General features: G+C 35.6%; 1 protein-coding gene across 2 annotated transcripts; it reads left to right on the forward strand.

Annotated features, from left to right (window-relative positions):
• The first annotated feature begins 5,209 nt into the window (after positions 1–5,209).
• On the forward strand, positions 5,210–54,030 carry ACSL3 (acyl-CoA synthetase long chain family member 3). 2 transcript variants are annotated; one of them, XM_087933206.1, is made up of 18 exons: positions 5,210–5,255; positions 7,288–7,369; positions 19,104–19,206; positions 20,154–20,254; positions 21,815–22,243; positions 25,353–25,530; positions 30,762–30,871; positions 32,364–32,502; positions 36,559–36,712; positions 37,142–37,265; positions 37,507–37,578; positions 40,049–40,188; positions 40,606–40,778; positions 40,961–41,035; positions 46,547–46,738; positions 47,912–48,026; positions 49,574–49,731; positions 52,876–54,030. In XM_087933206.1, the coding sequence occupies exons 5-18, from the start codon at positions 21,884–21,886 to the stop codon at positions 53,037–53,039; spliced, it is 2,154 nt and encodes a 717-aa protein (XP_087789332.1). In that variant the 5' UTR covers positions 5,210–5,255; positions 7,288–7,369; positions 19,104–19,206; positions 20,154–20,254; positions 21,815–21,883; the 3' UTR covers positions 53,040–54,030. The 2 variants fall into 2 exon arrangements, with proteins under 2 accessions (XP_087789332.1, XP_026557297.1); XM_026701512.2 differs by lacking the exon at positions 7,288–7,369.
• The last annotated feature ends 18,059 nt before the right edge of the window (positions 54,031–72,089 follow it).

Below are 72,089 nucleotides of genomic sequence, written 5' to 3' on the forward strand. Positions count from 1 at the left end.
ATACATATTGATTTTACAGAAGACAATGTTGAAAAAGCACTACGCAATCTAAAACCATCTCTATCTATTGGACCAGATGGAATATGTGCCTACTTCTTAAAAAAGCTATCCACTGCCATAGCTGAACCTCTAAGCATAATCTTTGAAAAATCTTTCAGGACCAGCTCCTTGCCTAACCTAAAGTCACAAGCCATGGTCATCCCCATCTTCAAAAAGGGAGACCCCAGCCTAGTTGAAAATTACAGACCAATCTTCTTATGCTGCATCACCTGTAAAGTCATGGAATCAATTATTAATCAATCCATTATCCTCCACTTAGAGACAAACAACCTACTCTCCAATAAACAATTTGGTTTCAGGAAAAAACTATCCTGTAATCTGCAACTCTTACACTGCAAAAACATATGGACTACACAACTCGATCAGGGCAAAATAATAGACGCAATCTACATAGACTTCTGTAAAGCCTTTGATTCAGTGGTATACCACAAACTACTCCTAAAACTAAAATCTTATGGTATCTCTGGACAACTGCATAACTGGATAGAAGCATTCCTGTCAAACAGACAACAAATGGTCAAAATTGGGAGTGTCCTATTAAATTCTGTACCTGTCAATAGTGGTGTCCTCCAAGGCAGTGTTCTAGGACCAACTCTTGTCATACTCTACATAAATGACCTCTGTGATCATGTTAAGAGCAACTGTGTTCTCTTCGCTGACGATGTAAAGCTATTCAGCACCACAGACAATACTGCTACCCTTCAAAAAGACCTTGACTATGTATCAGAATGGTCAAACAAATGGCAACTTCAAATTTCAACAAATAAATGCTCTGTCTTACATATTGGCAAAAAATATCAGAAAATAAAATACAAGCTGAATAGTCAAGATCTTGTTGATGATCCAAGCTCTGTAAAGGACCTTGGAATACTCACCTCTAATGATCTAAGTGCTAGAGCCCACTGTAACTCCATAGCCAAAAAGGCATTAAGAGTTGTTAACCGAATCCCATGTAGCTTTTTCTCTGGTCATATCACTCTACTAACTAGAGCATATAAAACATTTGCTAGACCAATACTCGAATGCAGCTCATCAGTCTGGAAGCCCACATTATGTATCTGATATTAACAGTTGAGAGAGTCCAGAAATATTTCACAAGAAGAGTTCTCCACTCCTCTACTCATTGTAGAATACCTTATGCCACCAGACTTGAAATTCTAGACCTAGAAAACCTTGAATTACGCGGTCTTCCGTCTGATCTAAGTATGGTATATAAAATCATACATTGCAATGTCCTACCTGTCAATGAATACTTCAGTTTCAACCATAACAACACAAGAGCACACAATAGATACAAACTCAAGGTTAACCGCACCAAACTTGATTGCAGGAAATACGACTTCAGCAACAGAGTGGTCAGTGTCTGGAATACTCTACCTGACTCTGTAGTTTCTTCCCCAAACCCCAAAAACTTTAACCTTAGATTGTCTACTATTGACCTCACCCCTTTCCTAAGAAGTCTGTAGGGGGCGTGCATAAGCGCACCAACGTGCCTACCGTCCCTGTCCTATTTTTTGTTTTATTTTTCTTATATGTACCCATTTCATGTATTCATAACTATGTATATACTTATACCTATTATCTTGTAAGCAATTGACAAATCAAATAAATAAAATAAAAATAAATAAATAAACTGTCCTGTTTAGTGACTTAAGTTACAATGGCTTTAAAAAAATGCTCCTCACATTTACAACTGGTCCTTACACTTACAATTGTCACAGCATCCTGCAACCATGTGATCAGCATTTATATGCCTCACAGCTAGTTTCTGACATGTCAATGGATAAGCTAGCAGTAGAATTACATGTCTCAATGTATGTCACTTAGCAATGAAGTTGCCAGTCTCAACTGTAGTTGTTATGCTAGGACAGTGATGGCTAACCTTTTTCTCATCGCGTGCCAAAAGTGTGTGCACACGTGCCTGCACACGTGCCTGCACTCATAATGCAATGCGTGTGCAACCCCCGCCCCCTGCACATGCATGCATGACCCTCTGCATGTGCACTGTGTGTCTCTGCTCATGCACATGCAACCCCCTGCACATGCCCTACCCCCTCTGTGCATGCGCGCACATCTCCCATGCATGTGCGGCAGATACTAGACAATCAGCTGGCTGGCGAAAGGCATGCTTGCATACACAGTGGGTTTGTTCTGGGTGACCTCTCACATGCCAGCAGAAATGTCTCTGCATGCCACTTCTGGCACAAGTGCCACAGATTTGCCATCATGGTGCTAGGATTACCTGTAGTTTGTGAAAGAATCATTCTCAGAACCCTCTGAGACAAAGAAATAATAGTTCCTCAGTTCTAAAAGCTGTCTGGCTGAGCAAAGGTTTCCCTAATCCTAGTCTAACCCCTTATGGAAATTCAATGTGATTCCACTGTTGTTATTTAAAACATCATTCCCATTAGCCCTACATGGCCAATTGTGAGAATTGATGGTATTTGCAGTTTTCCTGGGCTACTTGCTACTGACTCCTGCTTCAAAGGCTAGCCAACCATGACCTCCATTTGCCCCTCACTGATATAACTAATAATCCAGGATTATAGAAGTTGCTATTCAAAACTGCTCTTCATGGAAATTTTCTGTATTTACCGATTTAGTTTGTATTTTCTTTCCTTGTGACTATATCGCATTTGTAAAACATTTGCATTAAAAATTGCAACCAGTCCATTTTAGAAGGCATTCTACTATATATCCTCTTAATGTCAAGATTGCAATGGCATTTCTGTTGGGCAGGTTACTGGGAAAACAGATGACCTCTCCAGTAGCTGCTTTACATGTACACAAACTATTGGTAATGGTGATTAATAGTATTATCAGAATGGCCTCAATTAAGACTTCCTTGACCTGTTGACTTTACCCTATTGTTCATTTCTTTCCTATCTGCTGATTTTACACTGATTGCTGTCACACATTAACACTTTTCTTGGTTACTGATGCCGCTGCAATATTTCCTCCTCCACTCCAGAGGAAAAAACTAATAATAAAAACAAGAAGGAATGCTCTTAACAATCATAGAAATAGAAAGGAAAGTGATCCATTTTAATTGCTTGTACAATAGAAAATCTTGCAATTGCAAGTTGCCTGACTGAAGTTCAGGCTTTCCTTAAGTGTTTCAGTTCTGATGATTCTTAAAATCTCACTAAAGATTGTATCAAAAGAGATAAAGAAAGCAGTCATATTTCCACACACAGGTAGTCCTCAATTTACAATTGCAACTGAAACTAAATTTCCATTCTTGAAGGCAGTTAAGTGACTCATTTTAAACTTTTTTTCTCCACATTTCAGCAAATTACTGCACTTATTAAATGAATCATGTGGCCCTTGAACAGATGTAGCTTCCCCACTTTGTGACTGACTGGGTAAGTTACAAATGGAGATCACATGACTTCAGGAAAGTGATGTGATAAGATCATCATCAGTCAATTGTATAAGTCAGCTTATATAATTTACATCCTGTGATGATAATTGTAATGCCATCAAACAACAACGCCTAACAATCTCAGGTCCTTGAGAAGGGCTCAGCAGGTGGATAAAAATGCCAAATCCAGTCTAAACATCTGGCTGAATGTGTGCCCAACCATATCATAATCATAATAAACACAAATAAAATGTAACAAAACCAAATAAAATAACAAGTTAACAGAAAAATAGATTAAAAGTGGCAATGACAAATTATTTCAGATATTTGGAAAAGTTCTGCATAAGCAGCTTATGAAACCTCCAAAGGAATGTGCAAATATTAATTCTAATGGAAAGTATTTCTCAGAAGCTGAGAAACAGTACCCCTGGCCTCACTTGCCCTAACTTCACAATATGGTTAAAAGCTTCTCTTTCCAAGAATAAGCTGTTGGGCCAGATGAGTTGGTAGAAGATGGACTTCAGGATTTATAAGTTAACACCAAATTGAGTTATTGGTAAGCAATATGGGGAGGGACAGAAACACAGGAATAATTTAATATTCATCTGTACCTGAAATGGTTCCAACAATTGATTTCTCTTAGTATCACTTACTTAAATGCCTACTCCCATATCCACAATCATGTCCAAAAAGGGAAAGCTGTACAATAGTTATCAAATATGGCTAGACTGGACGCAACACAGTCTGTTTTGAGATTGCAAGCATCACCCTTGTCATAAAGAGGCAATGATAATTTCCTGGACCTAACTAACGGCACCTTCTTTCACCTATCTTCTGTACCCTAAAGGAGGCAAGAAGAGCAGGGATCAAGAGCACAGGTGAACTTCCAGCCATACATACTACCGTAGAAAGTTCCATTTTAAATCTTTCGTTTGCTATACCGTATATATTTTGCAAGGTTTATTTAAATCAAATTTGCAACAAGCAATCAAAAGCAGGAGACAAATGTTTTCCGATTTAACACTACTTCAAATCGGCCAAATTCAAACGTTGAGTTCTCCCTACGTCATTCATGATTCCGTCCTATAGCGGCAAGACGAACAGAGAGACCAGGAAGCCCAGTACCTGTATTTTTAATCTTTGTTTAGCCTAGGAAGTTAAATTACTAAAGCCACTACTAGCCTATATCGATCTGCATAATACATGGCCTTTACATTATCAGATCACACTGAGAGCAAGACCGTGTAACGTTGACGAGGCTAAGAACGGTGGCAACAATAATTCTACAAATTGGGCAGTGCCTGAGCAATGGACACGCTGGCGTTTAATTTGCAAAGCATTATACGGTATTTCCAAGGCAGCATCCTTTGCTTTCATTTAGCCGCTGCTGCTGTAGTTATTCAACGGGTCTATTGTGTCACCACCCCCGCCAGCAGCCGCTTTCTTCCAGCGACCGTGACCCGAAGCAAAAAGTGACCGAGAGTAACCTTTGCGCTCTTCTCTCCCGCGCGCGTGCTTTCCCCCACCTCTCACCGACACAACCGTTTTAGAACGTAATAGAGCCAGCCCCTCGCGCGCCACCCTGCGCGAACCAATGAGGATTCGCTGCCGCGGCATACGGAATGAGCATGGTCCGCGCCGGCGATTGTGAGGTGCGCCAGCTCGAGGCGGAAGGAGGGGGAGGGGGAGGCTCATCACGGAGACTTGGGCCTTGTTCATTGGCTCGGCGGGGCTGGTCCGCCCAAGGCTGGAGTTAACGTATTGCCCGCAGAGGGGGCTCCCGGCACACACGAGGAGCGTCGCTTTACCAGCTTCCCCTCTGGCCGCAGTGGTGAGTTCGGGAACCGGGAAAGGGGACGGAGTGTTTGTTGGAGGGAAGAGCGGATGGGTTTGGAGGGCGAGGGCCCCTTTTAGGATCGCGTTGGGAGTCTCCCAGGCTGTGACAGAGCAAGCGAGGCAGGAAGGAAGCAGGGCAGTCGTTTCTTAAGAGGAACGGGATCAGGACCGACCCAGCACGGGCTTGAGGAAGACACCCGGAGGTGCCTGTGGGAAGCAGGCGAAAGGCTTTGGAGCTCAGCATCAGACCCGAGAGGCCTGCTGCATAGTTCCAGAATTTATTAATAAGGTTTAATCCTGCACGATTTTGTACCAAGAAAGTCGTATGCAATTCCGTTTCCCTCTACCCGGGTTAGGCCGGTGAAGGCTGCAACTCCGTGTAAAGCTTACCAGCGAGTAAGTCGGATACGCGGCGAAGTGGGGGCGAGCTCATTTTTGAATAAATGTTTCTGGCTGCCTTGTGTATCCACTTCTTACCTTGTCGTAAAATGCCTCAAGAATGTTCATAGTTGCGTATGATAAATGGTAGTTCTTTCCACATGTGCAAGTTTTAAGCATTATTCACTCACGCTGATGCTTTCTTGAGTTGACCCTTGAAGTGTCATCCTGTGCATATGGATTCAAAGTAAGCTCCATTATATCTGCTAGAGTTTCCTTGGTAGTAGTAGAAAGTAGGCTTAAGGTCACACTGCCAATTACCTAATACAGTTACCTAATTTCACAATTTTTATGCATAAGTTGAGTAAAGAATTCTGCAACTTTTAACCTATGTGATTGTTCATTTCTATATTAGCAATTGTGAATATAGAAGCAGGACTTGCTCTATTCATGAAAAGTATATGAACATTTATGCACTTGTGCCAGTTCTATTCTTACTACCACTACTGCAAACTAGCATCACTGATAGGAGCACACATGTGTTTCTATAAATAGGGTTGAGTGGCCAGAATTCAGAACTGCTTTAGAGTAGTTAGGAGAAACTGTTAAATTAATTTATGATATAATATGGTGGTAAATGGTATCACTGCAGTAGATATATAAAGTATTTCAGAAGAGTAAGAACTTTTTTTCCTTTAATTTGCTTTTTACTTTATTTTTTTTACTTCTAGACTATTTTTGCTGTGTACAGGTAGAGTGGATCAGTATGTTAAATTGCCTTTCATGTATAAGAGAGCAACTTTCACCTACTATAATCCTTACTTATCCAAAGCTCTATGCACTTTCATTAATAGAAATTGTGATAATATCTGGAATATGGTCTGCTAATTTTTAATATGTTTATTGAATTTATGGAAAGTTGAAAGTAAGCATACTTGGGACTTTATTTTTACCACAAAACTCAACTTTGAGACTCCAGTACATTTTTATAGCCAGAAAATGTAGAGTCATATTAATTATTTTTGCTGTGACTAGTTATAAACATTCATAAAATCAATATGAACATATGAATTGGGAACCGTGTGATTTTCTCATTGGTTCTTTTAGTGCCTCTGTATGATTTTACACAAAGAGACTTCTAGGGGAAAAAACTAATAATGGATAATTTTCTCTGTCGGTATAATAAAATCAATATTATGTAGCTGAAAATACTGATAGTAAACTATTTTTGGAAATATTTAATTAGGTAATCACTTGTAACTTTCAGCAGTGGCTACTAAGGTATAAAGAATTTTCCAAATACCCGCTTGATTAGATGATTCTAACCATCTTGCAAATTACTTGTCAGACAAGTTTCTTTAAAAAGTTTACCATCAATTTGGGGTCATCAATCCATAGATTCTTTAAATCAAGAATATGCAACATATGGCCAGCAGAGCCTTACTTACCCTTTTCAGAATTGTATAACAACATATACATTTGAACTGTATCATCAATGCCAATCTAAATATATGTTGCATTTCCAACATGGTTGTTTAGCTTCATCTGTGTTCATGGCCATATTAGCATTCTGTGATGAAGAAGAAATCTTCAGCATTAAGATATATAAAACCTGAGGCTCTGTTCCTGAATTGCTGCATTATTTTCAGAGTTTCAGATTCATTTCATCTGAATTCAAAATGAACAACCTCTTGGATCACTTTGCCATAATTGAGATACTATAATCAGAAGGTATGCACTAATGTTTGTTTAGAATTTAGCCACATCTCTCTTATATTAGCATCTTTCATATGCTCAAGAATTAATTCTACATATAAATAAGTGATTGCTATTTCTGATCTCAAACGAGTCTTTTAATATTCACTCATCTTTAAAGGCATGGTTTTTACAGTCTAATTCTCTTAATTTTTTCATTTGATTAGGATTTTCCTTCCTGATTTTTTTCTTGGTGTATTATCTAACTCAGGGGTCCCCAACCCCCAGTCTGTGGACCGCCATGCCAGGAACTGGGTAGCACAAACAAGTGAAGCCCCATCCCCAGTATGCAGGCACCATGGAAAACCACGCTCTCCTCTAGTCTGCAGAAAAAAACTCTCTGCGGGAATTGGATGCCACTGATCTAATTATTCACTTTTTTAAAATGCTATTCATATTAAGGAAATATATTTTTTATTTATAAAAAATGCTTATTTTTAAGAGAAGGTTCAAATTTAAAAAAAAAAAACTTCTAAATTTATACTATCAGTACAGAGATTCTTTACTGGATGGCCATAATAAAAGCAGAAAAGTAATGATGTAAATCTACCTCATCCAGCTGCTCTGGTATGTGTGTTAAGATTCTTATATGCAAAAAGAGCTTTTTGCAGTTAACAGTTGCAATTCCTAGACTGGGGGCTTTGCAGACAATCACTTTATCACTTTCCATATGGGCTGATACAATATGTTCTACATGGGGCTGCTGCTGAAGACCACTTAAAATGTGTTGGTCCAGAATGTGTGGTCCATGATGGGGCATACCATGTTATGCCCATATGATGCCTCTGCTCCATGACCTGTACTAGTTGCCTTCTAGCATCCAGGTACAAAGTGTTGGTTACCACCCATAAAGACTTTCATGGCATAGGCCTGACTATCTGAAGAACCATCTCTCTGATGGTTTCTGCCCCACCCTGGACAGAATAAGCATGCTCAAATATAATAAATACTCAGGTTATCACTAGGGCTTTTCTACAGATACCCATTTAGTTTACTTTATTGTCATTGCACCTCGTACAACGAACTCAAACACCATCTTCAGTGCACATCATGACCATGACCATGAAAATAAACACATACATCCTTCACACATTGAACCAGAATTAAGTAAATAAATATTGCAGCTTTTTTAAACTACATATTTAACCCTAATAGTATAATTATAGTACTTCACTATATATTTTGAATTTTCTAAAGCAAGAAATTAAACAGTATGAGAAAATGATAATTATCCTAGTTATAGGAGATATACATTGCAAACAGGTCTTTTGTATGTGAATTCGTATCAGAAATAGGTAAACTACCGTACATACATGTTTATGTATACATCAGTATATAGACCAACCCTTGAATTTTTGACCAAAATATTTTGAAAAAATGTGTCACCCAAGGGTAACCTGACTTAAGGTTTTTGTATTCTTTAGTTTTTACTATTGGTTAATCCATGGGTTTCTATTTTTCATGTATTTTGATTAAAATGTGTCAGTTTATCCTCAGTTGGGCATATTCACTAGTATATACAAGTTATATAGGAACTTTTAAAGGTATTAACGTATGTACTCATGGATAATCTTATCTATGCATAACTTTGGCGGCATATTTTGGCACCTAAAATTCTTGTTTTATTTACAAGTATATACATTATGGTAGGTTTATCCTCTAATAGCTTTGAATTAAATTACAAAATCCCTTCTACTCAGCCAGCAGTTGTAGATATGTTAGTTGTCAGCAATGGTAGGGAAATGCATTTCAATGATATCTTTTTCAGATAGGCAAACATTGGGCCCAAACATATACCAAACCAGCAGTGGTTGGATATGTGTAACATATAACATTAAAACAAAGCCGATAATGAATTAGGAATACATGTAAACCTAATCTGATACTCTTGTGGTTATGTGTGTGTGTATGTATATCCACACACATATTTTCTACTAAAAGCATGTAGGGAGTTTGTTTTGAAAACATGCATACTTCTAAGAAATTACAATTTCTAGCCCCCGACTATAGTCCTCTGTGTGTTCTTTTTGTACTGCATTTGTCCTTCAGTTGGGTTTAGCGTGGAAATACTGTTGGAAGAACTCCATGAGTGCATTGGAATTTCTTCCAAATGCTTTCTGAATTGGATTAATTGTTTATAACAATGTTTTCATCTTTATGTCTATGAAAATACTAAATATCAACTTTTCCATTTAGGAATACGTGTGTAGCTCAGTGGATTCTGTGAACTACTCTATTGGTGGTCCTCAATAAAGTATTTAAGGCATAGTGTATATGAGGCACACTTTGCTAGTCAATGGCCAAAGTAATAATTACAAATGACTGAGGCATAACTTCCCTAAAGAGAAAGAAGTCCATTAGAGACAAGAGTCACCAGTCTCAATTTTGGTACACTGAGATAAAATGATTGAATTACTCAGCAGATGTTTTTGGGGCTTTGGGATTGGAGGAACCTATGAAAGATTTAGATTTTAGAGCCAAAATAAAGTAAGATTTTGTTCTAGTTAGATTTATGTCTTACTTGGATATGTCATTAAAAATATTTAAAATGTTGGAATGTTTATTTGGAATTTAGACTACTTGGGCCTGGTACTCATGGACAAACTGAAGACAGCTGCTTTCTCCACCAGCAGTACGAAAATTTGTTTAAAGTATTTTCTACTTCGATAGAATTATCACCTTATATCAATAAGTACTTCAAATATTAAATGTTGCAAACTTGAATTACTTTTCATTGTAATTGCATCTCATGATACCTCTCCAAAAGTGGTCATTTCATTTGGTTAGTAGGAAGAATGATTTAAAGAACATTTAGTGCTTACTCTAAGAATTCAGCCTTTAGTCTAATTCAGTCTAAGAATCGTCCCTTTCAAGAATGTGCAATCTAAATTCTTAAGGACCATATTTCAAGTCCCATGATGTGTTTCTTCCTAATCTGGTTTTGAGCCATGGGGCTAGTGTAACCAAATTGAAACTTGTACCAATATTTACATTCTCTCAATGATTGCATATACCTCCTCCCCATAAGCTTGACACCTGTGATTTTAAGTAATGCCTTTATTTCATTTTGAGGTAGGATATTGCATGAGAAATTGAAATGTTGTGTTCTCTCACTATAAAGATATAGTGGAACTAGTTCATCAAAAAAAAATCTGATTATGCTGGATCCTTACGATAATGTTCCAAGTGCTTGCTCATATATGCTGCTTAACAATCTGTCTTCAAACATTGCCAAATATCTTTTTGAACATTAAGGTAACATTTGCTCTTTTGTGGTCAGTTTTTGAAATTCAGATTTAATAGCAATGCTATTTCATCTTTCCCATTCCCTGCAATTCTGTTTTAAAAAGAGCTAATATTAAAGCCTGCAGCTGGTTAGCCACTGTTGCTGGCAGAATGCTGAGCTTAACCCCCCCCCCCCCCTCACTTTTTCTGAAACATTTCATGAACAATTGCACAGAGTGAAATCTTGGAGTTGTAATAATTGGAAGAACTGCAGCAGTAGTAGCTGGAAAAAATAGGCAAATATACTTTGTAGTTTACTTGTAATCAATAATGAGTACATAATTCTGGGCAGGAATCATACAAAGACAATATAAACATCCATGTCCCATTACAATTATACAGTTCCAAGGACAACATAAGAACTGAAGCACCATATAAAAATTCCAGAAGACAGACAGCACAGATATTGTGCTCCACTAACGTCCTGACCCCAGCAGCACAATTTTATATTTTTGTTCAGTGTGACAATTATGTAATTGCCAGTAAAGCAAAAACCCACAGTAACATTTGATATATTCATTTTACTGAGAAAATAAATTATTATGCAAACGCTGGAAGATACTCAATTGTTGTATTATATAGATTGTCTGATAAAGTTAAAACACAACTGAAAGCAATAAAGAAGTGTTTTTTTATAATAATGAAATAAAATTTAAAGTGTTACTGTTAATTTCAGTCTCCTCCAGATTATGTGGGCAGCTTTTATTCAATACCATTATTCGATTTCAAAGTAGAATACATATTTTCCATCTCTTCAAAATCCTACTGATAGATTAGAAGGATCCTTCCCCCCCCCTCGCTCCTGCCCAACAGTAATATTAGAACAGCTTGTTTATTCTAATACATCCCATTATTTATAAGAATAAACTTCAAAGAATCTGAAACATGCTCTCAAGTTGTGTTAACATCCACTTCATCTTCCATAATTTTATTACACAACCAGATTTTCATCTTCAGTTCTGAAGTTTACAGACTGCCATAAGAATACTGATTATTAGCTACTATATAGTTGAATAATGGATTTCAGTGAGACTGCACAGGATTGCAATTTAATTTGTTTCGATGGCATAATATGATTAGTAAGATTAATGGCTAGAACATTTGAAAATGATTTAAGGAAGTTTCAACATAGCTTGAATATATCATTAATATAATTAAGGGTTTAATCTGTTTAGTTGGAAGTTTTTTCCTCTAACTTTGAAAATATTTTTAATAGGCTATATAACATCTCTTTGTATCTGCCTAATAAAAAGATTTTAAAAGCTTCCAATATTACTATAAAATTTAATTTGAAATATGTAGAAAATTATGAAAAGGCAGGTTTTAAAACAAACTGATTAAAAGTCTTTACCATATCAGTCAGCATAAATAAAAGTTTGGAGAATGGGAGCTGCAGTACAAAAAAAACATGACGGGCACTAGGTTGATTAAATATAATGGTTTTCCAAACTGCCAATACTTGCAACACTGCTTTTTGTGCTAAAAAAACAAAACAGAACACTTTGCCAAATTTGTAGTTATTCAAAGGAAAAATATTCCCTCCACCCAAAAAAAGACTCCAGCACAAATCCCTTTTCAACGCTAAAGTTGCTTTACTTATCTTTAATAGCAAAGTGCTGTAGCTGCGCTTGAAATCAGTGTTATCAGTGCCTGAATATTCCGCGGGGGGCGCTTCCAGTGCTTGGGCCAAGATGTGTGGGTTTGAAGCCGCACAAGGAACCGGCTGCGACTTGGCTGCCTTTGCGTGAGTCAGAAGTTGAGGCCAGGGAGAAAGCTACTAGTGTGGAATTGTGTCACAAGGCAGATTTTCCATTTCCACGCCAACCCCTATTTGGAGGCTGCATTTAACCCCAAGGAAGACGAAAAAGATGGCAGGGCGCCCACCTGGGAAAAGGAGGGTGGGAAGGGCTACACGGAGATGGGCAGGAAAAGCTGGCTACCCTCACGCCCACCGGGGGCTTTCAGGTGAAGTTTACCCATAAGCAGAAAGCTGCAGTTAAAAAAAAACACACAACATGAATCTAAAAGATGCTCGATAGTAGGCACTTCTCACCCACGTGCACCACATTGGCTCTGAGGAAACATGTATATAAACAATAGATTTCACAAAAGCTAACTAGATTGAATCATGCGATTAAAAAAAAGAGCACTAGAGGGCGACGGTTTTCTCTAAATGTACTTTAATTCACGGTATAAACTTTCCCAATGAACTCTTGACTTCACTCTTGTTAATCCTTGGAATTTAATATAGGGAAGGTTTTGAAATGTTTAAGCATCCCTCTTCTGGTCCCTTATTTTTTGCTTTTGATAACTTACTAGCATGCTGCCCCTGGACATGTTTCCCTTTTATTATCCAATGAAGACTAACCATTTTTATGTTTAAACCCATTTAGGTTCAAAAATTCACATTTTTAGGTGCTTGTTCTTGATAGCAGCCTCCAATGACTGCAATGAGATTTAATATTGAGTGCAGCTTGTTCATTGTTAGCTTTTGTACCATGTATTGTTGGAAGTCTAAGAAAAATACAGTTGTTCAGTATTGGAATGTAAACTGATCTTTCTATCCCTTTTTAGGACTTTATTTTACAAATTGCAGTAGCACTTTTAGCTAAATCATTGGTAAGGTTTTAAAGAGTTCGCCAGAGTTTTATCAGCTTCTGCAGCTTTAATGTTAGCTATATTTGGAAACCCAAAAACTCATTTTGGAAATGAGTACTACCTATATTATCTTTCTCCAGTATCTCTCACATATCTCCCTCAGAAACTTAATTTTTCAATTATTCAGAAACTTTAATACATCTCATTGATTTTTGACATTTTTGTACAATTCTGTTATTTATATTTTCTCTTCTTTGTGTAGATAATCTTCATTTAGTGACCACAGCTGGGATCAACAAATGGGTTTTTAAGCAGAGCAGTCATTAAGTGAAACTGTCACTTTGCTTATTTCAGCTTTGCTGTGCTTTACAGACCTGTGAAGATTGTAAATGCAATGATTGGTCATAGCATTACTGTTTTTCATCACTGTCCTAATTGTGAATAGTTGCTAAATGAGGCAGTTAGTAAATGAGTACTACCTGTATTTTCTTTCTTTAGTATATCTCACATATCTCCCTCAGTGTCTTTGAATTATTTACATAAATATGATTACGCCTTTTCCTGCTATTTTCTAGAACCCAGTATTTATTTGAATAATCTTTTCTGTTTCTTGTTTTATTTTCTGTCTTTTGTCAGCTATTTCATCTTCTTTTGTTTTTTTCCATCTGGGGATATATAGTTAACTACATATTCAATACACCTTTCCTAACAATCTACCACTTGTGTTTTATTATTTTAAATAATACAACATCAAAGAATTACATTAATTATACATACTAGATCACAGAATCAAAGTTAAAAGGGGGCATTTAAGCTGTCAAATACAGTTATATGCTCAGTGCTGGAAATCAACTAAAGCATCCATGTCATGTTTTATTCAGCCTCTGCTAAAAAGTCCACCACTCTCTGGGTATTTGGTTCCATTTGTAAAACTGGTCTTACTGTTTTACCAACAGTCCAAATCTGCTTCCTGTTACTTAAATCCATTATTCATGTCCTATACTCTGAGATGATAGAAAACAGGTTTCTCTATGATGTCTTCGGTCTTCTCAAAATTGCGCATTCTTTGTATGTTCACTATAGCTTTCCTAAATTTAATTGTAATCCTTGATTATTCTTGTTGCTGTTTTCTATACCTATTTCATTTTTAAAAACCTTTCTATGGATTGGGGCCCAAAATGGAATACTCATGGGTTGGATGCATTATCAGGTGAAATATTTACCTTGTCTGATTTGAAAACTATACTTGAAAATAGTTGCTTTTTCTTTTCCTTTCTTGCAAAATCAACCTGATGCTGGTTCATATTTAATTAGTTGATAAATAACTGTTCCAAACTTTCTTTCACAAGTATTGCCGTCAAGACAGATATTCCCCATCTTATAACTGCATTTAATTTTTTTCCTCAGTAAAATACTGTATAATTATCTTTTTTACATTTCATTCTGTTATTGTTTCCCCATTTCTCTAACCTATCAAGATTGTTTTCTGACTTTGAGATATTATTTCACTGAGTTTATGTCATCTGCAAATTTGATAGATTAGAATGTAAGATACATCTTCATTCTTTTGTTTTTAACAAAAAGTTTAAGAGTACAGGACTTCTTTTTTTTTTTTGAAAACTGGAATAACATATGCCCTCCTTCAATCATTTGATACTACATTTCCTCTCTGGTATTTCTCAAACATAATAATAGATAACAATTATTTGGCCAAACCATGAGCAACTTCCTGTAATACTCCATAATTCAATTTTCTGACTTCAAAAAATTAAACCAATTAAAAGTAAATAGAAATTCCATGGCTGTAATTCTTTCAGTTCTGCTTCTTCAGTTTTTAAGAATTGATTATTGGAATTGTTATCTTTAAAAAAAACAAAAACAAATTGACCCCGTAAAGAAAATTAGAATTATTCAATCACTACACACTTACTATTTTTCAGATTATCTTCAAAATAAATTGAAAAATAACAGATAACTGTTCCATGAAGATATCAATAAAGACTAATTAGTTTATTTTGGAGACATCTGAAGAAGGGTTCCCCTCTCCTTTTTTTCCTTTTTCATTCTCTGAGCTTTAGCTGTTGTTCTAGCATCTCTATAATTTAGGATTATGAGTACTATTCCTTGCTGAGCTATCTTATTTCTCACCGCCTATATATATGTTGATTTTAGATCTTTACTCATTTTGTATTGTTTACTATCCTTTCTCCCTTCTTTGGTACTCTTTTTGCTATTGTATTTTTAATATTTTTTTTAAAGGAACTCCCCTGAATCTCAAACTCTTCCCATAAGCTTCTGCTATGGAATTACTTTTGCTCTTTATTAAAATATGTTTTCTTAAAATCCAGTATGCAAATTGTATCTTCTTCCATTGCCTGAAAACAGTCAGCACAAAAACTGCTGGAAATTTTGTTAAGGATCTTTCCTGACATAGTTTGTTGTTAGTTTATAGCAGCAAAAAGCAGAAGAATATTATAATATTTTTTCCAACTAAGAATTTTATTAAAAGGTATACACTTTTATCAGTTGAGAATGCAATGAAACAAGCTGCAGCTCATGGAAGTGTTTGTCTTTTATTAAAATTTGTTAATTGGTGCTGCTAGATTCCTGATTGTTTTGCTTGGTAGAATTTGTGTCATACCAATCCAGGTAATACTCAACTTATATTTGTTTAGCAACTATTCAGAATTATGATAGTACTGAATGAAAAAAGTTAGGAACCCTTCTTGAATGTATAATCATTGCAGCATCCCTGCCGTTGTGATAAAAAGCCAGGCATTTGGCATTGTGCTGATCCTTATGCCTGCCTCCAGGAGCCACACCAAAAAAGGCAGATTCTTGCATGGTTTATGAAGCCAACAAGAATTATATTCTTTGAGCTAATAGATCACGAGTGTCTTACTTAATCACCATAAAGACTTATGACCAAAATTTTGGGTTCATTTGTGAGTTTTAAGTTGAGGACTACCTCTATTGAGATAATAAAAAACATAAATCACTGTTACTACTTGAAGACTGGAAAGTACCACCCATAAAGCCAACAATATTGCTTTTATTTTTCATTTGCTCCTGATGGTATTGTTTATTCAAATGCATTTTTGTGCAAATATGTCTATTTTTAACATGAAGTGGAACTCTTCTACTTTTCTATTGCTTCAGTCTCTCTTAATACATTAGAATACAATAATTACAAGATACAGTCATGTGAGTCATCCTACTGCGGATTTCTCTTAAGTCACGTTTGCCTTTCTGTACTAAGATGTTAAGTTCATCTTTCTTATTTTCCATACTGGGAACATTAGACAATGAAGGTCAGGGACTTAATAAGCAAATATTCTGTTTGTTTATTTTTACTGAATGTTTTAACAGTCTTCCTAAATCTTTATCTTAGGTCCTTGGTTCGGCCTTTTCATTTCAGTTCCCACAGAATTCAGTTTGAAGTCTTCCTGATCAAAGTCACTATGCTTCACTAAGTCAATTCTTATGAGAACAACCCACTTTGGGCCAGTAATCCATTATTTTAGAAATGTTCCAAGAAATAAAGACATCTTTCATTTAGTACTGTTTCCCAATATTCATTTGTGAGGGGCTTTTTAAAAAATCCCCAGTGAAATTCATGTCAACTCTCCCTAGTTATTTATTGTGTGAGCTTGCATTCAGGAAATTGCCGCCACTTCCAGTAGCTTCTGCAGCAGGAAGCATTCACTTGATCATCTTATGGTGATGAGATAAACCAAGTTAGAATAATCAACTGTATTAACTCCTTTTAGCACTAAATATTTTTTCAAGAGGGGTTTCTCCTCATTTTTTGGAATATTAGAGTTCACATTCACATGCCTTTCTAAAAGGTATTTATATGATGTAGGTCTTGTCTAGAAGTTTGTATTTTCTTATTAAACTTGAAATGATATGGGTAGCTGAAACAGGAGTTGAAAGAACACAGAAAAGCATATTACAAAGCCATCTTCCGCAGACATGAGAAGCACCAAAATGTTATACATTTAATTATTACAGTTGATGTTTGTAAAGCTTTGATATTTATCATGGTTAACTGAAGACATATCTGAAAATGAGAGGAGGCAACCAGTATGAAAAATGAAGGACCAATGAGTAGATTGGTCCATTGAATCTCTCTAGTTTCTTTGGAGAGAATTGGAGATAGCCCACAAGTACGCTAATGGCAGCTCCTCATGAGGAAACCATAAAACATCAGTCTTTCACAAGTTTGAGTACCAGGACCCAAGCAAGATGGCACCTTTTCTCTCAGCAGCTGCTGGATCTTTTAATAAAGACACTAAGCTAGCCAAACTCATTTTCTAATCACATTCATAAATATTCAATTTAACCACTTTATGGATGTTAGGGACCTTTAAAACAGCAAGCTTAATTTGACACCTGGTGTGTTTTACCTTCTTCGGATTTAAGAATTTTTACACAGAAGCTTGAGGATTTAATATGTAATTGGCAAAAAGAAAAAAAAATACTTAAGAAAATTTTAAACAAATTGGGATACCAGAGAGATTTGGAATATTGGTGATTCTTGCTCAAAGGTCTAAAAAACATGAATGTAATTAAATAATATAAGTATATAATACATTTGTGGGAAATAATTGAAAGATCTAAACGGTATCAGGAACTGATACAGGTTGCAAAATGGACCCTAGAGGAACATGAGCCGTGGTGGTGCAGTGCTGAGAATGCAGTACTGCTGGTTACTTCTGCTGCCTGCGGCAGTTTGAAGGCATGGAAGACAATAAAATTGAGATTACCAAACTGCGAATTCAAAAGACAAATTAAGGAAAGGATCTGGATGTGGAACCTCAGGAATAAATTCTGAACAATGCCTCTTTATGGAATTTACAAAGTAGTCTTTGAAGACTCCTTTAAATGCTAAAGGGTGATGAAAGATTAAATCCTGGAATGCCATAGCAATGATTTAATGGTCGAGATTGTATGGAACAAAAGAATATGAAATTGGACTATTTGACTTGGGATAAACTTCAGTATTTTTGATATTTGATATTTTGGGAAATTTGTAATGGACTTTTTGCTGGACTGAAAAATGGGAATTTCTCTGCGTATAGATAAAAGTTAAGTTATGGGAGAAGTGTTTTTTATTTGTAACTTTAAAAATAGCTGAAAACCGATATTAGTTTATGGTTGGGGTGACGAAGGTTGGAAGTCACTTTATTTGTGTTTTTTTTCTTTTGTTTTCCTTTTTCTGCAGGTTCTTTTGTTTTTCTTTTTGTATTGTATTAGTTTGTATTAGTTTTTATTTGAGCTAAACTGAGAACTGATCTCTGGAATCTCTATAGTTGCGGCATAGTATCGAGAGAGGGAAAGATTTGGCTAGAACTCTAGATTCTCCTTTCATCAAATGGGACATTGCAGCTTCAGTTTTCCGAACACTCTCGGTGATTACGTAGGTTTAAAATGCTTAAAACCTTATACCTGCCACTTCCAAAACTGCAAGCAATGTACAGTTTTACTGTGAATGCAACATTGTTTTCCTCCTTATTATGGGGGTTATCTTAATTGCAACCCTTTATCTGTGGACTGAGAACCAATGTATCCCTTGATTTTAGTGTTTGTCCCAAGAATTCATTATTGACTTGCAATTAGTTTCATAACTTGCTTAATTCATAAGGTTAATTTTAAAATCTTAATATGAACTTTTCTGCTGTGCTTGTTACTTATAATCAGGTAAATGAATCCAAAGTAATTACAATGTCAAGAAAACATAAGTATTATTTTGTATCAATTTAGGTAAATTTTTATTTCTGTTATTTATTGCTTGCTTATTTCATTTTAATTTTATTGTTTTTAGATTTTGCTCAGTCATATTTGTGAACAAACCAAGTGAGGCTGCTGAAGTGTTTGGAAATTGTTTCCCTATTGATACCAATCATAACAATGAGAAGTCATTTAAGGTTTGTGTTGACACTTTGTGCTTTCTTTTAGGCTAATTTACCTTCATCAAGTTATCCAGTGAAAAAATGAACACCTTTAATTATTTGATTTATGTAGCCATCAATCTCAACAAGTGATTGCAGGGTACATCGTAAAATACAAAAACAATTACAATACAAATTAAATATACATGGCACCAAGTAAAACTATTACTATAAACGGTATACAGCTAGGAAATGGCACTCTCAACACACTTGGGATCCCAGGCCTGGGTACACAAGCTTATCTTCGCAGCTTTCCAAAAGGCAGCAAGATTGGGATTGTTATTTTTTCTATTTCTTAGTTAATAAATGCATATTTGAAAGTAATAGAGGTCATGCCTGCTGTTTAATACTGTATGCAAATAGCAATAAATCAAGGTTGAAAGCATTTGAGAATGCAGGCAGATAATTCAGTATGGTATCATATTCTATTTTATAGCAGAGAATATCCAGAATTCTCTTCCAGAATCCCTCCCCAAATAGGAAGCTGTGCACATTAAAAAGTCTTCTCAGCTGCTTATATTCCAGATCAGTTCTCTTTCCTTGTTAGAATGGTTGCCTCCCTGCCAATGTTTAGGAAGACCAATAAGACACAATTTAAATTAATTGAAATTTAAAAACCTGAGATAGGGAAAAAAGACCCTTTGCCTAGCTCTCCAAAGACAACATAGTAAGTGCTTAACATGGCTTTTTGAAAATGGCAATCTGTTACTTGGAGGCTTGGTATGTATGAGAGAGTATGCTATTAATGAGAAAACCCATTCCCAAATAACTACAATTTTTACAATGGTCTTAAGACTATTTCTTAACCTACTTTTATGTTATCAGTTATTTATGAAGAGCGAGCATTCACTTTTCATCAGTTGAATGTATTTCTATATATTCATTGTCAATTACTAATGCACTATTTTTTCACTCTCTTGCAGATATCACAGTAAACATTAATGCAAGTTCTAATGAAATTAACCAAGGTTTAAAGGATACATGATATAACAATATGGCTTAATAAGCATGGTGAATAAGTAAGGTGTGGTGTTTTTTGTGATTAATATAATTTCTCAAAAATGAAAAGTTTTCCTGGCTTAAGACAAGAAATTGTTTGTGGATCTATGGTCCTGAGAAGGCATATTTATTTTATTCATATATTTTTTAACTGTCCTTAATTTTATGGTCGCCATCTAAAAATGTTTGTGTATGTGTACATAAAACATCCTAACACACTTTAAGACAGTTATAATTGCATTACAACATACATTCTAGACATTTATAATGATGTAGCATAGTAATTTCTCTAAATTAAAGATCACTGTCATGTTTGAAAATATACTGAATCTGTTACAAATTTGAGCATTTATTTTGACTTTTTAAAAAAGAAGCCGTGGAATTTTGTGTAGCTTATATTATAGACTGATAATTAGGTGTAATAAGAACATGAACAATTTAATCAGAATAGACTGGGGCAGTAATTTGTTCAGGATTCAGGTGAACTTAACAATTTAATTTGTACATTGTGCTAAACTAAGGTTTGCTAACTGTTGGATGAATAACATTAAGTGATTTCACACATATAATATGTTAGGACACTGTCTGGTTTATTTGTTTTGTCTTACTATTTTGCTTGAGCCCAGCCTTTGACTCATTCAATAAAACAGTGATGATTGATTGAACAATATATGAATTAAGCCACTGAAATACTTTTTGTATTCCAATCTGCCGAATCTGAAATAAAGTTCTTGAGTTTCTCGTAACATTAATGGAGAAAAAATAAGAAACTTAAGAAAATGCCAAGGGTGGTAAGAAAAAAAATCCATTCAATGGAAAATACAGTTGCTTTGTATCTGAGGATTAGAAACTTTTTTCATTATTTACATTAAGAAAATCTATATAAATTTAATTGATGAAGAAAAACTATACACTCTATCTATACAATGCATAAAGTCTACGTATTGTTATCTTCATTAGATGACTGTAAAAATAATAGCAATACAGGTTGATTTCAAAAATAATAAACTAGATCATAATATAAGATCATTTCGTATTTCCTTCCAAACAAAATTGGTCTTATTTGGAGTCTATGTGCTCATCATAGTTCATTAGTTAATGGCTTCTAGTAACAAGTGGGAAGGAATATAAATATGATGGAAGCAGGTAAAGATACTGCATAATCCCAATTATCCAATTCATTCATGAATTGTAAACTAGTTTACAACTAGTACCAAACTCCTGAAGCTTAGTAAATATCTTCAATTATCATACCTAATAACTCTTGAGATATTGAGTATCAGACATGTTGACTTAAGTAAGTAAATATGGAATAAAATACAACAGCATTCCCTTATCCTCCTTTTAATTGCACTTCATAAAAATATATTTGTTTTATTAAATCCTTAGGGCTATTATTATGGGACACTATACTTTGTTCCTATTGCAGGTCTTTATTGGTTTTTATGTGATACAAAGTAAATATGGAATAAAATACAACAGCTTTCCCTTATCCTCCTTTTAATTGCACTTCATAAAAATATATTTGTTTTATTAAATCCTTAGGGTTATTATTATGTGACACTATACTTTGTTCCTATTGCAGGTCTTTATTGGTTTTTATGTGATACATAGGACTTGTCAGGTTCTTCTGAATAACTTACAGTCTTCAAAGATGGATACAATGAAGTTAAAGCATGATATTAATCCTCTTCTTCTTCATATTATAAACTTCGCAGTTTTGGTATACACATTTTTAACTTTTCTTCCATGGTATTTATTTTCTGGATCAAAATATATCATAACCAAATCAAATCAAATTAAAGCAAAACCAGTGAAGAGCACACCTGGAAGTGCATATAGATCTGTTAATAGTTTGCATTGCTTAGCATCTGTATTTTATCCTGAATGCGACACCCTTGATAAAGCTTTCAGACACGCTCGAAGTAAATTTAAGGACAAGAATCTCCTGGGGACAAGGGAAATATTACAAGAAGAAGATGAAATCCAGCCATCTGGAAAAGTGTTTAAAAAGGTACATAGTGTTTATTTTTTATGGGGAAGAGGGAAATATTTGTAGTTTTATTCTCTAGACCTGGGAGCTCATTATCTTGCACTTCAACTACATCTATGGGCCTGTTGAAACTCTAAAACAACTATAGAAGGTTAGTGAGGCAGGATTCACCTTTGGCAAATCAACACTGATTTTCCTTCAAGAGAGTTAATTTCTCTGTGTTTAGTTATTCTTTTTCCTTTGTTTAACTTTCTACCAATTTCTGAAACAGATTTTAAGTTGAGAAATGTGCAACTCCCTGAATTTCCAGTGAATTCCTTTTTAAAAACATGTCACATTTCTTACCTCCAGTTTGTTGGCACTAAGACCAATTTGAGAAAGAAATATATATTTTGCTAACAAATCAACAATTTCACTTTTGTATTCTTGAAGAATTCTTGGTGTGATTTGGATTTGATATGTTGTTACCTTTTGTGTGGACTCTCAAGATTAAAAATGGGATAGACGAATTTCTTCTAAGATGCTCTGTACAGAGAATAGCACAGGTGCATGTGTCTTAGTCCACAGAGCTATCCCCTCACAGGTGATTGCTGCTGAATATGTTTTTATAATGCCCCTGCGGAACTGCGGGGAACAGTGTATTCATGCCAATGAAATTTTAGTTTTAAACTGAGAGGGAACTAGAATGTGGACCATGCATATTTGAGAACAATCCATCAACCTAGGATTAGGCCTAGACTGGCTTGGAGAGCTCTATGACAGATAGGCTGCCCAAGATGACTCTTGACATTTTCAAACTCAAATGAATAGAGTCTTTCAAAAGAGAAACTTAAAGATTGGAGTTTGCTATTAGCTCTAATTAACCAGTCTGATTTAATATGGAGTCTGAAAACTAGTGGAGCCAGACCCATAAGGAAAAAAAGAGTAAACAGAATTTAATGAAAGAGGCTCTGGCCCCCGTAAAACCAGGACCTATGCTTAATTGTGAGGTATCTTTTTGATGCAATTTGAAGCTAATGATAACTCTTATAAACTTGGATCGGGCAGCAGCTTCTAAAGTATTAAAATGTGCAAATGTGGACACCATAAATAAACTGAGATATAATCTTAGCAAGAAAGATTTCATAAGCTATGGAAATAGGATGAGTCTCCCTTTGAATGGAAGTGTCTTAAGTCAGCCATATAAACAAGGGCACATTTTATTTGTTTTGTATAATTATTTATTATACTGCCTTTATTTTTTACAAAACAAGGTGGAAAGCATGCTTAATACTCTTTCCTGTTATTTTCCCTACAAAACCACCCCCATGAGGTGGGCTGGGCTGAGACAGAATGACTGGTGCAAAGTCACCAAGCCAGGTTTCATGCCTACGGTATTAAAAAGCCTACCGAGCAAGCACAAGTTAGTTATACAATTTATGTTTTATAGTTAGTTACAAGTAAGTTATAAAATAAATTGGTTATAACACCACTTGTAACTAACTATAAAACATAAGTTTGATAACTAATTTTGCTTGCTTTATGTTTAACATGTTTTAACATAAATAAATTTAAAATAAATTTTAAAATTAAAATTAATATGTGAGAATAGATGAAAAATTAAGAAGTTAACAATACATGAGAAAGTCTATGAAGGAATAAAAACATATTTTTCTGCTATAAGGAGGATAATAAAGTAGGCTTCAGATGTGCCTCATTAGGAAGACTGCACCATATAAACATACTGTATGTTTATATATTATGTCCAATTTATGATTCAATAGTGTTAAAATTGTGTTAAGGAATTTTAAAACAATGTGTTTCTGATCTGGATTAAAAACAAAGCTATCTGGATAAAATTGGACTTTGTGCCAGTACATTGATCTGACCGTAAATCTTACTGCAAATAAGTTTATTGTTTGTAAATGAATAATACTACTTAAATGATACTTAATGCAAATATTATTAATCTAAATGATATAGCAAGTAACACACACTAGAGGGCACAGTTTATCTCTTTATCCTTTTTAAGAGCTTAAGAGTATATGGATTGCTGTTTTATATATGTACTTGCATGTACTTGTATGTACTGTTTTATATATGTACTTGCATGTATCAGACCAACATACAAAAAACTGCATTTAAAAGCTGATTGGCTCTGTTATGCTTAGCTGCCTCTCTCTCAGTTGGTGTCCTGATACTAAAAAAGGAAGAATAAATTTAAAAGGTAGATAATAAGGGCCCTGCCTGGATATAAAGCAGCAATGCAATTATCATATGCAATAGCTCCAATAGCCTTAGTTTCTTTTTCTGGAAAAATAGATGATGCCAAAATGAGAAGTGGTTTAAAAATTTGTAATAAGTTTTTACATTTGAAATAACCTGTTTAAATCTTCAATATTGAACAATCCTTTTAATTTTATATCTAAATTACTTTTATTAATAATGCATGCTTTTTTATTTCTTTCAAACGGCCACATTGAAATGGAGAGAGGGTCATACAGTTTCTAGATTAGAAGAATCTGAACAGATAGCAAAAGTAGAGATTTTCTGTATCTCTTATCTACTGCAGTTAGGTATAATATATCTTCTGAAAAAACAGCACAGAGAACTATGACTGGCTACGTGATAGGTTTAAAATGTATACAAGTTGTATTATGTAAGTCAAATAGAATTTATGCATCATATAGCTATAGTACCATGGATTGTGTCAGTGAAGAACGTGCTACACTTTTAGCAATGGTCTATGGCATTGTTATTAAATATTTGCTGTTCTTAAGCAAACCATATAGATAATATATGTCATTTTCATATTTCATAATTGGAAGGCAAAAAAAATCTTACTAAAAAGGTAAATAAGGATATCTCCTTATAATCTCGTTCATAGATAGATAGATACATTCATAGATACATAGATACATAGATAGATTATATGAACAGTTTTAATTATGTAAGTTGTTTTCTGGTGCATTTTCAACAGAGGAAAATTTTTACTCCCTGGATTTAAATTTTGATAAAGAAGAAAAAAAACGGGGATGACTGAAAGGCAAGAAGAAGAGCATAGGGTACAGGATATATAATTGCAGATCATATTTTTATGTGTCTTTGTGTGTGTAGTTTCTACATTTAAAATGTTTATAATTTTTGTCAGGTTGTACTTGGAGAATATAACTGGTTATCATATGATGATGTTTTTAAAAAAGCTAAAGCATTTGGTGATGGGTTAATAATGCTGGGCCAACAACCAAAGACCAACATTGCCATCTTCTGTGAAACCAGAGCAGAATGGATGATTGTAGCACAAGCTTGCTTCATGAACAATTTCCAACGTAAGTATGTGTACAGTATTAGTCTTTGGTGTTTTTCTTCTATACCTCTGTGTGTATGCTTGTTTAATTTAATTATCCAGGCATTCAAATAGAATCTACAATTTGGAGAAATACCCACCTGGCAATTCTGGGAACTATAGTTCTAACCTACCTAGAATACCATAAAAGCATTGGTCTATCATCTGTAACATTGCTGGCAAGTAGTCATATCATTATTATTTAGGAAGATAAGCTTTTAGGAAAATACAGGAAATCTAGATAGCCTTTTTGCAATTTCTTTTCTGAATTCTGATTTTTTTTTTTAGCAAAAAAGAAAAATGAAGAGCTTTTTGTTTTTTAATCTAGTGTTTTTCCAGAATCTGGTACAATATAAAGAAAGCAGAAAGAACATAATAATGAGGGGGAAATGAGGTTGGTTGAATGATAATCATTGAAATGTCCCAGTTCCATTTCAATTACCTAATTAACAGATAGACAAGCTTGGAGCAGTTCTGCCTTATATGGCATCAGGAATTCTGGAAAGTAGAGTAAGCCTTTAAAGGAGTCTTTGAGTTCAAAATTGGTAATCTTTATGAAGAAACAGATATAGCTTCCCCCTTACTCCCATACATACTTTCGGGAATGCCATTCTCTTTTTTCAGGGTCCTACATGGTTTAAGACTGGTCTCTTCTGCCCATTTCTGTGGTAATAATATTTACTAAATCCCGATGACTTTGGAATAAGGATTCAATATAATAATTTCACTGTGAGAATAATTTCGTATAATGGTGAAAGATACCGAACTACATGTTGGGAGGTCTTCCTAAAGCCCGGGAGCCGGCTGAGTGATTTTGGGCTAGTTTTTCTCTCAGAATTTAGAGAGAATTGCCAAGACAATTGTGTAGATTTGTCTGTTAGTTACCTGGAGTCAAGACTGAGTCAAAGACACACACTTATAATTTGCCTGTAGCAAATTATCAGCTCTGGATATGGTATTTTTAATTCATTTATGAAGGTTCTTATAATTTAGAAGCTTGTAGTTCCAGCAGTGGTTTAATTAGGTAAACTGGTTTAATCTGCAAGTGTTTGAATAGTAAAAAAAAAATTGGACTTTTTACATGTTGAATTAAAGAGGAATAAGGTAGTTTGATTGTAATGTGGCTTAGTACAGAATAACACCCTCATCCACAGTAATATTTTTGTGGTAGAACTCCATTTAAATAGGTCAGTTGTGAAGTATGGACAGAAAATAATAGTAAACTTGTAATCTCAAACAGAAGATAAAAAGACTTGTTTACTCTGACCTGTTCCATACAGAATGAATAACCGTGGGCTGATAGAGTATAAAATCCGATATGTGCTCCCATATTCCTTTTCTTATAAGTGAATACAAGGTAAACCAGACAAGAAATACAACTAGATGAACTAATTCCACTTTATTGTAAGGCTACATTAACAGAATCTTGTAAGTCTAAAAGTATGAACTTGCCACCTCCACCTATAACTGCTTGATCTGTCAGTTAGGTCCTTCCTAAGTTTCTTTCTCTGATTGTTAAATTGTTTCCTAGGCAGCATCTCTTTGATCCAAGGCCATCCACACATTCCATTACAAGTTAGGAATTGAAACATATAATTATTCCATTTATTTGGAAATTAATATTATGTTTGAACTAGCCAAGTATAATATATTTGTTCAGGGACATTGCAGACCCTACAGTGAATTACATTGGAAGTTACTGTATTGTATCAGTATCCGCTATAAAGAAAATCCTCAAGAGAGTTACAGTAATAAGAAAATGACAGCTGAAAGAAATAAAAGTATTTCACTAATAATATATATTTCTTAAAAGGGAAATTTGGCAAGTTTCTTTGTCTTTATTAAATTCTATTTACAGTGTGATAATGTAACAAACAGTGAAACATCTGGTATAGAAATGTTTGCAATTATCATTCGAATAGGATAACGAGAGAGAGTATTTAACTGGACATTTGAAGTTCCTGAGACGTGCTTCAGCTCACAGCATGATGCAGCATTTGGTTATCCCAAATTAATGAACTTGGCTGACTTACTTGCTGGCAGATGGAAGCAATGCCGTACACTTTTCACGTAGACATCTTTTTTAAAGTCAGAGTTGACCAGTGAAATACAATGAATTAAAATTTATTTAAGTTTGCACAATAAATATACTTGCTATTACATTGTTTGTTAGTTGCTAATTTTTAAAATCCTAACTTATTTTTAGCATAAAATAGCACAAAAATAATATCGTATTTTTAAACTTACCTTGATATTTTGAGAGAAATATGGACACATTATGTACACTGAAAAACCTCTGGTCTCAACCCTGTTTGGATCCTGATACTAAATTTTGTTTAAGAATTGTGTTAGTATACAAAAATATTTGTTTTATTTGAAGATAGGAAAATTGTTAAACCTTACAGTAAATGGAAATATAGCATCCACACTCTCCATTCATATCCTTTAAAAACATGTACAGTTGTATTGCACTTATGACCATATTTAATGACCATTCAAAGTTAAGACAGTACTGAAAAAAGTGTCTGACAGCTGGCTCTCCCATACTTACAATTATTGCAGCGTTCCCATGGTCATGTACTAGTCATCTGAGCACACGGCAGCTGGTTTGCACTTATGCAGCTGCAGCGTCATGATTGCTATTTGTAACATTCCAAGCTGACTTCCGACAAGTAAAGTCAATGGGGATGCCGACAGAAGGTTGCAACTCCCTCCTATCGGCTTCCACATTGACTTAGCAGTCATGTAATATCTTGCTTAATGATCATAGGTGGGTTTCTTTATGACCATGGTAAAAAAGATTTTAAAATTGGGTATAGTCATGTGATGTCCCACTTAATGATGCACTGTTATAACAATGATTTTTTGGTCCCTATTGTGCTAGAAAGTTGAAGATTACATTTATTTACTCTTATAATTTCAAGATTGATAATCATTCAGTTGTTGACGGCCAACCTAACTATATATTTCTTTAGAGTAATATTGAGCATAATAAATTTTGCTTTCACAACTGGGAACCTCTCTTCTGATGCTATGCATAGTTTTTCCATGAGTTTTTTTTTTTTTTTGAACTTGAATCACTGCTAGAAAGCAACAAATATTAGCATAATGGCTTTTACAGGTAGAGTTCCTTGTTACTTTTATTTGTGACACATGTGCATTAAAAATGCACAGTGTTAAGTAGCAACTCAGTACACCAGACTCTTCAAAAATTTGGAGTGCAACTGGTATAGCTTATCTTGCCTCTTGTTCCATAACTTCATTGGGCCATGGACTAGATTTTGTTATCCGCTGATTGTTTTTGGTTCATTCACCACCATTTTTCAGTGTTTATACAGTTACTTAAGAGATTGGGTTTTTTTTTTTTTTGGCTATAGTTTGCTGAGGAAAGTTATGTTTCATAATAGGGGTCACAGGAATAAGCACAAGCAGCACATGGAAACTAACGTTTTTGTACTTTCTCCTACCAAATTAAAGAAATGTGAATTTGCTTTGCAATAATTTGGAATTGTATTCTGTACAGATTATATCTTTTGCCCCAGCTCCTTGTTCCCAAAGCAAATAGTTTTATCATTACCCTAGAACAAGAGACTTTTAAAAACTACTTTTCTTCTAACATTCTGTATACCTGTGTTCTTGGAGAATGAATGAATGATTGTCTGGAGGTGACCTGCATTAGTAGTGCTATTGGCAAAGCAGTTGATAGAGGAATAAGAAAGATCAATAAATAATCCACTTCCTGCCACCATCATAGGTGGCAGGCCAGGCAGGCAGGCAGACAGATAGATAGAAAGAATTATTTATTGGCCAAGTATGATTGGACACGCAAGGAATTTGTCTTGGTGCAAATACTCTCAAGAAAAGATACATTTGTCAAGAGTCAAGAATCATAACACTTAATAGTCATAGGGTACAATAGTTCACTTTGTGGAAGCAGCCACTGCATTGAATGGCCTTCCTACCAGTGAAAGCCACATGGCTCTGTTCTGGAAGCAAATGCCAATTTGGGAGGGAGGCCAAAGAGAGTGGCCTGCTCTCCTTCCTCTACCCAACATTATCTCTAGAGCTCCAGAATGTAAGTAGGATCCAATCTAGGTCGATCACCAGGACCAGAGGTTTAGTCTTCCGAGCTTTTGGACTCATCTTAGAGCCCATCATCAGGGAACTTCTCTTTTCCAGAATGTAAACCTCTGCTCTCAGTGACTGACCCAGATTGGATACTGCAACATTATCCTGAGACACATGTATTTGCCTTCATTCCAGAATATAGTGTTTGCATTAGTGCTGGGTTAGCTGTTTATGCTGCATTGGTGGGCTGTGCTTGCTGGGGCTATGTGCTGGGCTGCAGCAGCTGTTTGCATGCCCTCCCTCCCTCCCTCCCCCAGCAGCATCCACTTCAGTCTGGGATGGCCTTTTGGTGGCTTCCTACCTACTTCCTCATTGACTTTGCTTGTTGGAAACAGGAAGTCTCAAGGAGGTCCTCATTTAACAACTCCTCACTTTCACTGAACAATGACAGTAGGGACTTCTGGGATTACCAAAACCACCCAATGCAGTCATGTGACATCACACTTTATCATCACATTGCTTAGTGACAGAAATTTGGATTCCAATTACCATTATAATCTGAGGATTAAGTGTAGATACTCTGATTACAGTATTTAAAGAAAGACAATTACAGTGAGAAAACGATTAGCTTGTGAAACCAAATTACAGGTAGTCCTCAACTTAATCATTTGTTTAATGACCATTCCAAGTTATAGCATCACTGAAAAACTGACTTGTGACCACGTGCAAGCATTGCAGCATCTGCATGGTCACATAATCAAAATTTGGACTCTTGGCAACTAGCATATATTTATGACAGTTGCAGTGTCCTGGGGTTATGGGATCACTTTTTGCAATCTTCTGACAAGCAAAGTTAATGGGGAAACCGGAATTGCTTAACAGCTTTGTTACTAAGTGTAGCTGCAGTGATTCATTTAGCAACTGTGGCAAGAAAGATCATAATATGGGGCAGAACTCACTTAACTGTCTTCCTTAGCAATGGAAATTTTGGACTCAACTCCTGAATTTCTAACATTTTTGTAGTTGAAAATATTGAATTTAAATCACTGTTACACTGAGTTCATTTTCACACTGTGCCATACATGTTTGATATATTCTGAATATTTGCAATAGGAAATGTATTGTTTGTTTCTCCGTTTTCACTAGTTGTCACACTTTATGCTACTCTGGGAGGTCCTGCAATAGTGCATGGATTAAATGAAACTGAAGTGACAACCCTTATTACAAGCAAGGAATTGATGGAAACAAAATTGAAGGTAAATATAGCCTTCAAGTATATAAACTTCTTTTATCTCTTTAATATTGTGGAGAAAAAAATGTTACATCTGGTTTAATTAGGTGTGGGGTCAGAGTGTTTGTGGAGTCCCCATTGTTTTGTGTTTTTTGTTGTTATATTGCTTTGTACTCCAAGTTATGTTTTGCTACTAAATATTTTGAATTTTTTAAATTTTGTGTAAAAACATCCAGTCTTTTGGAATGGGAAGCCATAAAAATTAAATAAAAAATAATATAACATCTTCCTTCTTTTCTGCTTTCCAGAGATTTTGTTTTCTTATAAAATCACACAAATACAAAAACATGGATGGCTTGTATGCAGAAAAAGATGATTAACAATTTCTGTGGTTCCTAAGCTAATGCTTAAATAAATCTGATATTTAGATGTGTTTATGTATGCTAAAGAATAATGTAGTTATTTTGTTTTAATTTAGCATGATATGGAAACCCAACAACATCCTGTAAACTATATCTTATGGCTTAAAATTTATATGAATCCAGTTTATTGTGTTTTTAAAAAAATATGTATCATAGAGCAAAAAAGGGCCTACTGCAATGTGATCATAATCTTTTGCATTTCTAGATGAGTATATTCATCTCTTTAAACAAAGTTATTTCTTCTGCCTGGTACAGTGCAGCTTACATGAATGACACAGCATACTGTACCTATATATTATTCCTGATAGCCGCTTCGTATTAACTAGAGCTGCGCAGCATTTTTGAATTGAAGGCAGAAAGTGCTCTGACATTCTTAATGCCTTTCTGCAACTCTGAAATCTAATTCTGTTTTTCCAGGGTTGTGCTGCAAATATAGAAGGCAGCTGTATGGTCCCTGGAAAAGATTCAGCTACTTTAAGGAGTGGCAAAGAGGTTATACATAAACAACTTTATGTAGTCCAAAGCATCTTTTTGCCTTTGCGTCATAAGTGCCACATAGACCTGATGTTCATAATATATATAACTTACATGCAAAGGAAGAGTACAGGCAACTTTGAGCAGCTATCTTATAAATGCTATGTTATGCCCATTAATCATTCCTATAGTATAAGCAACTTAAAATGGAAAGGAGGGAAAGGCTGGTAAATTTTAAAAACGACAAAATGGGTTATTATCTGTTTGTACCCAGTGGAACAAAGCATGGAAAAATCATGTCATATCTGAGAATTTTCCCATAAAAGGACTGCTAACATCTTTTTTTAATATTAGCTTCATGGGCCAAAAATTTGATACCCAGCATGTATCTTTGAATAATCTGCTATATATCAAAACAGATAATATGCTGCCAAATGTTTTACAGATGTCTATCAAAGAAGGTATCAGCAGTATGTAGAATGCACTGAAGTAGATGTGAAATAAATATATATTTTAATGTCTGTTACTTGATTTTAAGCTGATTATAGTTTAATTTAGCAGAATTTTAAAAATATATGTGCTGTGAAGATTCTAAGCACTATATATGTTTCTTCTCTATAGTATATTGTTTCTCAGATTCCTCTACTACGTCACATTATTACTGTGGATGGCAAGCCAACATCCTGGTCTGATTTTCCAAAAGGTGTTATTGTTCAAACTATGTCATCTGTTCAAGCTATTGGAGAAAAAACAGAAAATAGTATGTACTGTTCAGTCAATTGATTTTTTTTGTTATGGTGATGAAATAGAAAAGGAAAACACAGATTGAACAAAAAATCTTTGGCGTATTTCCAAATAAAGCTATCTGAATCCTGGTAAACTTGTAGCTGCTGAATGCTGTCAATATTGAACTAGTAGGACTTATGTTCTGACTAAAATGGAAAACAGCTGTGTGTGTTCCTTGGGAGAGGGACGAACAAAGAGAGGATAATAATTAAAATGAATATGTTTTCAGTTAAAGCTTCATTGCAGAGTGTATCCAGATAATCATTAGATTAGAATTAGATTAGAATACTTTATTGGCCAAGTGTGATTGGAGACACAAGGAATTTGTCTTGGTGTAAATACTCTCAGTATACATAAAGAAAAGGTACATTCGTTAAGAATCATAACGTATAACACTTAATGATAGTCATAGGGTGCAGTCAACAGTCAAATCATACTAGGAAACAGTCAAGTGGGAGGGGATGGGTGATAAGGAGTGGTGAGAAGATTAACAGTAATAGTAGTGTACACTTTATAAATAGTTGAACATTGTTGAGGGAATTATTTGTTTAGCAGAGTAATGGCTTTCGGGGGGAAAACTGTTCTTGTGTCTAGTTGTTTTGGTGTGCAGTGCTCTATAGCGTCGTTTTGAGGGGAGGAGTTGAAACAGTTTATGTCCGGGATGTGAGGGGTCTGTAAAATTTTTCACAGCCCTCTTTTTGACTCATGCAGTACACAGGTCCTCAATTGAAGGCAGGTGGGTAGTAATTGTTTTTTCTGCAGTCCTAATTATCCTCTGTGTCTGTGTCTGTCCTGTTGGGTTGCAGAACCAAATCAGACAGTTATAGAGGTGCAGATGATAGACGCAGTAATTCTTCTGTAGAACTATATCGGCAGCTCCTTGGGCAGTTTGAGCTTTCTGAGTTGGCGCAGAAGAACATTCTTTGTTGTGCTTTTTTGATGATGTTTTTGATGTTAGGTGTCCATTTTTGGTCATGTGATATAGTAGAACCTAGAAATTTGAAGGTCTACTCTTGATACTGTGTTGTCTAGTATTGTAAGAGGTGCTAGTATAGGAGAGTTTCTTCTAAACTCTACCACCATTTCTACAGTTTTGAGTGTGTTCAGTTCTAGATTGTTCCAGTTACACCACGAGGCAAGTTGTATAACCAGCTATCTGTATGCAGATTCATCATTGTCTCGAATGAGACCAATCACTGTTGTGTCATCAGCAAACTTCACTGTTTTAACAGATGGATCGTTTGAGATGCAGTCATTGGTATATAGGGAGAAGTGAAGAAAGCACATAGCCTTGAGGGGCCCCTGTGCTGATTGTACAGGTATTGGATGTGATTCTGCCTAGCTTCACCTGCTGTTTTCTGTCTGTTAGGAAGCTTATGATCCACTTACAAGTGTGTTCAGGTACCGCTAGTTGGTTTAATTCAATTAGAAGAGTGTCTGGAATGATGGTATTGAATGCTGAACTGAAGTCTACAAAGAGGACCCTTGCATAGGTATTTGGAGATTCAAGGTGTTGTAGGATGTCATGCAGAGCCATGTTAACAGCATCAACTGTCAATCTCTTTGCTCGGTATGCAAACTGCATGGGATCTAACAGCGGATCCGTGATGGTTTTCAGGTGGGACAGCATAAGCCTTTCAAAGATTTTCATAACTACAGATGTTAGAGCAACTCGTCTGTAGTCATTCAGTTCCTTGATGGAGGGCTTCTTTGGCACTGGGATGATGGTAGAACGTTTGAAGCAGGAAGGAACATAGCACATCTCTAGTGATCTATTGAAGATTCGGGTGAAGATGGGGGCCAATTGGTCAGCACAGACTTTTAAGCAAGAAGGAGTTATCTTGTCTGGCCCTGTTGCTTTTCCTGGCTTCTGTCTGTGTAATAGATCTTGCACTTCTTTTTCTGTGATCACCAGAGGTTGTGAGCCCAATGGATTGGGGCCAGTTGTAGGAGGCTTGGCTGTTTTATATTTTGTTTTATATTATGTTTTATATTTTTTAAAAAAAATGTTATATCATGCCAATCCTTTAAAAGAAGATATCAGTTGAATTCAGTTCCTTGAACAGGGAGTGGCATGAATTCAGATTCAGCAATAGGAATGTTGACATCAGATTTCTTGAGGGCTCCCTTCAGAAATAGTTCCATAGATGCCTACCAGTCAAGATATATAATAACTTTGGTCTGAAGGAAAACAATGCCCTAACAGAGCATGCTTGGGCGTACATGTAGTTTCTGTTAGCAGCTCCTTAAAGTATCTAGATCTTTTTCTAAGAACCTGTGGCTAACCCTTATTTATCACACTTCTCTACAAAAGTGCAGTCAACCTAAAACAAATGTGCTTAATTCATTTTGTTGATATCAGAGAGGAAAACTTTTAAAAAAGCACAAGAAAGAAATAAAGAATAAAGTATTTATTTTGAGTTTTAGCAAAAAAAAATTCAAAGTAGCATTCACATAGAAACAAAGCGACACAAAATCTTTTCTTCACAGTGAAAATAATTAATTTCACCATCTAAACCAGTTCCATTAACTTTACTGTCTGTTCACAGTGGGATTATATAAGTATTTCCATCTCTGTGCATACAAAAGTTTTGCTGCAGTTATCATGGAAATAATTGTATAACATTTAATGTTATCAAAAAGTTAATGGATCTAAATGTATATTATACTTTATATTTAAAAAGTTGGAAGTGATCCTTTTTCTATTATTTTTCCTTTGCACTTTTTCACCGTCCCATTCCCTATCTTTTCCTTTTTAATTCCCTTTTCTTGTTTTTTATATTTTATATTTTTTTCAGAAACGTAATAAAGTATATTTAAAAAAATAAAGAATATCATGGAAATATTTTTCATTCTAGTTTCAGTATACTATTTCAAAAGGCAACTGCCATTTTTTTTCCACTTGAAGATATTTCACTTCTCATCCAAGAAGCTTCTTCAGCTCTGACTAAAAGTCTTCAAGAACAAAAGCAAGAAAGTCTGGTTGCCTTTTGAAAAAGCATCTTTGGGACAACCATGATCTAGATCAGGGGTTGCCAACCTTTTGGACCTCAGGGACCACCAAACTTATAATTTTAAATATTATAAATATTTATATAAATATTGAATTTTTTATAAAAAGAGCAACTTTTACCCAAAATCAGGCAAAGCAGGCAGGCAGATTGAGTTGCTCACAGAATCACAGATTCATTCAGAGATCTATCTCTCTGCCATTGGCTAGCTAAGTCTGTCACATAAAATTTGCTTTCAAGAAACTCATAAAATTTGCTAGCACGAAAACTCACAAAATTAGCTCACAACACACCATGCATGTAAATATTGAATTTTTTATTTAAAAAAGAGCAACTTTTACCCAAAATCAGGCAAAGCAGGCAGATTGAGTTGCTCACAGAATCATTCAGTGATCTATCTGCCATCAGCTAGCTCAGTCTCTCAAATTTGCTTGCCATGAGTCTGCACTGAATTTGCTTGCAAGCAAACCTTGAATCCTAATGGAGGTTTGGCTGTGCTGAGCTGAAGATCTAAAGACTAGGTAGAAAGCAAGAAAGCCAACCATTTTCTGCTTCCTAGCTAATCTAAATCTCCTGGCACAGCAGAACAGATGATGGTCAGAAAAAGGAAAAATAGCAATTTATCAGGCAAGTTTACCAGGTAAGGAGTGAGTGGGCGGGGAGGCTTCCCGCGGGCCATGTGGGCGGCGCAGCCTTGTGTTTCTGTGCAGCCTGGATTAATTGCTTTGTGGGGGTGCTCTGGGGGTGAGATTTCTCTGCAGCCCACCAAAATTTTCTCACGGCTCACCAGTGGGTTGCGGCCCACTGGTTGGCAACCGCTGATCTAGATGACCAAGAATCTCCATAGACATTTTTTTATTCTAGTATGACTGCTGAAAGCTTGCAAGATTCTGGCTGTATTGGCTGTTCCTTTGTCAAGAAAAGCAAATTGGTTATATGTATTAGAATGTGTATGTTTGGGGACAATTTTAAAATATTTTTATCTAATGAATATGTTTCTACCTTTTATTTTTGTGAAGAATTATTCAAACAGAAGTTGAAACCAGTATCATCAGACATTGCAGTTATTATGTATACAAGTGGTTCTACAGGAGTCCCAAAAGGTGTCATGATCTCTCATTGTAATCTTATTTCTAGTATAACTGGGATGGCTGAAAGGATTCCAAATTTGGGGTATGTATTTCATTTGCTTTAGGAATTTAAATAGCTTTTATATTTCTTTACAATACTATAATCAATTATAATGCTTTCATTAAATCAGGGTTATAACAGAAAGCTAAATAATAGAAGAAAATCTGACTGGAAAGAATGATTTCTTTGCAGTTGTGCTTAACTACTGTTAACAAGGAACAGTGAAGGAGAAAAGCTATTTAATAGAACTATGAACAGTTTATATTCTTAAATGCATTTGGGCTTCATCCTTAGGGACATATGTGTTTTTCTTTATATCATAAAAGAATATACATCTTTTATCCATATTGTTATGTTTTCTTCTGTTTGTTTTCTTGATGCAATAGTATGCCAAGATATGTTTTAGAATATGTTATTATCATCTTTGCAATGAATTGGCATAATTTGATAAATACCTTAATTTGTTTTCAGAGAGAAAGATACCTACATTGGCTACTTGCCACTTGCTCATGTTTTAGAGTTAAGTGCTGAACTTGTTTGTTTGACCCATGGTTGCCGAATTGGTTATTCATCACCTCAAACTCTAAGTGATCAGGTAAGCTTTTTCAACAAATAAACATCCCCACATTGACATCATACATTTCACAGTATTTCCTAAATACAAAATGGAAGTGCTTGTCTTTTTTTTTTAAGTGCTTTTTTGTATTTCTGACAAAATATTCTTGGCCTATTTTCTGAAGTTATGGTAAAACTTCTTTTTCTTTAGTGTAGGCTACATTGTGAACAAATAAAAACAGATTGGATAAAGGCAACATATTACTTTATTTTTCTTTCAGTCATCTAAAATAAAGAAAGGGAGTAAAGGTGATGTGTCTACATTGAAGCCAACTTTAATGGCAGCTGTTCCAGTAAGTTGATGTCTGCAGTTTTAAAATATTGTTTAATATATGTGGAAAATATTTCTGAGCAGTCTGTGATCTATGTGATTATGGAAAGTATGACTTTAAAGAAAAAATATTCATATTTGTGTATTGTATGCTTAGAACCTTCTTAAAAATGCATGAATAAAGAGTGATTGATAGCTTCACGCTGAGTAAGCAAAACCTGGAATATAAGGGGGGCAATTTTCAGGGACCAAGTTCACTGACCAAATGAACAAAAAAAGCTAATAGGCAACATAGTCTTTAACAACTTTTCCTTCTGTGGACAAAACCATAAGATGGGAACAAGAAATAGCCTATTTATTAGGAAATGCAGGTAAAATGCTTCCTGTGGCTTGGTAGAATACTTATTTGAAAAAAATGCTTGAACACATTCAATTTGGAATGAGTGTCCAAAAAGATAGAATTTTAGGTGCATCATTACCACACAATACTCCTACAATTGTTGTGATAGAATAAATGTATAGTACATTGCAGTTTATCACTACTTGATGTAATTTATTGCTACAACTAGGAAATCATGGATTGAGTATTCAAAAAAAGTCATGAATTGAGTGTGTACTAACTAATCAAGGGTTTTAACTATTCCACTAAATTTTGCATGGGCCAAAATCTAAATCAGTTACTGTATTTAGTTCTAGGGAATATATTTTAAGAAGAATTTGGACAAATTAGAATGGGGTCAGAGAATGATAGTGAGGATAATTGGGATCCAGAAATTAAGCCTTGTGAAGAAACATTGAATTGGGAACGTTGACTTTTGAGAATAGTACCCTTGAAATACCTGAAAGGTTTTACAGAAAAGCCTGATGTTTTTATTCTACAGGACAGAATATGGGTAAAGTGCATTTGTCAGGATAAGGGCTACTATGGAAAAATGCACATTTCCGAGGTCCCACTAGATGCAATATTTAAGGAAAAGAATCGAGTGTGCCCAGTTTATCCAACAGTTTATCCATCCTGCAACTAATTTTTTCTTCCAGACATTTTTAAATTAAGCTATTGATTATTATAAAACACAAAAGTAAATAAAAGAGCAATGAGGAGGGAAGGGAGAAACAAAAGTAAATAAAAGAGCAATGAGGAGGGAAGGGAGAGGGGAAATAGAAGTGAGGAAAGGTAAGGAAAAGAAAAGAAAAAGAAGCATTGACTTCTGACTTTCTCTGATGCAGTAAAATAAGGCATTAGGGTCAAATCATAGCCTTTTGTTTTTCCATAATAATATGAACAAGTCATTTCTATAAAGATCTATCTTATCTAACGTATAAAACCCAAAGCCAAAGTTACATTCTTTTCCACATCAAGCACTTAGGTTCTTTTCTTTAATCAGAGTAGTCAGTTTTGCCAATGGCAAAACCATCCTGCAAATAATTTGACTTTGGGCCATGTAAGGCTTTAGAGGAAATAACCAGTACCTAGAATTTCACCCAGAAAGAAAGAAACTTGAAGTCTATGCAGACTTCATAATAGCAGTATGATATGGATATGTACCACATACGAATACTACATTGTTTTAAACATGTAATATTAGTTAGAATTTGATAACTACAAATTAAAAGAAGCTTTAAGATTTTTACTTTTTTTTGCTTTTTATTCCCATTTCAGCTGTTTGTGCCTTTTCCCATGAAAATAACATACGATTAATTTAAGGTGCTACAGAATAACTAAAAATGTGACTTATTTTCTAATTATGCTTCATGACTCATATTTGTTATATTATTAATGCTTTAAACATGTTAAACAGTAATTAAAAAGGGAGAAAAACTTGACAGCTTTATTAAAAGAAGTTCTGATAATGACATTGATGTATGGAGATTATTTAGGCATTTATGTCTTTTAAACATTTGAGTTGCATTTAGGATAGGTGTATATATAGCGATACGCTTTTCCTTTCTAGGTAAACATACCTCTAGCAGGAGATGGGAGAGGGAAAGGAGAAATGTAAATTTTAATTCAATTAACATTGTAAAAAAGCTTTCTAAATCAACTGGAATCTTTGGAATAGTTTTTGTAGCTACAATCATGTAATTCATTGCTTGAAACAACAAACAAAAGCAAAAAGCAGTTTTCTGTGCTCTGTGACACTATGCATTCTTGTTCCTCTGCCTTCCAGCTTTCAAAGGCTCCTAACCATACAAAATGTATAGTCATTATAGCCTTATGTTAAAGTAGTGCTTAGGTACTTGAAAAGTAATGTGAATGTGAGCATGGGAAAAAAATCGGGACCTTTGTAATATTTTTTGATTACATTCTTTTGCAGTAATAGTTTCAAAGCTTTGCCTTTTATCTGAAATTTTATTCTTACATATTTGAATGTTCAAATTCTTGGGGAAAATCTTAAGTTTTTATCTAATGTTAAACCAGATTACTGTAATGGAGTAAATGTACAACCCACTGCAATTTATCGCTGCTTGATGTAATTTATTTCTATAACTAGGAAATCATGGATCGAATCTACAAAAATGTCATGAATCGAGTTAATGAAATGTCCAGTTTTCAGCGCAATTTGTTTACTTTAGCTTATAATTACAAGATGGAACAGATTTCAAAAGGCTACAGTACTCCAGTATGTGACAGGTTGGTAAGAGAGGTTGATTTGTTTTTCTCTGTAGAGGAACATTTTTATGAAGGGATGCTAGGCTCCAAAAAAGAGCCCATTTGGGAAATAGTAGAAGTTAAGCTTATAAAACAGTAATGTTATTTTGGAAAGTTACTTCCAGCTACACTGTTTAAAAGAAAATAATAATTTATTGTATAAATCTGTTTATCTGCCATTGGCTATAACATACCTTCTTATTAGGGTGTGTTCTACTGAGAAGAGGATAATTTATTTCTTGGTAGCCATGTATAAGATACAGTTGCATTTTTTCTGAAACAACATTTTGCAAAGATAGTTAAATCTTTGGATTGGTTGTATATGCCATGCCGGTTAAACTGATGTTGTTAAGTAAAAGAAACAACTTCTTCATTTTCTTCTCCCCCCTCCCCTTTTAGCCTTGTTTTCCGGAAAGTCCGGATGCTGCTAGGTGGGAAGATACGGGTTTTACTCTGTGGAGGAGCTCCACTTTCTGCAGCAACTCAGAGATTTATGAACATCTGTTTTTGTTGTCCTGTTGGACAGGGCTATGGCCTGACAGAATCCTCTGGGGCTGGAACAATAACAGAAGGTCAGTAGTATTTGTAGATCAACATGGCAGTAGTGTGTAACAATATAATTGGGTGTTATCAGCATACTGGTTGATATTATTTCAAAACACTGACATTGCATATTGTTAGTTGTTCACAGACATGACAAATTATTACTGAAACTACTTCTGGTTTTTTTAAATTACATTTTCTTACATTTCAGTTTGGGACTACACAACAGGCAGAGTGGGAGCACCCTTAATTTGTTGTGAAATCAAGCTGATGAATTGGGAAGAAGGTAGGAAGAAACTTTAATGATTGTATGATAGTTCTTTTGGAAAAGGTTGAATACATTAACATATCAGAAAGGCTTGATCGTTAGTGGCAGAAATGAGGGCAGGTTCTCTATTTAGTTTCTCTGAGTTCTAAACAAAGCCTCTCCGAAGCTCATTAGATCTACCAATCCCTTCACCTTCCATACATATGTCTGTGCCTTAAAAGCAGTGGCATTTCGTGTAGTCACTTTTTCCCTCAGTGATTCTTGCTGGACTTCAAACCCAACCTGCTGAAACTGTCCATAGTCACCAGCCGGGGGGAGCGGGGGAGATAATCTTTATGGTAAAGGGTACTGTAATGCATATTCTGACATGCCTAACATGTCATATTCTTTTCCATCTGTATGTGCACATCATCAACACTGTCCCAGAGTGTGACACACAGTTCCTGCTTTTGTTTAGCACAGATAGAACATTTCTTAATGGTTGGAAGCAATAACTAACATTTGGAGGACATCTGGGCATTATGTTGATGACTTCCTGGGGTGTTTGTGTATATGTATTTTTCCTCAGTAATTTTGGGAGATTTTTATTTTTTAAAAAAACGTGTGTTTGTTAGGAAATAAAGCACATTTTCAATAATTTTACTATCAACATTTGATCGGACATGATTCTGAGCTGTTAGGTTTCAGCCCCAGAGGATTCTGTCAGGCTATAGCCCTGTTCCTATCCCTGTTTTAGATTCTGTTTCAGTCCTGCTAAGTTTAAGACTAGCACCTCAAACTATCTTGTTCTAGGTTGTATAGTTCCCACCAGCATCTTATAAAATGCCTCTTAAATCCTATCTCATCAAAGTAAAGGAGAAGCTGTTATCCTGAATCTCTTACAAAATTGCAGTGACTGAAAAAATCAGTAATTCTCTTTTCCTTCAACATAGGAAATTAGAGATTTTGAATTTTTCACCTCATATAATGCTGATGCCATTAGCTTTGATAATTATCTCTGGAATTACGGACATTTGTTTTTCAATATTATTGTTAATATCAACTATATTTAATTGTTGTCTCAATGTCAGGCTACTCTAGACAGCTTACCATAATAAAAAGGAAGAAATGAAAGAGTTGTAAACAGAACAGAAGTAAGATAATAGAACAATAAATTTTCTTAGACATATAAATAAACAAAAGTTTTATCGATTATGTGCCATCCACCAAATTAACAAAAATGAAATAGCACATAAAATCAAAAAAGCAATAAAATCAGGATACACCATAAAAAGTCACCATAAAACGTAGCATATACAATGATAAAATACTAGTAATTAGGAATCTTATTTTGTTAATAAGATATTTTTAAAAAGAGACCCATCACCATTCTCAGCATTTGAGAATATGCTGATTGTTATCTATGACAAAGTCATTTATAAAAACTCAGAAGCACACCTTCCTTGTAACAATGTCTTCTTCTGAAACAAAATTCCCCCAAGATCTGGATAGCCCCCATTCTGCCATTGTTTAGAGGAGCTATGAAGACTTATTCATTCAGCCCTTGTTACTGCTGGCCTCCTGCAGTTTGGTCCATCTGATCTTACAGGTTTTTATTTGTAGTCTCTCGGTGCCTACTGTCAGCCTTGGAAGCCATATTAGCTGATGGTTTTCTGGAACGCTGACACTCACTGTGTTGCAGTTTCATCTAATGAGAGGAATAAGAGCTGGATTGGTGGTTATAAGAGGCCATCTTGATTTCAAAACACTTTGTACTTTTGTCGTTTTTATTTTAAAAAATAATACATCTTCTATGCTACTGTGTTCTACATATGGATAATTGTGATCATTATATGAAGCCATTAGGAAGTTTGCTATTTAAAATATTTATTTGACACAAAATGAGAAAATAAATGTTCTCTTTCAGCTGAGGTATGGGAGCCCTTGTGGTATAGTGAGATGTTGGAATAGGAGCAGGGGCACCCAGGTTTAGAGTTCCAGCTAAAACTGTGAAAAAAGAGACAGACATCCCGATCTCTGGAACTAAAAACTTACATTGTTCACTAAGCTTTGGTTTGTTAATTGGTTAATGTTATATAAAGGCACATATCTCCTTAACAGTAGTTTACACTCTGACGATGTTAGCAGAGGCTAACGAAAACTTAGTGAACAATATAAATTTTTAGTTCCAGAGATCGGGATGTCTGTCTCTTTTTACACACACACACACACACACACACACACACACACACACGAATATGAAATGTGTGTGTGTGTGTGTGTGTGTGCCCTACCGGCCCTTCTTCCTTGGGCTCCCTGCCGTGGGGTACACCCACTTCCTCCTGCAAATTACGCCTCGCAAGTCTTCTCTCCCTTTCCGCTCGCTCCAAAAAGATCACCATTGTTTCCCGCCGATTCGGGCTTCCAGCCAAGTTGTGATCCACTAGTGAGGTTGCCATCTCAGATGGAGGCATCGCAGTCTCCCTCTCTTGCTTGCTCTGAACTTCGCGCGGACCAAAATAAAAAGATCGCCCGCTGTCATGTTTGGAGCTGCCACTTCCGCGTTTGGAGCACTGGTGCTGTTTGGAGCTCCAAATGGCGGTGGCGCTCCAAACTTGGCGACAGAATGGGCAGAAGGGAAAGCAACAGTGGCGGGTGCCAAAGGTGTCTGCAGCAAAGGTGGGAGTAGGGAGCTCTCTGCGCTTCGCCATGATCACCCGTTAGGAGCGGCTGGTGGCGAGGGTGCAAGGGGGGAATTAAGTCACCCCCCAAAATACGGCCTAGCCGTTTTTTCGGGGCTCAAAAAAAAATAAATAAGGCCCAGCCTTATTATGTGAGAAACACTGTGTGTGTGTGTATACATACACACACACACACAATATATATATATATGTGTGTGTGTGTGTGTGCATTTTCTTAAGTTTTCGCGGATATATATATATATATATATAGTATTCAACTTTGTTTGGGTATTTTCCCACATCATTCCCACATCTTATATATGAATATATACACATACGTACATACATGCATACATACATACATACGTATCAAGAAAAAAATATAATTCCCCTTGGTAAGAGGGAATCTATGAACTCCATTTTTCCCAGAAAGATTGTATATAGATTAATAGTTGTCTTTTTGTATCCTAATTTGATTTATATCTAGGGAACATGCCCTGTGATATATCATAGATGGGATAAGGCAACATAGATTTAGGGATCCTGAGTTTTCATGTATTAATAGCAGCAAATTCCTCAGACTGTTGGTTGAATAAGTAACATGTTGTATAACTATACACTTCCTTCCAGGTTGATTTTTTATTTCAGTATAAAAATATTAATATTATTGTTGATATGTGACCTGTCCTCAGGCGCAGACATTGATCTTGTCATCTCAGGAGAATATTTTATTTATATATTACTAAAACTGTCCTGTCAGTTTGTCTGTTTGCAACCTTAAATTAGCTCAAATGGTACCTCATAGTATATTTTTGAGACAAGGTATCAAATTTGGTAATATAAAGAATGCATACAAAACTGGGATCATTGCTTTCATGCAATTGAAATATCAGTGATTTCTCATCAGTTCTATTTGCAAAGTTGTCACAGCTATAATAGCTTTGTGGTTAGCAGCAATTGAATTCTAATTTTCATCTATACCTCTTGAAAACCGTCTCCCAGCAAAATGGCATGCCATTTCAAAGGTCAGCCAAGGAGGAGGACAAGGCTTCACCCAGGGTTCTGCTTAGGGACATGAGGGGAGGGAAAACAGTGCTACCCTATATTATACATGGAAAATAGGATGTTCAAACAGGTTATGGGTTGTCTAGTTTTAATTTATTTATCAAATTTATGTGGCCGCCTATCTGACACAAGATCAATTTGAGGGGCATACAGTAAAACCAACAATTTACACATGTGCTAAAATCATTTAAAACATTTCAATTAATACTAAAACCAAGATCATAAGAGAGTTAAAATCAAAATGTTATATGTATTGTAGCTACTGTGCAGATTCTCCTGCTGTCAGGAGAGGTGTTTTGAGGGCTTTCTGAAAGACAGAGAATTAGCATCCAATGAGTGTATGTTGACAACTTTATAAGTATTATAAAGAAATCATTAAAATTTGCAGAAGTATACAGTTCTTTTTGTAATATAGAAGCAAAGTGCATGCATGATACATGCTTTTTTAATATATATTTTCTAGTTGCACTTCCTATAGCCAGATCTTAAAATAAGTAATCTGTCACATTTGAACAATTTTTTTTAAAATGCAAGATGAGAGATTACCAATACTTTTTGCATGTTTATTCTATTTCAAGTAGTTAGGGTTCTTTCACTAAATATGGCATTTTAAAATTATATACTTTAAGTATGATTGATAAATAAATATTAAGTGAAGAGAATACACAGAAGAGTTCGCTGGCCTTAAAATGTTATTTCCATAATATTTGCAATGACTTTATCAAAATTCTAATAAATTATTTTTGCGGTTTATACTTGGATCACACAATGGAAAATTTTAGTCATTGTTAATAAGATAAATATAAAAGGCTAGTACTGTGGAACTGGCACTCTAAAAACTGATAACTGGATTATACTGGATTTAGCTAAAGAAGCTTTGAATTCAAATATTTATTATAGGTGCCATTTTGGGGCCTATTACACACACCTTTTTCACTTAGCCTGTTTTGCATAATTTGTTTGTAACTACATAATTACTGAAAAAGTTAACCTTTGTTTTTACTCTGCAAAGCTGAGTTTATTTTGAATGTTTTGGGAATGGTAGAAAGAAAACTGAACATTGCATTTTGATTCCAAGCTAAGTCAGCCCTTTTTGGATTTATTTTTCTTGAATAGAATTTATGGATTGATAAGAACTTCATTTCAGTTCTTAGCCAACCAAGCAGATGACCAGTGTTAAATGATAGAACAACCACCTCTATCTAGGATGCTGGAAAGACAGTTGTCAATACATTGTTTAGAATTATACCTGCAGTTTTAATTGTTGTATTGCACAGTTCACTTTGTCTAGTTAGCCATTTTCACAGTAACCACTTGTATGTGTGTATGTGTGATTGCATACTTTCTAGTCCATCAAAGTGTTTCATTGTAGAGCTCTTCCAGTCCACATTCTCAGTGTATCCTTCGTGTATTGTAGTTTATATTTCCACACAATATTAATAAGCAACCTGCTTGGTTCTTTTTCTCACTGGAAATGTGTTTATTACTTATCTGTATGAACTGGTTGTTTCTTTCCATAGAAGTCAACATTTAACAATATACCATGCCTTCTTTTCCTTTCTTGTTTTCTTTCATAGCAACACAGCATTCTTGTTTATAAATAATAATAAAAAACCAAAACTAGCACATTGCAAATTGGAATTATTAGCTACATCATTGGCTGGAACAGGAACACATTTATGGAAATCCTGTCTTACTGCTTTGTCTGTGTAGGGTAGTGCATATATATGTGTGCATTTTTTAAAAAATGTGTCTGGATATACAGCTTCACTTGTGTTGAATTTGAAATATATCTGTTCTATAGGTGGATACTTTAATACAGATAAGCCATACCCTAGAGGTGAGATTGTTATTGGTGGTCCAAACATAACTATGGGATACTACAAAAATGAAGAACGAACCAAGTCTGAATTTATGGTTGATGAGAATGGAGAGAGATGGCTCTACACTGGAGATATTGGGGAATTCCAATCAGATGGGTGTCTAAAAATTATTGGTGAGTGTAGTGTGCAGACCTTAATTGAAATACTTTTTGCTGCAAAATCATTTGACCGTGGTAGATTTGGTTCTCTATTATTTATTTGAATATATTTAATGCTAAATATATATATGTTCTATTGAGAGTTTATTTCTTGCTTAGAATTGTATTTATTTTTATTATGTTGGAGAGTCAGTTTGGTGTCTACACCAATCACTACTGTGATTAAGGTATCAGGCTAGAAACTGGTAGACCAAGAGTTTAAATCTGTTTTAGGCATAGAGCTAGTGGGTGACCTTGGACCAATCACTTTCTTTCAGTCCTAGAAAGGAAATAATGGCAAATCATTTCTGAAAAACTTTGCCAAGAAAAATGCAAGAATTTGCCCAGGCAGTCTCCAAGGAAATGATTGAACAGAGGAAAACAGAACACTTGATTTATTGGATTTATTAATGCTCTCCCTAGAATAAGCCTGTAATATTAGATCAGTTTTCTCTAGCTTAAGCATCTTCCAAATATATATATTTAAATTCTCAGAATTCCTAGTCAGTGACGATTGGTAAGAGTTCTGGGTGTTGAACACAATTGGGAAGAATGTAAGACACAACTTATTAAATTTACATATTCTTACAATTAGGGTAACTACTCAGTTGCAGAACAATCTTGTGTATGCTTATTTAGAAGTAAAAGTCTATATCTTTGTTCTTTTCTTTTTGTCTTTTTGGACAATATAATATCTTTTTGGATATTTAGACAATGTCTTTTTGGATTTTTTTTTGACAACCCTCTTTATTTACTAAATAGTATTTTTGAAGTAGTTATTAGACTAAATATGAGATTATTAGAGTTCTGGGAAGATACACAGTGGGCAAGACATTGCGTTCACTTTGTTATTTTAATATATTAGGTTAATTGCCAAGTCAGTATTCATTTTGACAGTAGTTTATGCTTTAATTATGGTTTACCATTATGTGTGAATTTATTTAGAAAACTCAACATAAAAGCTAAGACATTTTGGACTTAAATGCATATTGCTGTAAACTAATAAAAGTTGTTCTATCCAGATTTGTTAAATGCAAATAGTCTTAATTCAGAAATAAATAGTAGGCCCATCATAAATCTTAACTTTTTACATATAATTTTCATGTCATTTATTCATTATAACATTCATTTTAATTTCCCATTCAATAGATCGTAAAAAGGATCTTGTAAAACTTCAAGCAGGTGAATATGTTTCTCTTGGAAAGGTTGAAGCAGTTTTGAAGAATCTTCCCCTGGTAGATAATATTTGTGTATATGCAAGCAGGTAAAGCAGTATAACTTTATGTTCATTTTTGCATGGGCAACAAATATTTTCTAGAAATGTCTTTCTTGGTATTGTGTATTTTTATGAAAAATACAGTCATTGCCTTTTAAACCTGTTCACATTTTGTAGAAAAAAATATATTTCTTTTTGCTGTATTCAATATTAGGCACTGTTAGGTTACTTCAGTTAATGTTGAATTACTGTTCAGAAATGCCCATATTTAACTGTTTCTAAAAGATAATTGTTGATAGGTTTTTTTTCTCCCAATGCCCCCAGAATCAGAATTTTTGTATGATCCCTCAACTTAGAGCCTGTTTGCTTATTACAGCTGTGTATACTAGACTAGAAAGAGACTTTTTAAAATCCTGAAGTTCTCCCTCCCACAACTATCTCACCAGGCAGGTTCCCTAGAGTAACTTGAAGCTCTGACTCACCCATCACCTTTCTCTGCCTTTTTAAGAAAAATAAAGAGCTCCAAATAAGAGAAGTAGAGAATAGATTTTTGTCTGAGGAAAAAGATCATGTTTCTGCCTGACTACGTTTATTGTTTGTTTTTCATTTTGTGTTTTTAGTTGATAAAGCATTTAACTCTCAAATTCCAATCTCTTTTGTTTCTTCCTTAATAACTCTAGAGGTTTAATAAATTCAAATCCACTAGTCATTAGATGAAAAAATATCTATGACCTACAGTTCTGGAATGCTTTCTTGCCTTTCCTATTAATTTATCGTTACTAGTCTAAGACTTCTCTCTTCTCCCAATTTAACATATTTTCATTATTTTGATGTCCAAATTCTGTTTTGTCATGTTGGTTCTATGAGACCTTGCAGTTAAGTTCCTGGTAGATATCTTATAATAATAATAAAACTTACGATAATGCTTAGGATAATAAGAAAGTTACATTAATTTTTATATTTTTTAAATTTTGTATCATGTGGTTTTTGTTTTACATTCTTAATTTTATACTATAAAGTGACTAGAGAAATTATGTAGCAGTATAAAATTATTATTTAAAATAGATTTATTCTCTGGAGCACCCAAGAACCAATGAGTGAAACTTTTTAGTAAGAAATCCATACATGAAATAAGGAATAATTTCCTGACTGAGAGAGTTATTAAGCAATTCAGTCTGCTTTCTGAAGTTGTGAATGCTCTATCACTGAATGTTTTCAATAAAATATTGGATATATATTTCTCCAGGATGGTATGAGGAGTCTGTATTGAGCATAGGATGAAGACCTCTAAAGTCCCTTCCAACTTTGGCAATTAAAAGAATCTTCTATAATGCAATTGTGTTACTAAATATATCTGATTTATAACCAATATGATGGATTTCCTGCATCTTTGAGGAATATAAAAACAGTGTATTAAGAATGGTGAAAAAATTGCTGTCACAATTGAAACCTTTGTGACTAAAATAATATTACTTCATTATATTTGTGGGGAAAGTTTTTAGAAAAATATATAATGAACGTGTAGAAGATTACTAACATTTTATAAAACAGATGAGCAACTTAATTATGAAATTGTACATATCTCTTTGTATTAGTTTCCATTCTTTTATCATTGGATTTATTGTGCCAAATCATAAAGAACTTAAAGAGTTAGCAAGAAAGAAAGGATTCAGAGGCACTTTGGAAGAGATCTGTAATAATTCTGAAGTGGAGAAAGAAGTACAGAAGCTTTTAACTGAGGCTGCTAGAACAGGTAAGTTACCAATTTTGTTCAAGTTACCATGTAAAACAAACTAAAATTCATGAGGATTCACTAGGATCCCCTAGAGATATTCTGAAATATATTCTTAAGATTCATATTTATTATTATTAATACAACAGGATAGGGACAAACAAATCTCACAGAATTGCCCAAACTTGTATCTCAACACCCTGTTTCTCATTATGACAAACCAGATGATTCCAAGAAGCCCAGAAGAAGCACCCATGTGCCCAAAATACAAAAAGTGTTTTATTTTCAACTCAGAATATTGAATCTTGGAAATTCTACCAAATACTGGATCAGCCATGATTCAGCAGACACAAAAATTATAACCCTGGGAAAATTATAACCCTGGGAAAAGCAAGATTCAGAAGTAATCTCTTTGGCTTCCAATTTATTTATTTATCAATCAGTCACATTTATATAATCTGTGTGCCCATTGGACAATAAGAAAGCGATGTAGAAGCTGTTATATTTTGCTGCCAGTCATCCATATTTTTTCAGTGCAGATTGGTAGCCTTATTCCTAATTTTCCTTACATTTTAAGTAGTCACTTGCGCTGGGTGGATAGGTTTCAGATTGAATGAGAGGAATAAATCCGAATTCTGAACTCTCACTACACATAACCCTTTAAGCAGATTCTTTTTTTTTTTTTTTTTTGAGAGGAGACATGCTGGCAAAAATAAATTTTGATCTTCCTGTGGTTGCCATTTCTGAAACCAGGAGCCCTGTCTACCAGGGAAATGGCCAGTGTGGACTTGTCATCCCTTTCACTCTTGGTCATGAAAGCTAGAAAATGCAAATACTTCTCAAACCCAAATGTTCAGCCACTGCATGATTTTACAGTCTGGCCTGCCAATTTCCCTTGGAGTTCACCCAAGGATATTTCTAAGAAGAAGAAAAAAAACAAAACACTTATTGTGGCTGTCTACATGTTGTAAAGTTTCTTCATAAAGAAAGCTTGGAGAGCAGAAATTGCCTTGCCTATAAATTTCTACTCGCAGGGATCTAAAGTACCTATAAAAGTTGCCTCAAAGTCAAAGAGGCAACCAGAACCCTTAATACCAGTCCCCATTATTCCAGCTGAAGCATCTATTCAGCATTGAGTCCAAGGTTGTTTCTTCCTTTGGGGCTCTTTCTCTAATAAGTCTTTTAACAACCAGATCCAGAACAGCTGCTTTGTAGCACATGCTTTTTAAATGCCTGATGGTTCACTTCATAATTCTACCCAGATTAACTGATACCTCTGCCCCCACTTCAATCTATGTCAGGAACAGTCAGGATATAATTATTTCTTCCTGCTTTACTGCTGTACACAGAAGAATGCAAAATATAACAACCAGTACTTAAAAAATATTAAATAACTTCCAATCTGAGCAACTAAAACAGAACACTGAAAATATCTCAATCTGGAACAATCAAGTTTCTAGAATAACATATCAAAACAGCCTTTTCAATTGATACATTAACAATATTTCTGTGCACAAGATAGTGCACGTACAACGTATTTTTCAGTGCCATCCGTCTGTTACTATTATTTACTCATGCAGATTTTCTTTGAAATAAGAAATAGTCACTATGATAACTGTTTACAAGGCCAGATGAATTGCATTCTATTGAAGAAAGTTTAATATACAGGTAATTCTTGACTTATGACCACAATTGGAACCAGAATTTTCATTGCTAAACAAGGCAATTGTAAAGTGAGTTGTGCCTGATTTTGCGACATTTTTTTGCCAGAGCAATTAAGCAAATCATTGCAGTTGTTAAGTGAATCTGCATATTCCCATATACTTGTTTAGAAGCTACTGTGAAAGTTGCAAATAGCCATCACATGACCCCAGAACACTGCGACTATCATAAATGTATGCCATTGCCAAGCACCCAAATTTTAATCATGAGACCCCAGGGATGCTGCAGTAATAGTAAGAAAAATGGAATGATAATTATCAGAGGACTGAAAACTAGGTGCCGTGAAGAGATCTTGAAAGTAGTGGGAATTTTAATCATGGGATGGGAAGAAAAGATATTGCCTAGATAAAGCTTAACTCTGCTACTTCAGCTGGCCCCTACCTTTTGGGCACCAAGGATCGATTCCATGGAGGGCACTTTTTCCACCGATTAGGAGGGCATGGTTTCGCATGTTTACTGGATCCTATGTGTGCCTAGATGGGGCATCACTCACTTGCATGGCCCAGTTCCTGGGAGGCTGCTGAAGGGTGCCAGACCATGTCTGAGGGTTGGGACCCCCGGTTCTAGTCCATTATTCCAGGATATGGGCTACCAAATAATGCACCTTATAGAAGGTAAATTTTAATTCAATAATTCAAAAAATATTTTTCCAACATTAAAATAATGGAAACGGTTATACCACTACTTTGCTAGATTTGTTCAAAAAGAGGCTGGCTAGCCTTCCATCAGGGATACTTTAAATAGGAAAATTTTAAATTCATCCACTGAACTGGCTACTGGACTTGATAGTGCAAATACTATAGTGCATTCTAACTTTTATAATTTGACTTTTCTCACTGAGTTTGTAGAAGAGCTTTTTAAAAACTTCACAGCTATCCATTGTTAAATTTTGGATCTAGACAGTTCAATAACAAATACTGCACTGTATTTCTTAAATCTTTGCTGCCCCTCTTTATGATCTTAAATTTTAATATTATTTCAAAAAAAGAGAAAAAGTTCATTCCCACACTATGCATTTCTTAATATTTGTAATTGCCATATCTCTGATTCTAGGTGAAATAACCCAGAGGTTTTAGATACTTCTCATAAGCAAATGTGTTAAAATTTAGTGTTAAAATAAGAGCCATGGTGACGCAATGGTTAGAATGCAGTACTGCAGGCTACTTCTGTTGATCATTGGCTCAAAGTTGGGTCTCACTGGTTCAAAGTTGACTCAGCCTACCATCCTTCCAAAGTTGGGAAGGTGAGGACCCAGATTGTTGGGGGTAATATGCTGACTCCGTAAGAGGGCTGTAAAGGATTGTGAAGTGGTATGTAAGTCTAAGTGCTATTGCTATTTTATCTTTTTGTGTATCTATTCCAAGTTCATAGCATTTGTTCCAGGATTATAATAACCTTTTAAATATATAATTTATAAGCTAAAATTTTATCTTTCTGTTACAGCTAATCTGGAGAAATTTGAAATACCCCTTAAAATTCGGTTGTCCCCTGAACCTTGGACCCCTGAAACGGGTTTGGTGACAGATGCCTTCAAACTAAAGCGCAAAGAGCTTACTGCACATTATCAAGAAGATATTAATCGAATGTATGGAACAAAAGTAAAATAACTCATCCCTCGCTTTTTCTCTCTCTGTCTTTTTTTTATATATCACTTTGCTATGGTGAGCTCAGATCAAATAGGAAATACTTGAACTCTAAGTCCTACCACTTGGGACCAACCTTAAAACATCTCTCCTTCCTTTCAGCAATATGCTGTTACTTCTGATATCACCATCTTTAAACTGGCAGGATTAGTAAAATTCTAAGACAGCATTTTTTTGTCTGTCTTCATTTGTTCCAGTCTCTTGAGCTATCTTGTTAATGTGCAGATTTTCCTATAAATCCATTTGGACTACCATGATTTTGAAGCCTCAAATTTTTAAACCGGATTTATAATCCTGTATAATGTTCTGTTTATTTGTAACTTTTTTGAAGTTTGGCTAAATAGAGGAAGAACTTGGCTATAAAACAAATTATTATTCTAAGCCTTTTTTACATACATATTTAAATATTCAAGAGCTATCAATGTGAAATTATGTACATTGAAATCATTTATAGTTGAAAATCATTGTTAGCCAGAAGATGGAGGTTATTTGTTGCTGTGCAATTATTTTGGATCAAATTATAAGAGAAATCGTCTATGATTCTGACTAATAGAGAACAACTGAAATATATGCCTGACAATTTCCTCCTACGTATATATTTTATTTTTAATCTCAGATAAGGAAAATGGTCATGGCAAATGCTGTATGTGTGAGAACACCTGCAAAAGAAAGTATATCAATATTTTAATCGTGCAGAGTATGCTGTCACATAGAAAACGTTACATCTGTGAATCACCTCCCTAACATAGGTAATTCACTTTTCAAAATGCATTTAGACCATTTAACAAAAAAATTGAATTATTGAACTAGTGAGAACTCAGTTTTAATTGAATTACATTTTGATTGTAATGTGTTTTACTTAATATATCGTTTATTGTATTGTTTTACAGTTCAGACCTATTCCTTTTACTTGTGTGTGTAAATCAACAGTTCAATTAAAAACATTTAAAGTCCATTATGGCCATTTCCTGCATGAGTCAGCTAAAATGGATCAGCATTCTTGCATACCTTTCAATGGGGAAGAGGGTATGATGGGATGGGAAAGTTCCCTGTATCAGTTTATAATGGATTGTGTGCTTGGAGTCTATTTCCATTGAACCATTGTTTGTTTTTATATTCCCTTTGTTTTAACTACCATGAATGATGATAGAAGGGACATTTTTAATTACCTGGTTATAGGAATCTTGGTTGTATTATTTGGAAAGAATGTAAAAAATTCTTACTAGTTACCTATTCTTGTGGACATAATCCATGTCAATTTTCTTTGGATTTCTAAATATTGTTTTATGCACTAAACCTGTCACTTGACAATAAGTTCCATTTTTACGGTCCCTTTGAAATAGTACTGTAAAATATTTGGCTCTTGACCATCTGCTGTTGTTCATATAGATGTTTTTGCAAAAACAGAGCAGACCTGACCCCAAACTGGGAAAAGCCCAGGTGGACAATGGAAATGTGTTTTTCTTGTGATTCAAGAGATGATGATTATTCTCTTCTGCATGAGTATCTATATTTCATGATGATTTAAAGTTCCACATATATAAAGTCTAAGTATGAGTTTTCTTTATCCAATTATACAGGCAACTTGAAAACATGAAACATATGTTAGCAAATGTTATTTGCAAATAGCAAAATGCTTTTATTTCCTTTCTCTGATGCAACAAACTAGCACATGATTTTTAATCTGTATCTGAATAATGCGGCAATGATTACAAAATTGTTTTGAATACTGTTCAGCCAACATTAAGCACTTTTGAAGCCATTGGTTTCAGTTGACAATTTAGAAGTGTCAAACTCACGGCATCACAACATCACCTGACATATTGGGACTCCCCCCCCTTCACTAAACTGGGTGTGGCCATGGCCAGTGTGTAATGCATCCGGTCTGTAGGCTGGTAGCTTGACAGCTCCAATTTAGTGCTTGTTACTTCTTCTTTTTCTGTCTGAAGTGGTGGATTTCCAACTGTTTAATTTTGCATAGACTGTGCTATTATATGCTTCCCACTATGCCTTTTATTTGAGAAACAATACAATTTGGTTATATTTTAATTAGAAAGATAAAAATTGTGTACAGTGGAACATTTTCTTCTAATATGCAGAGATTAGAACAGGAGGTTATTTATAATGGTTTAAGAATACTGAGAGTTATCTGTATTGGGTTCCAGTTCATGAAAATGTTACTTTGCTTACCATATAGAATGAAATTGGTTAGTGGAAAAATACAGATTTAAAAGTCCCCATAATTAAATCAACAATGTGTGTTTTTCTGTTAAAATTCACTTTAAGTATACTTTGTAAAAAATTTATGAAAACTAGGTGTGTGTTGTAAAAAAACCTAATGAATATTGTCTGGATTTCACATATTTCTACTTCTATTGTATAAAAACTGAATGTGACATTTGGATACAAACTAATCATCTGTTTTAATATTTGGATTCTATGGGGCTAAGCTCTGTCACCGATATTTCTAGAATTGTTTAAATTTATCCCTGCATTTCGAAGGATTATACGAGGACTTGAAATACGTGATGGGAGAAACTACATACAGGTGAAACTCGAAAAATTAGAATATCGTGCAAAAGTTCATTTATTTCAGTAATGCAACTTAAACGGTGAAACTAATATATGAGATAGACTCATTACATGCAAAGCAAGATCGTTCAAGCCGTGATTTGTCATAATTGTGATGATTATGGCTTACAGCTCATGAAAACCCAAAATCCACAATCACAGAAAATTAGAATATTACATGCAATCAATAAAACAAGGATTGTACATAGAACAATATCGGACCTCTGGAAAGTATAAGCATGCATATACTTGGTTTGGGCCCCTTTTCCAGCAATTACTGCTTCAGTGCGGTGTGGCATGGAAGCTATCAGCCTGTGGCACTGCTGAGGTGTTATGGAAGACCAGGATGCTTCAATAATGGCCTTCAGCTCTTCTGCATTGTTTGGTCTCATGTCTCTCATCTTTCTCTTGGCAATGCCCCATAGATTCTCTGTTGGGTTCAGGTCAGGCAAGTGTGCTGGCCAATCAAGCACAGTAATCCCACGGTCATTGAACCAGGTTTTGATGCTTTTGGCAGTGTGGGCGGGTGCCAAGTCCTGTTGGAAAATGGAGTCAGCATCCCCATACAGCTCGTCTGCAGAAGGAAGCATGAAGTGCTCCAAAATCTCCTGGTAAACGGCTGCGTTGATCCTGGACTTAATGAAGCACAGTGGACCAACACCAGCAGATGACATGGCTCCCCAAATCAACACAGACTGGAAACTTCACACTGAACTTCAAGCATCTTGCAGTGTGTTGCTCTCCATTCTTCCTCCTTGGTTTCCAAATGAGATACAAAAGTTGCTCTCATCAGAAAAGAGGACTTTGGACCACTGAGCAACAGACTAGTTCTGTTTTTCTTTAGCCTAGGTAAGATGCTTCTGACATTGTTCAGGAGAGGCTTGACAAGAGGAATATGACATTTGAAGCCCATGTCCAGGATCCATCTCTGTGTGGTGGCTCTTGATGCACTGACTCCAGCCTCAGTCCACTCTGAGAGAAAGTCCCCAACACTTTTGAATGGCCTTTTCCTGACAATCCTCTCCAGGCTGCGGTCATCCCTGCTGCTTGTGCACCTTTTATTTCCACATTTTTCCCTTCCACATAACTTTCTATTAACGTGCTTTGATACAGCTCTTTGGGAACATCCAACTTCTTTTGCAATTACCTTTTGAGGCTTTCTCTCCTTATGGAGGGTGTCAGTGATGGTTTTCTGCACAGCTGTCAGGTCAGCAGTCTTTCCCATGATTGTGATTCCTACTGAACCAGACTGAGACCATTTAAAGGCTCAGGAACCCTTTGCAGGTGTTATGGCAGAGTTAGCTGATTAGAGTGGGACACTTTGAGCCTAGAATATTGAACCTTTTCACAATATTCTAATTTTCTGAGATTGTGGATTTGGGGTTTTCATGAGCTGTAAGCAATAATCATCTCAATTATGCCACATCACAGCTGGAACTATCTTGCTTTGCATGTAATGAGTCTATCTCATATATTAGGTTCACCTTTTAAGTTGCATTACTAACATAAATGAACTTTTGCACGATATTCTAGTTTTTTGAGTTTCACCTGTACTATGCTGTTCCACATGTTTTCAATCCCAGGCTTCCTTGTGTAGAGGTTTACAACAAAGGGGGTTATATATGGGCTATATAGAATGTGGTGCAATATACATCTTTCTCTCCCCCTAAAAACTTTGAGCCATGATTCACTTACAAATAGGTTTACACTTTAAAAATGCTCATGATGTAATTTCCTTTGTTGAGGTTCTTCATGTAGAATTACAATAGGAAATTGCTCATTATTACTATATAATATTTTTATGCCTGTGGTTTTTTGATTTGGGTACTAGCAGATTTGCTGTATTTATGTTAAACCCTTAGACTTTACAGATATGTGGTATCATTGACTTTTTCTCATTGGAAAGAATTAGTTTTCAAAGACTAATTGTAGCAGTAAAGGTGACTATGGTCTTCTTCCCATTGATTTATTGCCAGGTTATATTCTTCATGTTTCATCTCCACAATATATGGACAAAAATACAATGTTAATGGGGGGAATCACATGCATATTTTTTTGTCTTGTTGTCTTCCCTTTGAAAACTAGATAAGAACTGAAAGGGTTGTCTCCTCAATAGAATTTCATTTTCTCTGGGTGTTGGTATGGATATGCTGCATGAAAGAGTCAAAGCACTGCTTCCATCCAGCTTTAGTTCATTTCGCTTGGATGGAAACCCATGGAAATTCTGTTAAAAATAACTATAGCAGCAGTTATTATAGCCTTAGTGTCAGAAAACAGTTTTCAGTGGATGCAGTTTACAGATAGGCTATTTCTGTTTACCTCAGGGGAAACTTTCCTTTAGCAGTAAAATATTTTGCTGGATTTGAAAGCTATTTTGTCCCAATTACTAAATGCAGTGTGCAGTTAAAATCTTAATGAAGCCCTATAGCTGTGTTTTAGGTTCTCATTTGCTTTAAATAAAGTTAAGAAAAATATATTGAGTTGAAACACAGATGAGTTTCGTCCATTAAAGCTTGAGATTTTGTGCAATAACTCAACAAAATTGAAATCCTTTGAAAAGAATAAAAAATAAATAAACAAGCTTGTTTTTCTGCTTTTTATTTCCACTTATTTTTATTTTTCAAGTATATTCATTGTTAATGTTCTTTTATATTGTAAAACATTATCTTCAACGGATATCTTCTAACCAGGTAAAAAGAGGGAAATGTAAGACTTGTACCCATATTACATCAAACTAAAATGGAACTGGATGACCAATTGTTCTAATAATTGGTTATTTAATATAAATTCATGGACTTGGTTGTTGTTCTGAACTGCCTAAAATGTGTGTATTACTACAGAGTTTTATTGTATGATTATTTATTTTTCATTGGACATTTCATTGGATAAAATAAAATTGAGTTTCACAAGTTTACTTTTTTCTTGTGTCTGAGTTTTCACTTTAGGAGCATTAATTCTAATCCTGACCTCCCAAAATGGGGTGTGCAACATGTGGCCTTCCAAGATATTCTATTTTCTGTTGGCCATACCAGCTGCAGTTGTTGGGTGTTGAATTTCTAAACCTGAAGCGCTTTAGCATTCCTGCCATAGAAGATTACCAGAAATTGTTATGTACAAAGAATGAATTTCATTTTTTTAATGGCCAGGTTATCACAATCATTATATTAGTTCACATTCTCTTTTCCCATGACCCATCTTGCTTGTGTGAGCATTGAAGAAAGAAAAAAGTGGCTTGAAATACTTCTTAGCTCAAACAAATGCCTATTGGTCAGAAGAAAAAAATATTTTAAAAAGTAATTTTCTAATTTTTGTAAGCAGTTGAGCAAGTTGCTGTAAAAAATGATGACTATTAACCAACACCAGATTTACTGTAGTGAGGACTACAGAGAAATATATAGTTTTTTACAGTATGGTATAATGGAGACAATAAATGAGAAAAGTCTTTGGACTTACTACAGTGGTACCTTGGTACACTGCTGCTTTGAAAATCTTGATTTTCGTACTCGATGCATTTTGATGCAAAAATTTTATCCAGGTACTCATTGTTTGCTTGGTACTCAATGCACAAGCTAGAACTTGGTGTCAGTTTCCTTGTGACTCGCTACATATTCCTTATGGGAAAAAAATTGTTTGATACTCATTACGTTTGCTACTAATTGCACCTCCCAGAACCAATTAACAGTGAGTACTGAGGTACCACTGCAGACCAGGTAGAAATCTTATCAATGAATTAGATACATCTCAGTACAACAATTTTCAGAGCATCTTCCAATACATAATTCAACATAAGAAAAATAATATTGGTTGTAACAAGAATTTCTTTTTGGCCAGCCTGACACTATAAATACTGATTGCTTTCTATACTTTTTTTGAATAGGTAAACAAGGATAATAATGGTTTACAAGTCACAATGGCTGGATTCACACAATATGCTAAGCCAAAATTAAGTAAACAGCTTTATGCAGTATAGGAACTTACCTTGAAAGCAAGCTAGGTTTTAAAAAATGGGAATTCTATAGCTATAGTTACATGTATGAATGGTACAGTATTTTGTGTCAAGTTACATGGTCAAGTCTATAATTATTTTTTTGCCTTAGTTTTTTTATCTCAAAACTGCTGGCAAGGAAAAGAAAAGGTTATCTTTTGAAACAATATTCTGTAAATCTTGATGCGGATGGAGATTGTGCAGAGAGCAAGCCCACTCCCTTCTAGCACTGAAGATGTTACCTAGTTGGAAAATGAAATTTCTGCAAGAAAACAAGTTCAGAGAGCACCAATGTTGTGCCCTTTGGGCTGCCAGCAAAGCTAGCAGCAGAGTTAGATGAGGTTGAGGGGGAGCTTCAGAGCCTTTGGAAAGCTCTGATGAGGAAGCAGGATCAGAGGCAATTGCAAAGCTGGGGCCTTCCATTCTCCCCCAGGTGGAGAGGCAGCTGTCTTTGGGGCCTGAGCTGAATGAGGGAGAGAAACAGATGGGGCCCATTCCAGATGCACATATGCATAGAGAGGAAAGGAGAGGAGAGCAATGGAAAGCAATAAGCCAACTCTCAGGGAAAAGAAGATATAGACGCTAGCCAGCCCCTCCCTGGCTGGAAAATTAATACTAGGGCTTGGGAGTTGCCACTTGTCACAGACAACGTTCGTTTTCCAGTGTATATCACCTTGGATTCTTTTGCCAGAACTAGGTTTGTTGGGACTAATTGCTCTATATTTGAGATGCCAATGGAATCTTCTGTTGGGAAATGATAGGAAATGAATTTGCCTCAGCCGATGTGAACGGAGACTGATCTTGCCCTGTTTTTAGAAGAAGGAAAGGCTTTCATTTGTGACTAATTACTTTTGATTTTGTTTATCCAATGTGAACAAAGTCTGTTCCTGCCCTGATTTAAATAAAAAAGGGTTTGTGTTACTTGTGACTAAGCGGTTCCTCATTGCTTGTGAAGGCTGGGTCAGAACAACCAAGACCCCATAGTTCAAACCTGAACTACGAATATTCTCTTGTGCAATTTGGCAGCATTGTTTTTGTATAATGACATTGATTTTCACAAAAAAAAATCTACCTTCCTAATCAGCCCTCAGACTTCTAGTTGGCAACTGTGGTCCAAGTTATCAAAGAGTAATAAATTAGATCATATTACAGTTTAATATTGAGTGTTATAGTATGTCTCTTGTAAGAGACTTTGCAACACAGAGAGCTTATTCACACCTGCTAATACCCCACCCTATAAATTTATCAGGAAGCTGCAGCTTTTTTTAAAAAAAAATTTCATTACAGGTAACAGCATTTAAATGTAATGGTTGCTAAGAATGTCTTAAACAGCAATTCTGGTTACTCTGAAGGATTTTACTTCAAGTCTGTTGTAATTCTAAGATCATGACTGATTCTAGTGACTAGGAATCAAAATATTTTTTTACATTTTCCTACATTCCTACAAGCAATATTAAGAGAACTTATCTTCTTGCCTTTTTGCCTTAAATGTTCATCTATGTGCAAAGTTCCTGACTTGACCTTGACAAAATCTGATGCGCTTAATCCCAGCGTATGCCAAGAGGCTAACAATTATTTTCATTTGTTACTGGTTTTTATATTTCTTTTAAAAATTACTTCCACAACATAGTTAATATTTTTTGAAATAATGAATGACAAGCATATTCAAGTGCAATGCAAAAACAAAACCAAACCTGGTGTCTCTGTTATCTGTACCTTTTTATTTCTAAAAGTATAGGATCATTATTATATGTCCTATGTGTATGGAGAATTATTCACACTTGTGTCAGGAATCTTAATCATGGGATTCAATGAGTTTGGTTTTAAGAGAAGTACAAAAATAATATACCATATAGAACAGTGGTGGGATTCAGTTTTTTTTTACTACCAGTTCTGTGGGTGTGGCTTGATGGGTGTGGCAGGGGAAGGATACTGTAAAATCTCCAGTCAGAGGTGGTATTTGCCAGTTCTCTGAACAACTCAAAATTTCCACTACCTGCTGAATACTACCTTTGATATAGAAGATAAAATCACACTGAAATGTAACCAGATATATGGACTGGAAGTCTCTTCATGTTGGAGAAGATTTTTTTTATATAAAAAGAGAAGCATAATTTGTTGTGTCAAATTATACAGAAACTCTGGGAAATTTAAAGAACTTTTATCCTGGTCTTCCTTTGAAACGGATACATGGGAAGCTAAGGAAAGAGAAATATTCATTTAATAACCTCATAAGAGTACTGTTTAATCCAGCATTTAATTCCTATGTGATTCAGTTCAAATCCTGCTTGTAAACGTGGTTTCTGATTTGCTTTGTAAGAATAGATACAGTTTTTTATCTTTCCATTTAACTTTGTTTAGTATATTAAAGTTATGCAAAGGTATGCTGTCATTTTCATAAGATTATCCTCAATTTACAACCATTCATTTAGCAGCTGTTCGAAGTTGCAATGGCACTGAAAAAAAAGTGACTTCCAAGTGGTCTCACACTTATGACCATCAGAGGATGCCCACGGTCATATGATCAAAATTCGAGTGCTTGGCTACCAGCAGATATTAATAATGTTTGTAGTGCCTAGGATCATGTGATTGCCATTTGCAACTTTCCAGCCAGCTTCTGAAAAGCAGAGTCAATGGGGAAAGCCAATTTGGCTTAACAGCCACATGATTCACTTAACTACTGCAGTGATTTGCTTAACAATTGTGGCCCAAAGTCATAAAATTGGATGTGACTCACTTAACAACCACTTAGAACTTCTCATCCCAGTTGTGGTCATAAGCTGAGGACTACCTGTATGTCTACTACATTGTCCATATTTGTAGTATCAAAGTTCTGTTAACTATAAAGTGCACCTATTTTTAAATGCATTACCATTATATGGTCTGCACTAGGGGTGTCAAACTCAAAGCCTGTGGGCCAGATTTGGCCCTCAGGGTGCTTAGATCTGGCCTGCGGGGCCACCCTGGAACTAACAAAGGACCAGCCTGCAGTGCTTCTGCCAGAGAAAACTGAGCTCGGGAGGCCGCACAGGACTCCATTTTCACTGGCAGAGGTGAGATCTCCTCAGCTCCACCCAGGCCACCACAGGTGTCCTCTGACCTGCGTGATATCAAGCTGGCCACGCCCACTCTGGTGATGCCCACCTGTCCCCCGAAGGTCAAACACAACCCTGATGTGGCCCTCAACGAAATTGAGTTTGACATCCCTGGTCTACACCGCAAGGTAAACTACATTCAGCTTGGTGAAAGACCAGGAAACTTACATTTTTGGGATACTTGGTGCTTTCTGAGTTTGGCTAATGAAACATCTGCAAGAAAACTACCAAATAGTACTGATGATGTTATCCTAGTTTGGGAAATGAAATGTCTATAAGAAAAACACCAAGATCAGAAAGCACTATGGATTTCACAGTTCAACCCTGAGCTACGAATATTCTCTAAATATTGCTAAATATATGCTGTCATTTGTTTAGCAGATAAAGAAATGAAACTGAAAATTTTGTACTTTAACCTTTGTACTTAATTACAAGCTTCCAACTCACTTGCTTATCAGTTGAGCTAGATGAAAAACCCCTAGTTTTATCAAATGCACTAGGATTTCCAAAAGTGGTTTCTGAACACACACTAGTTCTCAGCATCTGGCCATTTTTCTAAAGTAAAAATTAGCTGTCATAGGAAAGATTCTTCCCAGAAACTTGTGGAAGTTGAGTAAATCAGAAAATAAAAAAATTACTATACTTAAACCAGAATCAGATCTCCCAGAAAGAAGTGTTTCCTTACAGGAAGTGATCAAATGAAGAAATATTGCAAAATATTTTCTCGAGTAATAAACCACTTTCTTGGCTCCTTGCTGGCAGCTGTTATATGTACTGATATCCTCATTTTTTAGACATTTCAGGCAAGTATGTATTAAAAAGAGTATTTTTGGAGCGGGGAGAGGGAGAGAGAGAAAGAGAGAGACTTAGATTAAATTACCTTCCTCTTCTGAAGGCAAGACATAAGCATAATGTCAGCATGATGGAATCTGCAAATTTATCTGGTCTGAAAACATGCAACCTCATTAATACATAATGAAAAATAAGTGCAGAGATGAGGTTGCCTATAAATTGCTGTGACATTGCATTCTCTACCTATGATGATTTTCATTGCAGAATTGAAATCAAGTTTGTAAAAACCACTTTAAACGAACTTGCAAAGTAGTACAATATGAAAATAGATTATAGATTTTAGGGTAAGGCAGAGGATCAGCACACTTCAAATAAGCAAACTCCCCTAAACAGCTGCAAACTACAGTACTTCCAGTGTACTGTTTCCCTGAAAATACGACCTACCCTGAAAGTAAATCCTAGCTTGATTTTTACACGTGTGCCCAATATAAGCCCTATCCCCAAAATAAGCCCTAATTAAGATCCCGCCCACTCCAGAGTGCACAGGTTAAAATTAAGCTAGGGTGGGGATGGGGGTGGTGGAGCTGCCATACTACTTACCTTTGGACAGTTGTAGCGAGGCCTCGCACACCTGACACCTGCCTTGCTGGCCCATTTCTTCTGCAACTGGCAAGGCTTTCCTGTTGGCTTCTGTAGCTGATAACAAAGCTCTGATTGATCTGGAGCTGTTATCGACTGCAGAGGCCTTCAAGAAAGCCTTGCCGGCTGCAGAAAAAGTTCCTGAAGGTCTCTGACAGTGAAAAGGAGGCCAGGGGCAATGCGTACAAGTGAGGTTAGTCAGTGGATGCAATTTTGGGTGGCCAAAAAATATAAGACAGGGTCTTATTTGGGGGGAACACAGTAGTAATAATCCTTTAGGTGATTAACTATTCCCACCTTATCCTCAAAAAACAAATAGAATTAAAAAACACAGTAAAACACGGTAATTATAAAACTGGTGGCAATCAAAATACGATGCATTTTGCAAGTAGCAAAACAAAATTCAGACACATTCAGAAAAAAATGACCTCATGATTCAATTAGAGTGTTTGCTGGAATCCTGACAGAAATTACATTGATAGTAACAATCATAAATAAGGATCTGAGTCCCTTGGAAATATAACAAAACATAGGTTAAATTTCAGAAATTCCATCACCACAGGGACAAAAAATAAGTTCAAATGGGGTACTCCATAATTTCCCTTTGAGAACAGCTCTTGTGAGGGCATGGCACCTTGCAGGATTGTCGCTCATCTGAATTAAGGAGCCATTATTTGGCTTAGATATTAGGACACCTCGGGAGAAAAAAGTGAATGGCTGTCCAAGAATACATCTTTGGGTAGGGCAGTCAACATACACAACCAAAAAACCCCTAAACTAAATTATAAAATCCCTCACATATGGCATGGCATCAGCTATGTTACATCATTTATATCCTGTTCATTTCAAGGAGGGTAGTTCTCAGTCATTAAATACTATCCACTCCATATCTAAATATTCACTTTATTCCCTTTCCTGGATTATTTTATATTAAAACCCAATTATATACAGCAGTAAGGACCACACACATTTCTGTACTCCAGCTGTTCATTGTTTATATTGAGCATCTAATTGTATACCCCTGAAAAATAGCTGACTACAATTTAAAAACTATAAGCAAACTATGAACATTCCATAGGATTAACAAGAAACTTTTAAAAAAATATACAATTCTAAATCATTCAGCTGAAAAACCAAAGACCAAGGCCAAAGAATCAGACAAGACAAAACTGCCTGGAGGATGCATGTGACTTAATCAGGAGATCATTAAAACTACTTTTTGAGGGGGGAGAAGAGGGATGTTCTTTTTGTCTTAATAAAATACATTAATTTGGAAGAATTACTTTATTAATCCAGAAGGATTTGAGAACTTCCTCCTGTTCTGCAAACTTGTTCTGTTTAGGGAAGATTACATTAGTTATAGAACAGGGGTATCAAACTCGCATCATCATGGCGGCGTCACATGGCTTTTTCCCGCTTCACTAAACTGGGTGCAGGTGTGGCCAGCACATAATGCATCTGACTTGCACCCTGGGAGTTTGACAGCCCTGTTATAGAAAATAAATGGATTGACTTAATGGAAATAGCATTGACCATTGTAGTGACTTTTGTCATATTCAAGGGCAGTCTACCATTGATCATGCTATCTTTTAGAACTGCTTGAAAGAATTGGAGTATAAGTACCATTCTGCAGTGGTTCCATGCCTTTTTAAAATGTGGGTTACAGCTGTTAATCCTCAAGGCTGAGGAGTCAGTGATTGAGTTTTTGGTCCTTCTTGTTCCTCTGTTCCTGCCCCAGTGTTGTTAAACATATTTTGCTTTTCTTTGAGCAACTGGTTCTGGCAACAGGAACATTAACACTTCATCTTCAGAATGGTAGCCTGCTTCCTGATGAATGACACCTATTTCAAGATTGTTAACATCTTTTATATGAGTGGAGTATTGATTCCTTATACATATTCCCAAGTACCTGTTTTGTTCTATAAAGTCATACATAGCTGGGGTCATGTATAGTATAGGTGGTACCTGGTTCAATAGTAGTAACTGCAAGAGGAACCTTGGAGTCCTAGTGGACAATCACTTAAATCCAGCAATGTGCTGCAGCTGCCCCAAAAGCCAACACAGTTCTAGGCTGTATTAACAGAGGGATAGAATCAAGATCACGTGAAGCATTAATACCACTTTATAATGCTTTATAATTCTAAGTCTACACTTGGAATACTGCATCCAGTGTTGGTTACCACAATATAAAAAAGATGCTGAGACTAGAAAGAGTATAGAGAAGAACAAAGAAAGGTGATTAGGGGACTGGAGACATGAATTGTGTCTAGTTTAATGAAAAGTACTAGGGGGTGATGTGATGGCAATATCTAAGGGTCAGCCACAAAGAAGAGGGGACGAACCTATTCTCCAAGGCACCTGAATGCAGGTAAAGAAGCAATGGATGGAAATTAATCAAGGAGAGAACCAACCTACACATAAGGACAAATTTCCTGACAGAATAGTTAATCAGTACAATGACTTGCCTCCAGAAGTTGTGGGTGCTTCAACACAAGGTTTTTAAAGAAATTGACAACATTTGTTTGAAATAGTCTAGAGTTTCGTACCTGAGCAAGGGGATGGACTAGAAGACCTCCAAGCTCCCTTCCAACTCTGTTATTCTGTTACCTTCAGAGCCATCTTCTGGAGAAGAATAGCTACACCCACTATAATTAACCCACAAAGAGGTTATTTTACATTTTGCATTACTGGAAGGCCTTTCTAAAATGTCATTGTACATTTGTTTACTTATTTCAAAATCAGACAAGCCAGGATCTGGGGGCTCTGCTGCTTATTTTGGTGAATAGGACACAAGTTTTTAGCTGCTGCAGTCTTTAAAAATAATCTATATGAATTCTCTTTTAGTCAGCCTGTTTGAAATTCACTAAATTTCTGAAATAGATGAAAGCTCAAGGGACAGCATCATTCCCACAAATAAAAAAATCATCTTATTATGAGGAAATTGAATAAACAGGTTAGAGCTTGAGCAAGCTCCAAAGATCTTCTCATCTTATTCTCTTGCTAGTTATAAAATAATATTTTACATACTGGCCAGATTGAACACTGCATTGAGTTAGGGATAGAGAACTTTTCTCAGCCTTAAGGCTGTATTTTGGCTTTATGCCAGGGACTCATTCCAAAAGTAGATGACTTAGAATTAAAAATATAGATTGAATTTAAATGCAAGTGTAATTAAAATGAATGTAAATAAATAAACTGTAGTTGATCTAATTGTTCTCTCCTTTTTAAATTATTTTTTTCTGTTTTCCTCCAATTTGAAACATCTGATTTGATAGAAACTTTAAGAGGGCCCTATAGGCCTCATTTAAAACTTTCAAAGTCTACGTGGGATCATCTGAGTGGGCACTTCTGTACTAAGTCATGGTTTCTTCAACCATAGTCTGTTGAATAATCTGCAGTGATTTAGTTAACAGCTCATACTGCATCAAAAACCACACAGATACAGATCAAACATATGGTATAACATAAACCAGGGACTTTGGATCCCAATTCCCCCCCCCTTCCCAGTAAACCCCCACAAGCCAAATCTGCAACCTCAGAAAAGGACAGAAAACTGCAGAGTCTTATCCTTTTCAAAAAAAACTTGGAAGCCAGTAAGGAAAGAATGTCCACACACATAACCAACCATATTTCATAGTTATCTCAGAAGAGCAGACGAGGTCATTCTAACCTTAAACACATACCAGATGTTTTATTTTCACATTGCCTTCCCACCCGCTGGGGTATTCCTGCCACTTGTAAATTTCACATGCAATGTTTCCACTGAAACTTGCTGTGAGCATTCACAAGTTTTATTTATTTTTTACTTTTTAAATATCTATGTCTGTTTAGCTTAAAGCCCAGTGCTGAATGTATTTCCGATGGACAGAATATTCTCCTTGGTGATCCCCGCCATGCCCTTTACTTAAGTGTCATTTGTAATCTTGCTCCAATCATGAAACAGCCTCAACAAAGAGAGAAGGAAAAGGTAAAACTGATCAGAGTAGAATCAGTTCTGTGAAGGTGAAAGCAAGTCAGTTCTTTTGTGATCAAAGTCCTCACTGTGAATGAATAGTAATCCCACCTCAGAGAGCCATACTTAAAAATCTGTAGCAAAATCGGGCATTAAGATACAGTATTGCATAGTACTAGAATGGATTTGAAGATTGAATTTACCCAAGCTGTTTTCAACCAGGCAACATGAATGAAAAGACTGGCCTTTTTGGTTGTGGCCCCCTCATGAAACTCTTTACTCATAGAGGTGGCTTCTCTGCCTTCTAGCAAAATCAGTTAAACAGTTCTGCTTTGTGCACTTTCAACTTGAACTGTCCGAGTTGTGTTTGTGCATTTGTTTTAACTGTAGTTTTAATCTTTGGCTTCTTCCTTAAAATATTTTTATTATTACTCCATTGAATATTGTCCGGATACAATCTATAGATTGGGCAAGGTCACAAAATCAACAAAACAAAACTTGTAAAAATGAAAATTGCTCCAAACTGAGCCGAAGGCCAATCCCAAATTATTCAGGGATTTCTCTCTTTTGAAAAGACAATTTGAAGTTGGGTAACTGCTTGAAAGACAGAAACAGGAATCTTTTGCCTATGAAGAAAGCTTTTGGGCTTTCCTCATAATTGTCTGCGTGTCTCACTCTCAGAATGTCTAGGGGAGAAATCCTGACATATATTACTCTCCTATTCCCACTGCCCTTTTCACTGATCATAAACAGATGGCCCCAGAAAAGGCTAACACGAGCTTCAAGTACAGAAATGAAAAGCCAGTGGGAAATGAATGGGGACTAACTTCTTAGAATCTACTAAATCCTGGGAGTTGATTCCATTAATCCTCCTTGACTCATAACAAGAGAGAATCCAGCAAATAAACATAGCCGGAAAAAGGATGATCTTTTTTAAGGGGTTAATGCTGATGGCTTGTAATGTACTGGATGATAACTGTTCAGTTTCCTGGGGAAAATGTTCGCTTTAGTTTAGATCCTATAGCAATAATGCATCCTTTGATAATTTTTTTTTTACAGGAAATGCTCTAGAATACGATGAAACATAAGAGTGATTCGGTGGGGGGGGATGGGTGGGAATCTTTTAGCACTATTATCATAAACTATAAAACTTCTTTAAAATAGTTGTGGTGGTAGTTCAAAGTGGATGATGTGAATCTATGCTATTTGTTTATTTATTTATATTTCACGTTTCTAGACTGCCCATCTCCCTCAACCCTCATCCTGAGTTACAAATATCACAGTAATACTGTAAGACTTGTTTGCCTTTGTAGTAACATTAGGGAATTGTGGGAAGGGTCATTCTTTTTTTTAGGCAAAAGAAATCAAAAGTCAGAAACCATACCATAATAGTTTGCACTACAAAATGCCATAGCCCACTGGGGGTGCTATTTTATCTAGTGAGAAAGAGGTCAGAGTAAGAAGTGGCGTGAGGCTGGACAACTGTGCAGGCTGGGCTGTATGCCACAATCACGAGCTATCAGATTTCTCCTTTGGAATGTCACTGACTCTTTATACCTTGTCATAGACTGGACATCCATAAGAGATATATATTTTCCCAGTTATGAGTATAACTTGGGGACTTCAAGATGTGGTACTACGTGCCAAATTTCAATTCCATTGAAGTTATGGGGCCCAGATTTTGGATGCATTCTGCAAGTTAGCCCATTTGAGGCATGTTGATTTAAAAAAACTGTTGCTGTATGATGGGCCTTCAAGTTAGGTCACTCAACTGAACTAATAACTTAGTTCAATTTAGCAACCTTAGCTATTTCATTCCGAAAGCTCTTCAGAATGCCTCTTTTCCCTTGGGTTTAGATGCTAAACCAATTTGAATGAGGGACCACCAGAAATTTCCAGCTATATGCTGGGAGAAAAATCAAAACTATTCCAGAATAAAACAATAATAAAGTTGTTCTATACTGATGCTAACAAAACAAGGGAAATTCCCATTAAGTCGTCAGAATATCATTATATTATGGTGATGATGAGCCATAAAGTCATCAGAATATCACCATAATATGGACATCACCATATTATGGGCATCAAAGCTTAGTGAATGGAAAGTTACCAATAAATAAAAGGAAATTTTACCAACAAATAAACTATTTAAAAAAATCTTCCAAAAAACATGGAAATGCATGCTGACTCAGAATGAAAGCTTCTTTTTGCAATGTTCTGTTCCCACAGTAGGCAATCAAGAGCTTAAAGATTGCAAATGGAATGGCATGATGTTGGTCATGTTTCTCAGGAACTGGTATCCAAAGATATTCTGTCACTGAAGCAGCATTGGAAACAACCACAGAAAGCAACTTTTCTGTGAATTAATTGTTTAACTTAGTTTGAAACCTGTTCACTTTGCTGTTAGCCCTTATTCCAAATCATAGAAACTGGAATGAAAGAAAGGGTGATAGTATGGCTCCAGAAACAATTTTTCTTCTGTCAAATGCGGACAGTTGAAACGCATGATGAAACATATGTGGAAATACAGTGATAAAAATTGTTGAGAAATATCCATTCAGATATTATGGGAACCTTTATAAAAGGGCAAGCAATTACGCAAACATATGAGCCATGAAGTTTGCTGAATGTCTTTTTTCATTCCATTGCTCCAAGTATATTCCACGTTTCCTTTGGGATACTAGAATAATACCTTTGACTCAAAGCAGTCTTATGAGAGAGCTTTGTTCAAATGAAATTGTCCACACTCCTTAGCTAGCATGCAATGATAGGATCAAAATCTTTTGTTTTATGTTGGAAACTATGGAACAAACACAGGATGCAAAGCTACAGAAAACAAAAAATCCACAAAGCCTAGATGGAATTGTTTTTGTTTCTTCTCTGCCTGTCTTATCACAAAATTTATGAATTTGGGAGTATGGGGAGCAAAGGAGGAAGCAAGGAGTCGTTCCGGCAAATCTGTAGTCTCATGAATTTTACTAAAAAGTTCCCACTATAGCTAATTATATTTGTTTTTGTTACAGCTGGATTGCTAGATTGGCTATTGTAGCAATCTCCTTACCACCCTGGAGAAAAGCTTCTGTGTTTATTTGTTTTTCCTTTGTTTATTCAAACGTAGGCAACATAGTTGGATGAATTTTGACTTTCCTTACTCCAACAGAGTTCTGTAAAGCCAGAAAATGCACTGGGTTAAACAAAGCTTTAGTATTAATAGTTTATTAACTTCCTGATCATCTTTTATGCAATGTGCTATAAGAATATGTATAAAAAGGAAATTATGACAAAAATTGTCAGAATTAACAACATCACTATAATGGTGGGATTATGTACAGTAAAAGTAAAGTAAAGACAAATAAAACAATGTTGCATCAGATCTCAGGTTGTGAATACAATATCAACAATATTAATTTTTGAATTATTGTGCAGGAATGCATGATAGAGCAGTAGTCGGCAACTGATGGGCCACGGCCCACTGGTGGTCTGTGAGAAAATTTTGGTGGTCTGCAGAGAAATACCACCCCAAAGCACCCCACCAAGGCAATTAATCCAGGCTGCGGAGGAACACAAGGCTGTGCCACCCACATGGCCCGGGAACACAAGGCTTGCATCACTTGCATTAGAAACAACACGAGGTAGTGTGGGGAGGGGGGAAAGGGGGAGGGGGGAATTTGCTTGGCCACCGGATTGCTTCTTTCCGCTTCTTTCATCTTCTGCTTTTGGCTGCATGCAAGGAAAGCAGCAAAAGTCTTTCTTTCTATTCCCCAAACTCTGCCGGAAATGAATCTTTGGATTTTAAAAGGCATAGTGATCCTGCTCAAAGAGGCCGCAAAGACTCATTTCTGGTGGAGTTTGGAGGAGAGAAAGAAAGGCTTCTGCTGCTTTCCTTGCATGCAGCCTGAAAACGGAGCTCAAAGCAGGCTAGGAATGGGGCTGCCTTGCAGGGGGTGGGGGTGGGGGTGGGTGAGGGAGAGAGAGAAAGA

Source organism: Pseudonaja textilis, chromosome 4 (genome assembly GCF_049901715.1).
Source record: "Pseudonaja textilis isolate UNSWEBS1 chromosome 4, rPseTex1.2, whole genome shotgun sequence".
NCBI classification, from domain to species: domain Eukaryota; kingdom Metazoa; phylum Chordata; class Lepidosauria; order Squamata; family Elapidae; genus Pseudonaja; species Pseudonaja textilis.

Coding starts and splice junctions, on each gene's coding strand:
- ACSL3 (XM_087933206.1), top strand. CDS start 21,884: ATGGATACAATGAAGTTAAAGCATGATATTAATCCTCTTCTTCTTCAT. Junction 22,244..25,352: donor CTGGAAAAGTGTTTAAAAAG/GTACATAGTGTT, acceptor AATTTTTGTCAG/GTTGTACTTGGAGAATATAA. Junction 32,503..36,558: donor TGGAGAAAAAACAGAAAATA/GTATGTACTGTT, acceptor ATTTTTGTGAAG/AATTATTCAAACAGAAGTTG.